Genomic DNA, 72,089 nt, shown 5'->3' with positions numbered 1-72,089 from the left:
TCTTGGTTGAACTTTGGACCTTCCCTCTTCATCATTAGACAAGGATCTTTTCCCCAAGCGGTTAGGCTTATAACACAGAGGAACTAGATGACGCTCTGACACCAATTGATAACTCAATAATGAATGGATAGTACCAAACCGGTACTGAGAGGGGGGGGTGAATTAGTACAGACAAAAACACTCTCCTTAACCGCTTTGTCTGCAGACACTGCACTTTGGCAAACAAAAGGTAACACCGGTCTTAAACAGAGTACAACCGACAAAACCCAGAATAACTAAGACAAGCATAAACCGGTTGATACTTATCACTTCATAAAATCTAATACTTCATTTCCATTTCACCCTAGTACATGAATAGGTAATCTATCATTAGAAATATATATAAACAACTAGATCAACATGATCTACCTTCAAGCACAAATCACTTAAACCATCACATGAAAAACACTACACATGACACATAGATTTTTCACGCGAAAACCCAACTGGGAAAAACCACAGTGGGAATGAATACCCACAAGCTATTTTTGAACTCTTTAGAAGTTTGCTCTGTTAGGAGCCTTGTCCGATTAGAGATATTACAATAGGTTCTGTTAGGAATCGATCCTGTTAGGGATTACCCAGTTAAGGGATGGCTAGAATACCTGGTTAAGGGTTAAACCCTGTTAAAGGTTACCTTGTTAGAGGATTTCAAGAACTCAATGGTTTTGAGTCACCCTCTTAAAGGATTTACAGCAAGCTGGTTAAAGCTACCTTGTTAATGGATTTCTAACTGTTGAAGTGGTTAGAGATCAACAGGTATTACAATGACCTGGTAATAGCACTCAATGCAATTGCAGATCCTCTTTAGCTCCTCTTCACCTTCTACACTTACACTCTGCAGGTATCACTTCTCTCCTCTAGTCTGGCAAGAATCACGTATCAATTCTCTTGGATACACACACAACATTTGTCAGTGACCTCAAAAAGAAACACAAAATCGACCTTATAGGAAACAGATAGGTCGGTAACATAAACCCTAAACCCTAAGAAATTTAGATTAAGAAATTCAAACATTTCAATCCTGACCATTGAGCCCATACCATTGAATACAATAGTCTTGAACATATCTCAAGACATTCTCCATCGTTCATTATGCACCGCTTTCATGGCGGTAAGAAACCCATCACCGTTTACAGACTTTGCACATTCCCAAGGTGGATAGGAGCAATCTCCTTCATGCAAGATCCTTCATGCGCACAAGGCTGATGTGGCAAAACAATCTATTCTTCATTATAATGCTAACTTATCACACAAAGTCAACGGTTGAGTCACATAGGCTTGAAACACTTCAACCGGAAACCCTGAAGTTGAGACTACCAACCGGTAGTCATACAAAGCTTCCATGTACCAGTTCCCATACCAACATGTTAGTTCACCTTGAACAAACATACTGCTTCACTTTGGCACATATACCGGTTCACAATGTTATACCGATTCTCACATATACCGGTTCTCTTTTCAGCATATACCGGTTCTCACATATACTGGTTCTCTTTTCAGCATATTGACATCAATGACAACATACAGTGTCATCATGTCCTCATTGGTCTTAAAAATTGTTTTCCACTCATTACGAGGTCTGATTTTAATTTGATGGTAGCCACTCTTGAGATCTATTTTGGAAAAGTAAGAAGCGCCTCCTAAATAGTCGATTAGATCCTCAATTCTTGGTATAGGGAACCTATACCTTATAGTTATCTTATTGATGGCCTTTGAGTCAGTGCACATCCTCCACTCTCCTCCCTTTTTAGGTCCACTCATATCTTTATTTCTTTATTTTGCTGGGGAGTCATTTTGTATGCATCATTGTTGGGCAAACTAGCCCTTAGAGTGAAGTCAATCATGTGGCTAATGTCTCTCTTTGGTGGCAAAGTGTTAGGAATTCCATCCACCACAATCTCCTCATATGTCTTCAACAATGTCTTCACCTCCAAAGGCAATTCTTTTTCTTTCTTTTCTACTACTAAAATAGTCAGTGGTTTTACAATGACTACAAATCCTATGTTCTCCTCTTCCAAAATCTTCAAGAATTATTTTTCATTCACCAACATTGCATTAGGGCTTTCATGAGTAGCTTTTTCCTCCTCTTGAAATGGTGTGAGAGTGAATGCGATCCCATCCTTATCAATAAAATAAGTGGTCTTTCTCCCATCATGTTTGGCCTTTCTATCATATTTCCAAGGCCTCACTAAAAGCAAGTTACAAACATCCATATGGATAATTTCACACATCTTACCCTTGTATTCTCCTCTGTGAAATTCCACCCAACATTTTTAATCTACAAGGACATGTTGCTCCTTATTCAAACAAGAGAAATTATAGGGAGTGGGATGTGGTATCCTTTGTAGTTTCAACTACTCTACCATATCAAGTGAAACCAAGTTATCTGTGCTACCCAAATCAACAACAACCTTGCAAAATTTACCTTTTACATGTGGTTCTGAAAAGATATTTTCTTTGCGGAGGTTAATTATGTTGGATATTGTTGGCATATGATGAACTGGCATGATGATATGATGATAATGTATGTTGTCATTGATGTCAATAAGTGCAAGTGAACCGGTATACAGATTGGAAGAAGATGGTGAACCGGGATGATGAGATGTAGTGAACTAGTGTCGGGGTTTCACTAAGTGTGACTGCCGGTTGGTAGTCTCAGCTCTAGGGTTTCCAGTTTGGCAATCTAGCTTGTGCGATGCAATTGATGACATCCTGTGATGAGTTAGCTAAGAGATGAAGATGAGATCGAGATGCCACATCAGTTTTGTACGTGTGAAGGATTTCCTTGAGGATCTTGCATGTGAAGATCGATTGCATTAACTATCTACCTTGGGAATGATCATTCTTCTTAGTGGTATGAGAAGAGAGCATGATGGGTTACAGATTCCCATGTGCGGTGAAGAATGGATGATGCAGATGGACTTGTGACCTATTTGAGATTGTATTGTTCTATGCAAAGTGTTTGGATGGTCAGGATTGGATTGCTTGTACTGTAAACCTAAATTCTTAGGGTTAAGGGTTTATGCTACCGGCCTAATTGTTGTATATAAGGTCGATGATGTTTGTTATTGTTTGTGTTGGAAAATGTTGTGTGTGTGTATTCGAGTGATGAGATACTTGCCAGACCAGTAAGAGGAAAACTACAGAGTGTGATTGCAGACTAGAGGAAATGAAAAGGATCTGCCTTGGCATGTAGTGTTGTTATCATATTAGAGTTTTTACCTATTGTTTCTAACCATTTCAACAGTTGGAAAATCCCTTTACTGGGTAGCTTTAATAGGCGTATTGTTAATCTTCTAACTGGGTGACTCAAGATCATTGAGTTCTTCAAATCCTCTAACAAGGTAACCTTTAACAGGGTATATAGCCATCCCTTAACCGGGTGATCTTTAATAGGATCAGTTCCTAACAGAACCTTATTGTAAAGTCTTTAACCGAACTAGGCTCCTAACAGAGCGAGATTCAGAAGAGTTCAAAAATAATCTTGTGGGTATTCATCCCCACCGTGGTTTTTCTGATTTGGGTTTCCACGTGAAAAATATGTGTGTCATGAGTTGTGTATTTTTCATGTGATGATTAAGTATTCTTTGTTTGAGTGATTATGCATGCAGAGCTAATAGTTTATGGTGTTGTTGATATACCACATGCATATGTTTATGGGTGAAGTAGTTATCAAGTATTGAATGTATTTGAAGTGTTCAATCTTACCGTTTTATGTTGTCTAAAGTCTTAATGTGTTTAACCGACATTGCCATGGTTAAGTTCAGTGATGAAGTCAAACAGTCAGTGTTGTTTTAACTTGATAAGTTGTTGAGAAAGTTTTTGTCTGTATTGATTCACCCCCCCCCCCTCTCAGTACCGATTAGGGTATTTGTTGTTCATCATTATTCATCAATTGGTATCAGAGAAACTCCAAGTCCTCGGTGATATAAGCTTAACCACTTGAGGTAAAAGATCCTGTTGTAATGATGAAGAGGAAAGGTCCTAAGTTTAATAGAGATAACTACAAAATATGGAAGGACGGAATGAAGATTTAAATCAAGAGTATGGGTGCTCAACACTGGAGCTATGCTGAGAATGCCTATGTGATTCCCACTAGCACTCTGACTGATGATCAGAAGAGAGAGATTCAGGAAAATGGGCAAGTCATGGAAGCCCTTATCAGTAGCTTGTCAAATATTGAGTTTATTGATGTACAAGACAAGGACACTCCTAAGGATGTATGGGACACACTAGAAACCATTTATGGTGGTGATGAGCATGTAAAGAAAGCTAAGGAAGAGAGCCTTAGATGAAAATTTGAAAACATGAGGATGGTTGAAGGAGAGACCATTCAGCAATATGGCATAAGGATTAAGATTGTGGTTGGAGATATCAAAAGCACTAGTGGAACGATTGGGGATTCCATTGTTGTCAGTAAAGTCTTGAGATCATTGTTACTAGTCTATGCAATCAAAGTTGTTGCTATTCAGGAACTAAGGTCTATTGATAAAACCAAGGTATCCTTAGACTCTATCATTGCAAAGTTGACTGCATATGAGTTGAATAGCTATGATGGCAGTGTTTAGAAGACCGAGTCAGCCTTTAGAGCATCTGTTGCACCATCCAGAAAAGGAAAAGAAGTTGGTACTAGTTATGAATCCAGGCAATGCAGAGATATGGATGATGAAGATATTTTGATAGAGTTTGAAGCTCTTCTTGCTAAAATACTTCCAAAACGAACTCGTAAATATAGAGGTAAGCTTCCTTTAAAATGTTTTTCCTGCAATAAGATAGAACATATAGTTGTTAATTGTCCTAACAGTGATAATAAGGATAAACCAAAGAGGTTTAGAAAGTATAAAGAAAGAAGTAGAAGAAATTATCTTGTTTCTATGGATGAAGGTGTTACTGATGTAGAATCAGAGGATGAAGAGAATGGAGGCATAGTGTTTGTAGCTATAAAGGAAAAAGTGTCTAACAAGAAAGCCGTTGTTTCTCACATTGACAATTGTAATGAGTGGATTATTGATAGTGGGTGTTCTCACCATATGACTGGTGACCAAAGAAAGTTTCTGTCTCTAGAAGAATATGATGGAGGCGTTGTCTAGTTTGGCAATGATGCACCATGCTTGGTGAAAGGTAAAGGATCCATTTCACTAAATGAAAAGAGAAGTGCAGATGATGTCTACTAGGTAGAAGGTCTTAAGCATAACCTTTTGAGTGTTTCTCAGTTGAATGACAAAGAACTCACTCTGGAGTTCAAAGGTGGAGTCTGTAGTATAGTTGGAAAGAGTGGTGAACTTATTACCACCAGTAAGCAGACCATAGGTAACTTATTTCAGTTGAATGCCATGATTAGTCAGTGTCTGATGGCTAAGTCTGATGATAGTTGGATATGGCATAGGAGACTCTATCATATAAAATTTGACAATATTGTTAAAGCCAGTAAGATCAAGGTAGTAAGAGGATTGACTCTACTGAACAAACTAGAAAATTCTTTGTGCAAAGAATGTCAACTTGGGAAGATGTCTTTCTCAACTTTCAAAGGTAATTCTTTTTCAATAGAGAACTTACTTGATCTTGTGCATACTAATTTGTGTAGTACTATGAAAACAAGAAGTATTCAGGGAGATAGGTATTTTATGATTTTTACTGATGACTGCTAAAGAATGATGTGGGTCACATTCTTGAAAGACAAGTCTGAAGCATTTGGAAAGTTCAAAGCTTTTAGAGCATTAGTGGAGAAGGAAAGTGGCCAAAGGATAAAGTGCCTAAGAACTGATCAAGGAGGTGAATTCACTTCTGATCAATTCGACAAGTACTGTGAAGAGAATGACATCAAGAGGCAATTGTCTTCCCCTAGGACACCACAATAGAATGGCATAGCAGAAAGGAATAACAGGACTCTAGTTAAAGCAGCTAGAACAATGTTGATCCAAGGAAAGGTTGCTCACACTTTTTGGAGAGAAGCGGTGAGTACTGTAGCCTATACTATGAACTAGGTACTCATCAAGAAAGGCAAAGATAAAACCCCTTATGAGTACTGGACTGGGAAGACTCCCACTGTGAGTTATTTTAAAGTATTTGGAAGTAAGTTCTATATCAAGAGAGGTGAGCATCTGAGAAAGTTTAAATGCTAAATTTGATGAAGGTATATTTCGAGGATATTCCACTAAGAGAAAAGCTCTCAAGTGATACAACAACAAAACTCAGAAAATTGTTGAGAGCATCAATGTCAGGGTTGATGAATCCCTTAAGAAACCTGAGGGAACTAGCAGTGAGCAAGTGGAAGGTAAACCAGGTGTAGCTTTCTGAGAACTGGTTACAAAAGAATCAAGAAAAGATCTCAGTGTTCCTTTACCAGTAGAAGTTGCGATAGGTGAAGAAGAAGATGGAGAAGAATAAGAAGAGGAAAAGCAAGAAGAACCAGCTAGAGTCATTCCTAGATATATGAAACTACATCATGATCCGAAGAAGATCATAGGAGATAAAGATGCAGGGATACTCACATGAAGAAAGGTGAAAGAGAACTCTTGCATGATCTCTGAATTGGAGCCTTAGACTATTAGAGAGGCACTTATACATGAAGACTGGACTAAGGTAATGGAAGAGGACCTAGATCAGATTGAAAAGAATGCAACATGGTCTTTGGAACCTAGACCGGAACACAAGAATGTCATAGGTACCAAATGGGTCTTCAAAAATAAGTTGAATGAAGAAGGCACAGTCAGAAGGAACAAGGCAAGGCTTGTATGCAATGGATATGCTCAGGAAGAGGGAGAAGACTATGCAGAAACCTTTTTGTGTATTGAAGAGAAGCAATGAATATAGTGGTTTACACATTCAACAAAGTTCACATCAAAGGTCAAACCGGTAAGGCCCCTCATGAACTTTGGTTTGGTAATACTCCTACTCATAAATATTTCAGAATATTTGGAAACAAATGTTATATTAGAAGAGATGAGTATATTGGCAAATTTGATCCTATAAGTGATGAAGGAATATTTCTTGGTTATTCATCTAAGAGCAAGGCATATAGATGTTTTAACAAAAGATTGTAGAAAATCAATGGGAGTGCAAATGTGAAGATTAATGAACAGTTTAGAGGTAATTCAAGGTCTATGGACTCTGAACTGGCAATAGAGATAATCACAAATGAACCTGCATTGAGTACACCGACATCATATGAGAATTCCACAGTGACTGAAGAACAAAAGCAAGTGAATACACCTAGGTATGTAAGATTGAATCACTCTAAAAGTCAGATAATTGGAAATAAGTATCAAGGAGTTATGACTAGAGGAAGACTAGAAAATGAAGAGGTATGTCTAATTTCTCAAATTGAACCAGTATCTATTTCTGAGGCATGTGAAGATAAACATTGGATTAAAGCTATGGAAGATGAATTGGAACAAACTAAAAATAATAACACATGGACATTGGTTCCCCTGCCTAAAAACAAAAATATAATTGGAACTAAATGGGTTTTTAGAAATAAACTTAATGAAGATGGTAAGGTAATCAGAAAAAAGTAAGACTACTATGTAAGGGATATTCACAGAAAGAAGGAACTCATTATAATGAAACCTTTGCACCGGTAGCTAGAATTGAGGTAGTCAGACTATTCTTGGCTTTTGCAGCACACAAGAACTATAAAGTATATCAAATGGATGTTAAATGTGCATTTCTGAATGGTGATCTTTGACAGATGACAAAGATATGGTTTGTAGGTTAAGGAAAGCTTTATATGGATTGAAGCAAGCTCCTAGTGCTTGGTATGCTAGATTGGACAAATATCTTTTGAATCTTGGTTACACTAAAGGTAATTCTGACAACAACTTATATTACAAAGTGACTAATGATGACATCTTGGTTATTGAAGTTTTTGTTGATGATATCATTTTTGGAGGAGAAGGTGGTTGTGTAAAGACTTTTCTAATAAGATGAAGGAAGAATTTGAAATGTCTATGATTGGGGAGATAAAATTCTTTTTAGGATTGTAGATTTCACAGACTAATAAAGGTATATTCATAAATCAATCAAAGTACTTGAAGGAGTTACTAAAGAAATTTGGTATGGAAAACTCTAAACCGATAAGTACACCTATGACTACAACAGATAAACTATCATTGAAAGATGAATCAACACCTATTAATCCAACAAGATACAAGTCTGTGATTGGAGGTTTACTGTATTTGACACAAACAAGACGTGATATTATGAATGTAGTATGTATTGTTTCAAGATTTCAGAGTAATCCTAAAGAAAATCATGAATCAGTAGTGAAAAGGACTTTCTGGTATCTACAAGGAACAACAAATCTTGGTTTATGGTATCCTAAAGATGACAATTTTGATTTATGTGCATACACCGATGCTAATTGAGGAGGAGATGTAGATGACAAAAAGAGAACCACTGACTGGGATTTTTTCTTGGTAGCAGATTCATTTCATGGTTGAGCAAGAAACAAAGTTGCACATCTTTATCAATAGCAGAATCAAAATATGTTGCAACAAAAACCAACTGTACTCAAGTATTATAGATTAAGCAAATATTGAAGGACATAAAGGTAAAATGCAAAGAACCTATAATCATTTACTGTGATAATATGGTAGCAACTGATATATCTAAGAATCTGGTATTTCACTCTAAAACTAAACATGTTTCTATCAAATTCAATTTTCTGAAAGAGAATGTTGAAGCAAAGGAAGTGAAATTGGTTTATGTGAATACTAAAGAGCAGATTGCAGATATCTTTAGTAAACCTTTGCCCAAGGAAACTTTTGAATATCTCAGAGAGAAGCTTGGGGTAATACCCTCACTGTTAGAGACTTAGACAGTTGGAGATTGGCATCAGACTAACAGATTTGAACAGAAAAACTTTTTTCCGACTTTGATGAGGAGAGCTACTTCTCAGGGGGAGTAGTAGGTAATAACAATTGGTATTTTGTAATAAGTTCTATGAACTGTTGTATCTGGTTTTGGTATTGCTTTGGCATTTGATGTCAAAGGGGGAGGGATATCTATGAAAAACACTTTATCCTTTGCAGAGAGATTATTCATTGGGGGAGAGATTGTTACTCTTTGTATCTGTATTTTGATTTATGGTTATTGATCTCTTTGGGAGATTGTTGGTTTTTTGTTTTTGGCATTTTGACTTTGGCAATTAGATGTTTTTCCATCTTGTGTTGCCATCAATGCCAAAAGGGGAGATTGTTGGTATTATGGATGTGTTGCATTGGTTTTGTCATTGATGTCAACACTTGTCATACTTATCAGCACTTATCATTTGGAGATCATTGGTTATATTCACCAGCATGTTCAGTGACTTATGTAAAGTCACCGGTATTTGGTTCACTGGCAAGTTATATTGTTCACCGAAATTGAGGATGACTTGGACACTTGGTTTTGGTGACTTGGTTATTGGTCTAATCGGGTTTGCATATTTTTTGTTACCTATAAATAGGTCTAGGTTATGGACCGACATGCGTTATCTCTTCCAAATCAACACGACGCCTTATGGAGATGATTTGTTATTATTGTAAATGCATTTGAGCTGACATGATGCATCAGATATTGATTCATTTGTAATTGGTTTTATTGTAATATTCTTAGTGAGCTGACCTACACAATTGGTCTTAGGTTTTGGTATTTATGTAAGATCTCATTTGTGAGATTGATATGGGAATGTAAGAAGGATTGTAATAAGGCATATGTGAATATAAGAAGAGCTATACACACAGACATCATTTGAAGATTCAAGGAAGGTTTGGAGAAGACAATCAAAGCTTAACTGGTACTTAATCCAGCATATGAAGATGATGTTTTGTGCAGTACATTATCATTGGATCTAACCATCCAATTGTAGTCAGTGTGACTCCCATCTTGTGATTGAGTAGTGAGCTCTAAGTAGCTGGCCTTTCTGCATGTGCAGACTCCATTTGTACACACATACTATCTGCAGTAGTATCATCTGATTGTGGGTAAGGTTTCCCATCGTGGTTTTTCCCCTTATAGGGTTTCCACGTACAAATATTTGTGTTATGTGTTGTGGATGTTATTTGTCTTTCTGTTTCATGCATTAAACTTTACCAACATTGTTATTAACTGTTAAACTGTCAACCGTCATTAAGTTTGGTTTACTGGTATTATGCATCAAGTTTAATTAAGTGTTAATTGGATTGAAATTAATAGACAACTGATTCACCCCCCCTTCTCAATTGCCTCCAGGTCCTAACAACTAGAAGGTGTTTGAATGCTACTTGCATTTGTAGCATTTATGGGATTCAAGGTATATCAGATGGATGTGAAGTCTGCATTCTTGAATGGAATCCTTTAAGAGGAGGTATATATAGAGCAACCAGATGGGTTTGTCCTATCAGAAGATAGTAACATGGTGTGTAGATTACACAAGGCCCTATATGGATTAAAACAAGCACCAAGGGCATGGTATGAATGATTACACTCTCATCTTGTGAAGATTGGGTTTGAGAGAACAAGTGAAGACATCAACATCTACCTGAAATCTGAAGGTGATCAGATTCTGAATTGTGAAGTATTTGTAGATGACATAATCTTTGGAGGAGATGATGAAATCAGCCATGCATTTGCAGATGTAATGAAGAAAGAGTTTGAGATGTCTTTGATTGGAGAGATAAAATTCTTCATTGGTCTATAGATTCCGCAAATGAAAGAGGGTGTCTTTATTACCCAGTCCAAGTATGTCAAAGAGGTATTGAAGAATTTTGGCATGGAGGAGAGCAAACTGGTTGGTACACCGATGGTGACCGGCTGTAAATTGACTAAGGAAGATGATTCAGAGTTGGTGAATGAGAAAGAGTACCAGTGAATGATCGGTAAGCTGCACTATGTGGTACACAACAGACCAGATATTGCTCATGCAGTGGGCATAGTAGCTCATTTTCATAAATGTCTTAGAGAATTCGACTTGGTAGCTATCAAGTGGATTCTTAGATATCTGAAAGGAACAATTGACTATGGACTGTGGTATCCATATAATGGTGACTTTAATCTCAAAGTGTATACCGATGCCAATTAGGCATGTAATATGGATGACCATAAGAGCACAACTGGTGGAGCATTCTTTCTTGGTGGTAGACTAGTTTCATGGAGAAGTAAGAAGCAGAGCTGTATTTCCCAGTCTATAGCTAAAGTAGAATATGTGGAAGCATTTATGAATTGCACTCAAGCAATCTGGATGAAACATGTATTGGAAGGTTTCAAAGTACCTATATCTGAACTGGTGAATATATTTTGTGACAATAGAAGTGCAATAAATATTTCCAAGAATCTGGTATTGCATGCTAGAACTAAGAACATTGAGCTTAAGTATCACTTCTTGAGAGAGAAGGTTCAGAATAAGGAGGTTGTACTAGAACATGTTTCTAGTAAGGAGCAGCTAGTAGACATATTCACTAAGTCCTTACAGAAGACTATATTTACCTATTTGAGAGGTGAATTAGGGGTTCTGCCCCTTTATGAAGTCAACTAAAGTTGTGTGCTCTGCATCAGTCAGGTACTATAGTGACAAATATTTCACTATTGATGTGTTGAAGGATGCCACTCCATAGGGGGAGCAACATAGTGGAGAATGGAAGCTTGTGCCTCCACTTTGGCATTGTTGTCAAAGGGGGAGAAGGTATCTGATCTATGGAGGAGAAGATATCTGATGATGCAGATACATTGGTCTATGTTGTTTATATTTGCAATGATACACTGAGTATTTCCATCAATGCCAAAGGGGGAGATTATTGGAGATTCTTGGCATATGATGAATTGGCATGATGATATGATGATAATGTATGTTATCATTGATGTCAATAAGTGCAAGTGAACCGGTATGCATATTGGAAGAAGATGGTGAATCAGTATGAAGAGATGTAGTGAACCGGTGTCGGCGTTTCACTAAGTGTGACTACCGGTTGGTAGTCTTAGCTCTAGGGTTTTCGGTTTGGCAATCTAGCTTGTGCAATGAAACTGATGACATCCTACGATGAGTTAGCTAAGAGATGAAGATGAGATCGAGATGCCACGTCAGTTTTGTACGGGTGAAGGATTTCCTTGAGGATCTTGCATGTCAAGATCGATTGCATTAACTATCTTCTTCGAGAATGATCATTCTTCTTAGCAGTATGAGAAGAGAGCGTGATGGGTTACTGATTCCCATGTGTAGTGAAGAATGGATGATGTAGATTGACTTATGATCTGTTTGAGATTGTATTGTTCTATGCAAAGTGTTTGGATGGTCAGGATTGGACCCCTTGTATTGTAAACCTAAATGCTTAGGGTTTAGGGTTTATGCTACCAACCTAATTGTTGTCTATAAGATCAATGATGTTAGTTATTGTTTGTGTTGGCAAATGTTGTGTGTGTGTATTCAAGTGATGAGATACTTGCTAGACCAGTAAGAGGAAAACTGTAGAGTGTGATTGCAGACTAGAGGAAATGAAAAAGGATCTACCTTGGCATGTAGTGCTATTATCAGATCAAATTTTTTACTTGTTGTCTTCTAACCATTTCAACAGTTGGAAAATCCCTTTACTGGGTAGCTTTAATAGGCTTATTGTAAATCCTTTAACCGGGTGACTCAAGATCATTGAGTTCTTCAAATCCTCTAGCGGGGTAACCTTTAACAGGGTTTCAACCTTTAATAGGGTATATAGCCATCCCTTAACCAGGTGATCTTTAACAAAATCAGTTCCTAACAGAACCTTATTGTAAGGTCTTTAACCGGACTAGGCTCCTAACAAAGCGAGCTTCAAAAGAGTTTAAAAACAAGCTTGTGGGTATTCATCCCCACCGTGGTTTTTCCCATTTGGGTTTCCACGTGAAAAATCTGTGTGTCATGACTTGTGCATTTTTCATGTGATGATTAAGTATTCTTTGTTTGAGTGATTATGCATGCAAAGCTAATAGGTTATGGTGTTGCTGATATACCACATGTATATGTTTATGGGTCAAGTAGTTATCAAGTATTGAATGTATTTGAAGTATCCAGTCTTACTAGTTTATGTTGTTTGAAGTCTTATTGTGTTTAACTGACATTGTCATGGTTAAGTTCAGTGATGAAGTCAACCAGTCAGTATTGTTTTAAGTGATAAGTTGTTGAGAAAGTTTTTGTCTATACTTTTTCACCCCCCCCTCTCAGTACCGATTAGGGTATTTGTTGTTCATCATTATTCATCAAATTCACCATAGGAACATTTATCAATGCTCTCCTCATCCTAAGATATTCACCAACTTCTGGACTAGGATGCTGTGAGGGAGAGTTTACACTCTCATTGTTTTCTTCTTGTACAAACTGATTTCTTCTTTCCCCATCTAATGAAGTGGAAGTCTGATTTTCCTTGCATTGTCAAGCTTGATGGCCAATATTTAATATTTATAGCATCTCCCTGTGAATCTACTTAACCTTCTACCTTGAACTCTAAATTTGCCTCTATTTTTTGGTCTCCTTCCTCTAAATCCACCTCTTTTCTCTATCCATTGTTCTTGAGTGCTGCTTCTTTCTCCTTAAAGTTTTTGGGTCTTCTCTTTGTCATTAAAAGTACCTCTTCTTATGAAACCTTTGTCTCTTCCCCTTCTCTTCTTATCTTTCTTCCTCTTCAACTTGCCCTCAGCCTTGATGGGCAATTGGTAGAAGTCTTCTACCATTCTTGGAGTAGTCAAACTCAATTCATCTTGGAGGTTGAATCTCAACCCATGCATTTATCTAGCCACCTTCTCCACCTCCTCCTCCATGTGGTCTTCCTTGATTCTTAACTTGTAGAATTCCTTAGTATATGATTTGACATCCATCTCCTTTTTCTTGATATTTTGAAGTTTTCTATACATTTGCATGACATGATCACTAGGTAGGAACTTTCCTTTGATCTTAGCAACCATCCTATCCCATGAAACAATATTTGGCTTGCCCTTCTTTCTTCTCTCTTCTTGGACATAGTCCCACCATATAAAACCATAACCTTTCAACTTTGTCTTAGCAAATTTTGCCCTTTGTTCCTTATCGGGTACACCCTCATACTCAAAGTAGTTATCAAGTGCTCCTATCCAATCCAACACTTCTTCACTATCTAGTTTACCCTCGTACGTGGGTAACTTCATCTTGATTTTGTGACCATCTCCCTTCACTACCTTCAATAGCCTTGCCATTCTCATTTGCTCAAGGTTCAACTCCTCTTGGTGCCCTTCTTGGGGAGTCTCATGTTCCCCTTATTCTTCCTCTTCTTCTTGTTCACTTACATCACCCGTGATACAACTCTTATTTGGTTTGTTTCTAATACTGCAACCCTAGATTGAAGGTCTTCAATCAATTCTTTCATCTCCCTCATTTCTCTAGCATGCTTCTCCTTCAAATTGTTTACTTCTCTAGCCACTGGGTTTCCTATAGGAGACATTTTATCCTTTCTCAACTCAACCTTCTCTTGTTACAGACCAACCTGGATTTGATAATGATTTGATGAAGCGGGGGATTATAATCTATCAACTAACTCAAGCAAACACTCACCATTAATTATGGACAAGGTTCAATAGTAGTTCCTTCACGACTAGGCCTCCTCCCTAATAGCCCTCAAAATAGGTCTATTAGTGCATAAACTTCAACATGGGCCTCATAGGACAAAAATAAAAGTATTTTTGGATATCATTTATCCATTTAACAACATACCTTGAGATATATAGGGGTTACTTTGGAGTGGAGGGCTAAAAAACTGACTATCCTATTTCCCCACTAGGCTTGGTACTAGGGCTTGCATCCAAACTCTTACAAAGGCTCAAACTACTATTGTAATGCCTAAAACACATCAATTAGGGTCTAATTTAACTATTCCCAACTCAAGGCCCTTCCTCCAATCACCCTCAATGGAAATATTCACTTATCTCAGGCTTCTTGTGATTGATACATAAAGATATCAATCCCTCATTTCCTTCAAAATCCTATAAAATCTCTACCAATCTCTTTGCAAGTTTGGGAAAACATAAAATACACAATAATAGACCATTTCACCGATTTTAAGGGTTTTTCACTAGTGAAATGGTGAGAAATGCATTTTTGAGTGTTCACTGTTACCCTAACCTAGGGTTTCAAGCAACTAGCAAATAAAGTTCAATAACTTTTGATCTACATAATTAAAATGAATGAAACTTCTTGCAAATGAAAGTATATGCAATTATTTATCATTTCCAATTCATCTTAGGCCACCAAAAGTCCATACAAAGTAGTACAAATCAATAGAGCAACAAAAAGGTGTTAGAATTGTAGAAAATTTGATCTATTATTGCTTCAACTTTCAAAATCATTAAATCAACAGTCTTGGTTGATGGAAAAAGGCATATTATATGTTGGCTAACCTTACCCAATGGTTAGAAACCACGTTTTTAATTTCAAAGTAACAAATCCACATTTTGTGTATTTATGACAACATTAGGAAGAAAAGTTGCTTGACAAATTGCGCAACATTTTGCAACTTTGCATTGCTTAATACCTAATGACCTAAACTAGACTCCTATAAACCTAAAATGGTTTCATAAGACCTTATTACATTAAATCAAGATGCATGAATTATACAATATGAATGAGTCTCTAATAATAACCTATCAAGAAGTAGTATGTTAAGAGGGAATAAGATATTTTAAGTGATTGTATGAAAAGTTAAAATAGATTAGTTGAGGAAGAATGCCAAAGTGGTGATATACCTTATTTAATTTTTCATTGAAATAATGAATGTTTAGGAATAGAGAGAGAGGGTTGAGGAATAGATAGAGATGGCAAAAAGATAAATATAGATATAGGAAGTGATATAGAGAGAGAGGGACAGATATAGTGGTAGAAAGAGGTAGAGATAACTATATAGAGGTAGAGAGAAGATGGACCAAGTAATAGGGAGTGATACATATGAAAAAGAAAAGATATATATATATATATATATATATATATATACAGAGAGAGAGAGAGAGAGAGAGAGAGAGAGAGAGAGAGAGAGAGAGAGAGAGAGGCCTAAAATGAGGGAGAATGAGAGAAAGGGAGAGAGATGGATGGATAGAAGCATGTCTATAGATATAAGGGGAGAGAGGAAAATAGAGATAGAGATGAAGATAGAGAAAGAGAGAAAGAGGGAAACTAGAGAGAGAGAGAGAGAGAGAGAGAGAGAGAGAGAGAGAGAGAGAGAGAGAGAGAGAGAGAGAGAGAGAGATGAATATAGAAACATAGGGGATATAGAGGGAGAGATGGAGAGATCTATAAAAGGAGAGGGAGAGATAGAAAGATATACAAAGATGGTGAGATAGAGTTAGAGAAATAGAGATATAAGAAGATATAAACAAGGGGGAGAGGGAGTGAGATAAAGAGATGGACAAATAGAAATGGAGAGAGGGTGGGAGAAATCTAGGGGAAACAAAGAGATAGACATATATTGGAAGAGAGAGAGAGAGAGAGAGAGAGAGAGAGAGAGCATTATTATATTATTATCATATTAATATATTATTATTTCTTTGTAGACTTAAGACTATATTATTATTATATGTTTCTAATATTTTTCTATTTCAATCTCCATGGAGTTAGACCAAATTGATTCATTAGTCAAACTTAGAGTGAGTAGTAGTTGAGAAGTGGAAGTGAAAATGTAATTAGCATTAAAAATTGAGTGCAAGAGAAAAGAATATATATATATAACTTTTCATGCATTTAAGTGTCACCAACATGTCAAATTAAATATTTCTACCTTTTGTATTCATCTATGAATATAATATGCCTTAGATGTAATTAAAAATTATATTACAATATCAAATATGTTGCCCTAATAATCTCTTGGCCATTTTTCCCACTTGCATGTTGGTTAGGATAGCACCAAAGCCCGTAAACATTTTTGAAAACATACTACATTAAATTCAATCTATTGTGGACTACCTTTCAAGTATTGGAAATTTTGTTTCCAACGTTTCTCATGCAATACGACAGTTTCCATTTTACACATGCTAAGTCACTAATTGCTTAATCGAATAGAGGTCTTAGAACTATGTGGAATAGAGCACAGTCAAACCACATGGTCTTATAATAAATTAGTGCTCACAACGAATTTTCACTCTTGAAAAGAAAATCAACACCGAAATTATCGCAGAATCGGACATCTGAGGGTATATATATGTGCAATCTATGCATGAGTTGCACATATATATACCTCATTGATTTGCTGACTACTGTGAATTATCTTACGGCATTTCATTTCCTCTATGATCCCACTATATAAGGGACTTTTATTTTCTTTGTAGCAGCTTCACTCATTTCCACGTTTGTTACTCTTTTCTGTTGTCATCAACTAAATACAGGAAATGGCCTCCATCTCCACCAAGGCTGCCATTATTGGGCAACTTTCATCAACTGAACAAGGGTGAAAATCTTCTTTCCAGCATGACAACATGGCCAAAACATATGGTCCTGTCATGACAGTTTGGATGGGACCATCGCTAGTGGTATTCCTTAACGGCCAAGCTCCAATCTGGGAGGCCCTGGTTAATCAGGCCGCCAATTTTTCTGTATGTAAGTTGACACTTCAATTTATCATATATTATCTTTATGATTATTCACTGTCACAATTTAGTATGAACATATATCAATTAATAAAGTTACATTAGATTTACAAGTGCAAAGTTGATCTAGGTCAATTCTATTATCATAGATATAAGCTTCAAAACTTTAAATCCATATTTTAAGATTTGGGAATATATTTTTTTATTATGAGCTGATTAAAATATAATTTAATTTCAATTACCAATTAAGTGTTTATTTAAGGATTAGTTTAACCTTTAATTCAAAAGAATTGTAATGCCCCACTAAGAAACCTTAAAGGATACAACTACAAACACTCGAAAAGAGTGCAAAATATATATTTTTAAATAATACAGAACACATAAACGTAAAAAGATAAACATTGCAATACAAGTTGCACATGCGGAAGACTTAACACAAACTCATAAAGGGTTTCCCAGCGTGAGTTACTTAATTAAACTAATCTTTACTTACGATCAATTAACCACTTAAGAAATATATTTAACCATTAGGAACTTAGTTATACTAACCAATTGATTGATTCATTCTTTGCATGAGATAACACTAACATTTCTACACTTCATTTTTTATAAAACATACAATTACATTAGCATTAATGAGTTAATTAAAGATGAAATCCTAACATCTAACTCACATCATAATACATTTTTTTTACATTGTAAGGATATCTTAGTATTATTATTGCACTAAATACATCAAGTCTCATAAAAATTACATAATGATTACATCAAATTACAGCTGCCATGATGACATACATATAACATATGATACAACCGACCACATAAGGGTCCAAGATATACAAATATGACCCAAGAAGAATAAGAAGAATCCAAGAGAAACATTTGGAGCACTTGCGAAGCTAACCTCTCACAAGAAGGCAAGAACAAAATGCACAATAGAAAGTCGCACTACCACCCGACTATGTGGCCTAAAAAGTAACCACCCCTCCGTGCTAGGAGATAATAATAAGACCCTCCAGCAAGCCACAACAAAGCATCACATGGTCTAACATGTACATCAGGTACTCACACAAGACAAGAATAAAAATAAGACTCTCACAAGAGAGCTCCATGTACAGCCAACACATGACTACACACTAGTGAACATAAGGGAAGAGTGTCATTGCATAGCTGGGGTAGGCCTCCATAGGTCTGGACCCCCATCCTGGGTTATCTTGGTAGCCTCTCCTGAACCCTCAGCCCCCATCCATGATGCATGCGGATCCAAAAAAACCTTTCATGAAGACAAGGTAGGTTGTTTTCCATTCCAAGCCTTCCCACTACATACTAAGTCTATACTAGCACTCAACCATGAAAGAGACACAATTAATCTTAATTAACGTTTGAAACCCAACTCCAGTTTATTAATTAAGTTATCAGTTATTACTCAAATTCTAAGGGGTTATCTTGGAAGCCAATTTGGGTCCCGACACAGACTTAGAAGCCACTCTACCTTATGACACTACACAATCTCCAAAGAAACCCAAGTCAAATCACAAAAGCGAACTAACAAAAGGAGTTCAAAAAAAAAAAAATGAAGAACAACTTGGTTATACAAACCTTCTACCAAGTTTAAACCAACCGGAGATGTGACAGGAAAAACAAATCTATTCACAAGACAAGACCACAACCAAAATAGAGTAAGTATGGCCACAATCAAAACTTTACCAAATCAATTTGCACGATAAACTCACATTTAAGATATCAACATTACACAAGAATAACTCCTTCAAATCAACACCAAAATACATCAAACAGAGTAAATACTCAAAAGGGTACACTTGCACCCTAAACACATCCATATTAATAAATCATAACGATCACTCCAAATATAATTGAAAACTAATGTTATCTAAATGCAGCTCTTTCAATAAATTGACTCCTTCATGATAAGAAAATCCACAATAGGTAATAACACATAAAAAGGGTCCAAGTAAACATGCACCCCAAATATAATTGAACAATACTTGATTTAAAAACCATAACCATATAAAAGTAACTCATAAACTAAATAAGCCATCATTTAGACAAATAAAATTATTTTTAATTAAAAACAATTTGGTTATAAATAATTTCCATTTGCATTCAAATTCCTAATTAATAAAAATATCAATTAAATACATTTGAAAAGTAAAATCATTATTTAAATCAAAATAAACCTTTTCAATTTAAAGTCATATTGACTACACTTAATTGATGACTATTCATATATCCTTATTTTCACAAAATATCTTATGATTACATCAAATTAATCTTTGACATTTAATTCATATTGCTGATTACAAAATACATATTACACACACACACACACGCACACATGAATGAATATATATATATATATATATATATATATATATATATATATATATATATATATATATATATATATATATATATATATATATATATATACTTATTAAATTCGAAATCCGAAAATCATTTTATATACACACACACACACACACACACACACACACACACACACACACACACACACACACATATATATATATATATATATATATATGTCAGTGATAACTTTAAGAAACCCTCCTCAATAAAAGATATAAAATCTTGGTGAATTTTTATTTATTTTAGATAAAAAATAATAATTTTTATTGTTGAATCTTTCATTTTTTGAAAAAAAAAATATTAATTTTATCGACAAATATTTTTACATAAAAATTCTTTGGTAAAAATCCTTGGTGAATCTTTGAAAATAATGTGTGTGCATTAATTATTATTGCAAATAATTTATTTTTAAAAATCTTATAGAAAAGTAGAGACCTAAGGTGGAAATCATTAATGAGTTTAAATGGTAGACACTACTTTATTTAGTTACTTCCATTAATTTAAATTAATCTAATAGTCCTCTTTGTATTTTAACAAATAAAATATACTTAAATTTGTAATACTCATGAGACCCAAAATTGTTTTTATACAATTGATTTCCATTGAGGTCAACAAATCAAAATTAACTCAACCCCCATGAGCATTACAACTCATAGGTACAATTTACGTCATCGAATGCAATGATGAATATTAGATTAAATTTTGAATTAATGGTGGCAACTAAATATTGTTGATAAAACCCTAAAGTAACTAATAATTATAATGTATTCTTGACAAATTAATTTAATTTTATATAATAAATTATAAATTTTGCCGAATCTAGTCTAATCATGTATCGAATATTTTGGCGAATCCTTGAGTTCAAAAATTTAATAAAATAAACTCTCTAGCAATTTAAATAAGACTAAAATAAAACTTTGTAAAAATGTGGCGATTTAGGTCACCTAGAAGCTTGAACTATTAGGCAAATTTTGATTTTCAAATTTTTAAAAAAAGCCAATTGGCGAATATTAGCTAGTAAAAAAATCAATCAATGATACATATGTATATATACATGTATGTATATATGTATATATATACATATATAATCGAACTATCAAAATAACCCACCGAACTAACATTCATTTATTACTGTGAAAACTACACCAAACTCTGTGTATCCAACCACGGCAACAACATGGTTTTTTTTCATGCTGGGGAGGGGTTTACCCCCATCCCACAACGTGAAGAAAGGGACACCACATTGTGGACGCCCCCTACCCACTGCTATGGTGAGCAGACATCACACTAGTGGTTCCCTCTCCCCACCACAGTGGGTTGAGATGCACCACAGCAGTGGTGCCCTCTCCCCACATCATGGGGCAAATTTAGGCTACATGCGTCTTCCCCTCCATCCCCCTCTCCAATTTCATTTTTATTTTTATAATTTTTTATAATTTAAAAAAAAAAAATTCGCTTCTTTGGGATTTCGAAGAGATGATTTTTTTTTTTTAAACCAAATTTCAAAATGTAATTTCGAGCAACAATAGAAAACAGTCCCTTGCCCAGAAACATGACATGAAAATTACCAACAAATAGAATGGTAATACATTCAAAATAGTTATTAAATACTTTGAATCAAAGATTCAATTGCCAAAATTTTCTTCCCAAACACAAAAATTGAGAAATTTTAAAACCCCATGAACCAATTTTGTCCAAAAGAAAGGAATCAACTTCTTCCATTTCACTAAATTCAGATTGAAACCACACAAAGAAACAAAAAAACAATCACACAGTCTTAGACAATTTTAAAAGAAGAACAAGCAAAAGAATTAGGCAACCAACCTGCAAAAGCTTTCCTTGAGGAAATTTGAGGAAGAGCCATCCCAATCCTCCCAAAATTGCCAGAGTTTTCACTCAAAACCCCAATCACCACCAGAGAGGATGAATTTTCCCAGAAAAAGAAAAGAATCCCTTTTTTTGAAAAATTTCCAAATTATAAAGAACTTCACCCAAAAATCTATTTTAGGGCACAAAACATTTACATGACATATCTAAACAAATTATATTATTCTTTTATTTTTTCAACACAAAAGCCAATAAACATTTTAATAACTAATAAGTAAAAATTAACTTTCTTTTGCTTTTTTTTAAAACAATTACTCAAGACAAAATATAAATTTTCACTAATAATTCAACAATCGCTTTAACTAAATATTTAATAATAATCAATTATCTAATTAACCACAAAAGTGCTCTAAACTTAATTTAATCTTAATTTCAATTTAATAAACACGACACACATTAATTATTAATAATCATATGAAATTAATAATTAATTACTCATTAACTAACACAAGAATAGAATAATTAAATACAAAGGACGCATAACATGCAAAATTCAACTTAAACAAAATAAAGACATGACCCACATACCAACATCAGAATAGCAGCCTACTTGGTGATCCGATATGATTGATAAAAGACTACTGACGCTCACAATCAAGCAAGGCTAGGGGTGACATTAGGGTCTTAGAACTATCTCCTCCACTTCCATCGAGTTAATTAGGTACGCTCAGGGTCGTGGAGCTAGGTGGAGTTGGTACTTTGTACATGCAATTTCAGCATCACTGAACCATGCATACATATATATACAAATATGGTAAACACATCGGTGAAGGAGAATCATGACTTTCCATGTCTCACCGAAATGAGTGACAGAAAATCATCTCCTTGCACCCCATACACTTCCACACACACATGACAACATATACATAGAGAAACTTGCACATGAAGTAAATGTGGTATTCCATCGTTATTAACACTTAAATAAAATTAACATTTCATCATTTATACAATACATTGTAGTAGTAGAGTTTACATCTACTCATTCAAAGAAATATTGCCTAGTCAACATCTACTTTTCCATAAGAAATAATGCATAATCATATTCACCAGATCACACCCTGAAGCCTCATACTAGAATAAAACATCACAATCATAATACATCAACCATCCATGTAAGGCACTAAAAATTCACCATGGTCAACAAGGTCAAAAAGGGTCTGATTAGGGTAGGGGTACTACATTCTGCCCCCCTAGGGTTCGACTTACTCTTGGAAGTTGCAAGGCTAGGATGGGACAACAAGGACACCTAAGTCATTGCACTCACATAATATAACCCAAAATATTAACTTAATTGAAGGAGAATGCAATCCACAAAATCTATATACTAATGTATAGAATTCAACATCCTAGATCAACTATATTAATATAAACATTCCTTGCCTTTTCTAAATCAATTAATTAACATTGAACAATCTTCCTTTTATGTTCCTAAATTACGGAAATCAATGCATTAAAAGAGTTATAACAAGATGTGTCATCTTTAATTACCTAGGTTAAACATACTAACAATCTTATTCAACTTCTAGAAACCACTATTCCAACATACATTCATACAAGAAAAGATTTTCTATAGAAATCCTTATCTAAAATTATACATATCATATTGTACAAAGCATCACAACTTAGTCTATCCAAACATGAAAACATTTATTTTGCATCAATAAGCATCATAAAGATGATATTTACATGTCTACTATAGCATCCTAATTATGCACATTTCTCTGCATTACTAGGTTAGCCACAACATACTCTCAAATTAAATGAATAAAAATTCGTGGTGCAAAATCACATCAACAACAACACCAAAACATCTCTCCTAAGGCAAGATATATCCTCATATGAAAAAAGAAAGGAATATAAATTCCTGCATCTAACCATCTACTATCTACTTAATTCAATTAGAACTCGTGTAGGCTTTTTGAATACTCAACGAAAACAATAAGTCTACAAAACATTAATATTTAACTAAAGCTTATCACACAATTAACTAGATCCAATTCACACCTCTTCCTACCACATCTTATACTTTAGATGATTACAAACCAATTTCATCAAAGAAAATACACTTATTTCCTTAACTAATCTCATTATTTATTCGGTTACCTCATTATGCCTAGATTTACTCTCAACGGTGTTCTCCCTTAACACACTTTTAGAGGTTCAAGTGAAAATGATACATATAACACTTACACATAGCTAGGGTCAACCATTACAGACATTCAAAAGGACCACCAGAAATCGCAAAATAACATCATCCAAATGATGATCGCCAAATACGATGATAAATAAGAAAAATGTCAGAAATTTCAAAAATCAACAAAATAAAAAACATGACAAGTGCCAAATTTGAATAAAGAGGAATGAGAATTTAGTGGTCATCTCATCATGATAAATCTCAAAAGAAAATTCTAGCCCCATAGTCACAAGACATTAGTCAAAAGTTAGTCAAAACACTATCATAATTAAAAAAAACATGAAACAAAGTGACCATTTTCACTCACATCATAGGGAGTAATTGCTACACAACACCCAATATCACACGTCTCGATTGTGTTAGAGAATGAATAATAGACACTAAGGCTATTAGACTAACTACTATACTTTAATACCATATAGTCTCTATCACAAATATCACCTTCCCAATATTATCGTTTATTCATATGACTAGAAATCCCAAATTAATAAGGTAAGGAGTAACATCATTTCTATATTTTAACTAACCAAACACTATATTCTTATAGTTTTTAACAATTACACAAAAGTTTTACGAAGCTAAGAATTCTATTTTCAAGATAAAATGGACTCAAAAAAGATTAATTTCCTATTCTCTACACACATTTTACATGCAATGATAAGATTATCTTAATCAATACTCCTTCCTCACCATGATATATCAAACATATAAATTACAAGGACTACCTATAAAGTATAGGAAAAAATTATTCCATTTACTTACTTAGAATGATGAACTAATAGGCAAAACAAAACACTTTGGTTTTCAATGCAAAATGAAACAAACATTCCTTAGTACATGCCTCATAATATTCATTTACAAACAATCAATTATTTCTATTTAATTTTTCAATTACATAATTTAATAGCATTTCTATAATCTTCATAACTAGACAGAGAGAAGAGGGAGAGAATTTTGATAGTCAATCAATTCACACATATGAACGTAAACCAACAAGATCACACAAGTATGACTAAAATTTCTCCCTGTATGCCTATCATCTTTATTGTATTATTTTCATTTCACTACCGATATAATAGAATGCAAATTGGCTTATCATGGTATTTCCTTACATTAAATATGCCACTAATATCCTAGTTTCCAAATGAGATCCATAACAACAATCTTTCCTTACATGCTAACTTTATAGCGAAACCCCTCACTACTCTTAATTGATAAAAATACATCATTAACTATGACCATTAATTGAATATCAAAATATGAGAAGAATAAGGAGAATGAAAGTACCCATTAACTAATATAGAGCTATGTAGGCACATCAAACACATTCTACATTTACACATCCTATTTAAACAAAGTCAATTTGATATGGTAACTGCAATTACATTATTGTACTTGTTCATACAAGTCATTATTTGAATTGGTCATACAAACACACAATAAAATCTTTATTGAAAACACATCCAATTCCCTCCTATACAACTATAACATTATCCTTTACACCTCCAAGATATCTTCTAACATTCAAATACACACTAACCTCCCCAAGGTTCACATAAGGGTTTTAGGAAATCACAACATTTGTTTGCAAAAAGAAGACATATGCAACTATAAGTACACAAAAATAAAAATATTTTAATTTCTAGAGAGAAGGAGGAAGAAAGAAATACATTCAATTCACTATGAATATGCACTCAACATTTTCTATGTGATTTCTCAAAATTACTACACTGAGTTCAATTACATGAATAACACAAGCGCAAAATCATTCTTTCAGACTTAAAACAATGTATTATCCAACCTAATAAGCTAACCTAAATAATATAATATCAATTAAGAAGGTAAATCCAATTATCTCTGAAAATGAGAGTAATTTTAGACCTAAACATCTTACAACAAAACAACGCAAATACAATCATACAACAAATACTAATTATTAATCAGGAAGAGCAAGAACTGAATACACATGTTACACTTATTTAGGATTTCAAGAGAGAGTGAGAAAAGAAACAAAGCACGAAACATCTAATATCTCCAAGATCCCAAGCATTAATCACTAGCATACATCAGAGGGACAAACATACGATGATAAGACTATATGCCACACACCAAACTATGGGCACAAGTTACACCACAGGTCCCAGTGTTTGCAAAACATGGCTCTGATACCAAGTGTAATGCCCCACCAAGAAACCCTAAAGCATACAACTACAAACACTTGAAAAGAGTGCAAAATATATATATTTAAAATAAGAAAGAACACATAAACATAAAAAGATAAACATTGCAATAGAAGTTGCACATGTGGAAGACTTAACTCAAACTCCTAGAGAGTTTCCCAACATGAGTTACTTAATTAAACAAATGTTTACTTACAATCAATTAACCATTTGAGAAATATATTTAACCATTAGGAACTTAGTTATACTAGTCAATTGATTGATTCATTCTTTGCATGAGATAATACTAACATTTCTACACTTCATTTTTGATAAAACTTTCAATTACATTACACTAATGGATTAATTAAAGATAGAAATCCTAACATCTAACTCGCATCATAATACATTTCTTTTACATTGCAAGGATATCTTAGTATTACTATTGCACTTAATAAATAAAGTCTCATAAAAATTACATAATGAATGCATTAAATTACAATTGCCATGACGACATATATATAACATATGATACAACCGACCATATAAGGGTCCAAGATATACAAATATGATCTAAGAATAATAAGAAGGATCCAACTGGCATAACATCGTGAAATAAATCCAAGAAAAACATTTGGAGCACCTACAAAGCTAACCTCTCGCAAGAAGACACAAACAAAATACTAGATGGAAAGTGGTACTACCACCCGACTTTGTAGCCCAAAAGGGAACCACCCCTCTGTGCTAGGAGATAGTAATAAGGCCTTCCAACAAGCAAGAAGAAAGCATCACATTGTTTAACATGTACATCAGGTACTCACACAAGACATAAGCATACAAATAAGACTCCCACAAGAGTGCTCCAAGTAATGCCAACACATGACTACACACTAGTGAACATAAGGGAAGAGTGTCATCGCATAGTTGGTATGGGTTATCTTGACAGGACTCCATACGCCTCGAACCCCATCCTAGGTTTATCCTAGTAGCTCTCCTCAACTCGCTGCCCCCATCCATGACCCATGCGGACCCAACAAACCTTTCATGAAGACAAGGTAGTTGGTTTGCCATTTCAGGCCTTCCCACTATAGCCTGAGTCTGTACTAGCACTCAACTATGAGCGGGGAACAATTAATATTGATTAATGTTTGAAACCCAACCCCAGTTTTTTAATTAATTTATCACTTATTACTCAACTTCTAAGGGGTTATCCTCGCAGCCACTTTGGGCCCCGAACCCCACTTAGAAGCCACTCTTCCTTATGACATCACAACCTCCAAAGAGCCCCAAGGCAAATCACAAAATCCAACTAACACAAGGAGTTAAAAAAATAAAAAATGAAGAACAACTTGGTTATACAAACCTTCTACCAAGGTTAAACCAACTGGAAGTGTAACACAAACAATAGGTCTATTCACAAGACAAGACCCCAACAAAAATAAAGCAAGTACGGTCACAATCAGAACTTTACCAAATCAGCTTGCAAGATAAACTCGCATTCAACAACATGACAACATTATACGAGAATAACTCCTTCAAATCAACACCAAAATCCATCAAATAGAATAAATCCTCAAAAGGGTACACTTGCACTCTGAACACATCCATATTGACGAATCATAACGATCACTCCAAATATAATTGAAAACTAATGTTATCGAAATGCAGCTCTTTCAATAAGTTGACTCCTTCATGATAAGAAAATCCACAATAGGGAATAACACATAGAAAGGGTCTAAGTAAACATACACCCCAAATAGACTTGAACAATTCTTGGTTTAAAAACCATACAACCTATAAAAGCAACTCATAAACTAAATAAGCCATCATTTAGACAAATATAATTATTTTCAATTAAAGCCAATTTGGCTATAAATAATTTCCATTTGCCTTCAAATTCCTAATTAATGAAAATAACAATTAAATATATTTGAAAACTAAAATCATTATTTAAATCAAAATAAACCTTTTCAATTTAAAGTCATATTGACTACACTTAATTGATGAGTATTGATATATCCTTATTTTCACAAAATAACTTACAATATTTTATCAAATCAATCTTTGAAATTACAGAGAACACCTTGAAATTTTACCATCTCATAAAAGATTTAAAATATCGTAGGATAAACATCATATTTAATCAGACTACATTATAAGAGAACGGTTTCTCGTCGTCGACAGATTTCAGACCTGGTAAAGTTGATTAGCCCATGTACAGTACATTGTGTTTGAATAGGATTGAAGTTCGAATCTCTTCCATATTAAGACAGTATTGTATGTAGTCTGATAAGGAAAATGGAGTTTTCCTGGCTAAAGTTTCCATATCCGGTTGTCGACTAAAACTCATGAAACAACATTTGTGGTACAGTTGAATATGGTCGATATAGTCAATTTTCATCAGTAACAATCATGGCAACCATTTATATTAAGACAATGTCCTAATGTATGCGTATTTTTCTATTCTCAGGCCATGTTGGGCCCAGTCTGATAACTAAAAACGATTTGTTCTGACTGATTTTAGATATGATGTTGTGGATCACAACCTATGAAATAATGTTTGTGGTACTGTGGAATATGATCAACATACTTAATTTTCATCACTAACAATCATGATAAATTGCTTATAAAGACAATGTCCTATGCATGCTTATAGTCCAGACCTTACTAGTCGCAGTATTTTTAACTGATTCCACAATCAATTTCACAGTCGAAACACTGGAGGACATAGACATCAATCAATTTCACAGTCGAAACAATTGGAGGACATAGACATCAACTATCTGTGCTTTAATGACTCTACAATTGATTTTTGCATGAATTATGCACACTTTTAGATATATGTCCAAATTCACAACTGTAATATTTAATTAAAGATAAATATCTAACGACACATTTTTTTATTATTGTATTCTCTTTCCTTTGTTCAATATTATTTTTTTATTTTTTTTAAAACTGATTCCTCAATCAATTGCAAGTCCCTCTATTAACTAATGCAGAGTCGAAACACTGGAGGATCAGGACGGTGACATAGACCTCCACAATTGCTGTTAGAAACTTCTGTTTGATAATGTGCCAATATTAGGTAGTACAAATTACAGCTTACCAACCCTTTTCAGCTTTAGAAAAGAAAATCAACCGTAAAATTATCGCTGAGCCGGACATCTCAGCGTATTTATATGTGCAACCTATGTATGAGCTGCAACGACAATCGCCGCTCTCTAAGTAGTTCATTGATTTGTGATGGGGCAAACGCTGGCTGTTGTGAATTATCTTCCCACTGTGCAAGGGACTTTTATTTTCCTTGTAGCCGCTTCACTCATTTCCACATTTGTTGCTCTAGCTTTTCTTTTCTCATCAACTAAAGAGAGGAAATGGCCTCCATCTCCACCAAGGCTGCCATTATTGGGCAACTTTCATCAACTGAACAAGGGTGAAAATCTTCTTTCCAGCATGACAGACATGGCTAAAACATATGGTCCTGCCATGACAGTTTGGATGGGTTCATCGCCACTTATAGTACTCACCGGCCAAGCTGTAATTGTTAATTCAAACGTGCACAGATAAACATATAAACAACTAAACTAAAGCGAAACACAAACAGAAAATAAACACATAACACAATTATTTACGTGGTTCACTACTAAGTGGCTATGTCCACCAGAAAGCAGGGAGAATGATCTATTTACCAAATATCCAATACCATCACATACATGTCTGCACTCAGTCATTTATACAATCACATTCAACTGTGAAATGAATACTTTGAGGGAGTGGAAAGGTCATGTGACCATTGGACTTCATATTCCTAACAATCTCTCCCGTGAAGACCAACCGGTACAGCCACACACTCTGACATCCCTGCTTCCCGTTCAAGTCACATTGCAACTAAGCCCATCGAAGATTTTAACTTCGCGAAACTCTGTTCACAAACACTTCGAAATAACCTTCTGCAAGTTAAGTCGGAGTCAAAAACACTTTCTGACACAAATTCTCCCATTATGCAAAAATCTGAATCAAAAACATCTTCTCTTATGCTCCCCTTCACATTGAAAAGATCATTAACTGGTTCTAAAATGAACCCTCCATCCACAAATGAATCCTTAAGCACATACAGGATATAGTCATCTGTGCTCCTCGTGACCGAAAATCTAAAAACCTGTCATCTTCCTCGTTCGTCTTCTCCCGCGAGTGGAAGCACTCTTGATTTGTGATGAAAACTTCATACACGTTGTAACTACTTTGTGACAAACCTTCTACATCTTGATTATTTTCAATAACAGTAACAGTGTAACAATTCTCTACACTCACCAACTTCACAACATCCTAGCGCATGAGAGAATCTACAATCTTCGTTTTTACACAATCAACACTGACCGCATCATTATCTCTGGCCAGCTGGTCACCTGGGTCCTCTGCAATGATGACTGTGACAGTTGCGAGCTTAACTTCAGCCAGAGGGAGGATTTCTATCTTTGGTACAGGCGTTACTTCATTCCCTGTCTCAAACACTAGCGTTACTTCTTCCTCCGTATAGCCATGCGAAACAAACTCTTGATTCGCCAAATTCTTTTTATAGTTCACAATTATATCTTCATTAATCGTCATGTTTTCTTGACAAACCACGACGACATTCTCCTCTTCATCGTATTGTTCATCGGGAATTCCACAAGCCACGACTTGGGCAACCACCAGGAGGGAAAACAGGACTACAACTACCTCCAATGGTGATATTTTCTCCCCTCTGCAGTGAATAGACTCCTTGATTCTACCGATCAAGAAAAGGTAACGTTCCTTGTCAAGATAATTGATATGGCCAGTGTGAAACCACCCGAACTGGAGAGCGGTTTGATTGGCTTCTGGATTGTTCTGATATCCCTTGATAACGTTCAAACCATGTATGCAGACCTGACCGCTAGTGCCCTGTGTTTGGGGCACACCACTTTCGTCCAGAATACCGACTTCTAAACTAGTGAGTTTGCCAACAGACCCAGGTTTCCGTTGCCCATGATGAGGCAAAGGGTTCGATGCCATCTGATGTGACGCCTCCGTCATTGCATATGCTTCTAGAACTAGTGCCCCAAACGCGCTCTCCAGGTGCTCTAAGATCACCAGAGCCAACGAAGCACTGCAACTTCTTATAAATCGGAGCTTCAGGTAAGCAGCCTCTAGTTTCGCAGAGTGTCGTTCCAGAAGAATCTAATGAATCGTGGCACCGTCATGTACCACGTGGCATCGTAGCTCTTCATGTCGTTCCAGAAGGTGGAGGCACTAAACCTGCCCTTCGCCGGTAGCACAAACGTACCCGAAGATGTCTCTGATCTGAGTTCTCTCCATCATTTGTTGGTTTGGATGCATACCAGAAACAAAGACTATCTCTATATTCAACAAGTTTTGAACCGAATGAACTGTTTCATTACCCAACGACTGTGGGGAATCATGAATGTGGTGAGTGTGCATTCGGAAATCTACAACATGAACACGTCCCTTCTCTGTAATAGAACCATACTGTTAAAAATGAAGGGGGTAAGAAATAGTCGCTTCCCCTCTATTACCAAGGCGAGAAGTGGAAACAACCGCTTCCATGACATGAATAGAAGTGACTCCCGTGCAGGTCGTGAGAGGATCGAAGGAGTAACCGCAGAAAAACGTGAGGTTGCCAAGTTGCCAAACATGGAAATGTTGACATGCTCTATTCTTGTCGCGTCAAACCAAGAATCCTCCTTGGCACCGAGCAATGAAGATTGGGAGCAAACGTGGGAAGCAACCGAGTCCCCTTTACCGTGAGCACGTTCTTTGCCCTGCCCTCGTTTGCTTTTGCACTTCGTGAGCAGGGGGAATCTCCATCTCGACATTACTCTCAACCGTTGATTCAAGTTGCTCCTTCACGCAACTCTTCTCAATTTCAAGCTGCTCATCATCCACGTCCATCGAAATGGGTTGGTGAACCATATCTCCCTTCTCTGCCTGTGATGCCTTAATACGCTTGGAGTAATGCCCATTGTCCTCAACTCCCATTAATGGCCGCTTCTTCTTCAAACCAAAAAACCGTCTTTTATCTTGCACTTCTTCATCCAAGTCCATAGGCTCATAGGCTTCTATGAAATTGTCTATGCAAAGGTCTTATCCCTCTTCAGCCACAACCTCTACTTGGGCATTCAACATTTTTTTCTCAACATCCTTTAGCTTGGCCTGAAGCTGAGCTTCTCTCAAAGAAGCTTTCTGCAAATCTTCTTGAAGAGCAAATAACTTGGCTTGTGTATTGCTATGATGATCTTCTAGAGCTATTATGAGATTCTGCAGCTCAACATGCCTATCGACTGTTATATCATGAAGGTTGCCTCTATTTACTTTTGTTCCATTTAAGATTTCCATCAATAATTTTTCTCTTAAATGTCTTGAAGTCTCAACCTCTAAAATTTTGGCCAAGGTATCTTCCATAAAATATAATAAATCAATGAGTAAGAAATTCTCCTCTTTTAGTCTCATAATTTTTTCTTCTTGATATTTTTCGACATCATATGTTTCATCTTCTTCAAGTTCACCTTCACTTGCCTCAACGTCCTCTTCTTCAGCCAAATCCTCTTCATCTTTCCAGCCATCCCACCAATGTACATGGCATTTCATTTCAGCTTCCATTTGCATAACATTACTCTCTACTCAAGCCAACCATGGCTCTGATACCAATTGTTAATTTAAATGTGCAAAGATAAACATATAAACAACTAAACTAAAGCGAAACACAAAGAAAAAATAAACACATAACACAGTTATTTACGTGGTTCACCACTAAGTGGCTATGTCCACCAGAAAGCAGGGAGAATGATTTATTAACCAAATATCCAATACCATCACATACATGACTGCACTCAATCCTTTATACAATCACATTCAACTGTGAAATGAATGATTTGAGGGAGTGGAAAGGTCATGTGACCGTTGGACTTCATATTCCTAACAACAATCTGGGAGGCCTTGGTTAACCAGGCCGCTAATTTTTTTGGTTGGCCTCCTCTCCACTCTAGGAAATTTACTAGTGCCTCCTTTAGGACTATGATTAGTTCTCCCTACAATGAACATTGGATTAAGCTCAGAAGAATTCTGCACAACAAAGTTCACAGCCTCGCCCACGTTGCACTTTAGAGCTCTTCTCACCAGGCAGGTTTGGATAAACTCATCACCAAATTGGGAAAGGAGATGAGACAGAAGAATGGTGTGGTGAGGCCCTTCAATGCCTTGAAAATCATGGCAATGAATTTTATTGCCCACTTATGCTTTGGCTTGGACTTTCAAGAAGAGAATTTCTTAATTTATTTATATGTATTTTGTTTATTTATTTTTCTTAATATTTTATATGTATAATAAAGTGGTAGTTTATTTATAATATAAAGTTTTATTATAGCAATTAATTTTATAAGAAATCTAGCTCTTTTAAAAGAAAATTATTATATTTCAAATTGCTATAATTTTTATGTGATTATAATGATAAAAATTATGTGTTTATTTATTTTTCATATATGCTTTGAATTTATGTTATTTAAAATGTTTTAAAATGTGTTTATAATATAAAAGGTATTATATGTAAGTTGGCAATTCAATTTATCATAACTTATCTTTATAATTGTCACAATTTATTATTCAGATCTATCAATTCATAAAGGTTAGATTTACAAGTGTAGAGTTGGTCTAGGTCAATTCCAATATCATAGATATAAGCTTCAAAACTTTAAATCTTTACTTTAGGATTTGGAACTAGGCTTTAATCCATTCTTAACAATTATTAACTGATTAAAATACAATTTAATCTAAATTACATATTAATTGTGTATTTAAAGATTGACCTTTAATCTAAAAGAATCACCAATGAATTTGATTTTGAATTGATAATTTAAATTTTCTTTGAGATGAATGTTTAGAATTTTAGAATTTTGTCACTTCTTTATAAATAAAATTACAAATACAAGTCTAACTTTTTAACTTGAATAATTTCAAATAATATCTATGTTTTTAATTATAAAGTGATATAAAATATAGAATTTTAGTGTAGTTTATATTTAAATTTATATTTTTCACCTTTTAAGTCTTTGGATTGTTTTCTAAAATTGATGTGAATTTTAATTGTTGAAAAATGTTTATAAAATGATATCAATCAACCTTCAATTTTTAATATACTAACTTTTTCTTATATTTTACTTAATTAACTATCTTGAATATTTAGTGTACGAGAACAAAAAAATGTAGTATTTTTAGTAAGATTGTGAAGGCAAACTTTTAGTGAAAAAAAAATAGTTTCAACGGGCCTCCAATTTATGTGTTGATTCTTTATCATATAATATAAATTATACTTTTTTAAATAAGGTTCTCTCCTTGAGTGAAAAATTACCTTTTTGAGTTGAGAAAAATTTCCTCTTTGGTGTATTGATAACCATAATTTAGCTATCTAGGTCTAGTATTACGCTTTTTGGGTGGGGTAAGGTTTTCTCCTTGTTGGATTTATATGGTAGCTTTTCCACTAAAATTTGGAAGCCTTCCTAGTATAACTTTGATCTTAGTGACAATTGACTTAATGCAATGATTCTTATTTAATCATAGTTTCTCCTATTATTACATGAACTAACCTATTTTCAACTAATATTCAATAACATATTTTTTGTTATTTCAGAAGATGAATTGCATATCTCCAATTGACACATCTAACAATGAACTAGATTAGATACCCATAATTTACTTTGATTAACTATACTTAGTTGTGTATTATTGGGGCAATAATTCCACCAAATATAATTACTTTCCACATAATATCAATTATACAATATAAATGTGTATAATAATAGTCTATCTAGAAATTATACAGTAAGAAGGAATGAGATCTTTAAAGTTATTGTATAAAAATTTAAGATAGATTACTTGAAGAAGCATCCCTAAGCAAAGATATACCTTATTCAATTGGTCTTTTGCAATGATGGAGGTTTAAGAGCACTCAAAAAATAAATTATGTAGAAAAATATAAGTACTTGAATAATTAATTTCTCTACTTTGACAATAATGAACCTAGAAAAATAATAGTTTATCTAACTTACAAATTTAGACTTCGATATAATGTGTTTGGCAAGAATATACCATTTTAGTTAGGTTAGTTGACCAAGTTGATATTTTTTAAGGGTAAAAAAGTATGAAGAATTGATGCAAGAGCATCTCGGGCAAAGGCACAATTTGCGTCATTTCTACATATCATTATTCCTATTGGTGGTTGTTTCATCACATAGACCTAGGAACCTCTCTCCGATGTGGCCGTGACAAGACATTGGACTTGGTCTTTCGGGCAGTGTTCTTCTTGTTGCTAGATCAAAGTGACCCAAAAGAACTCTTATCGATATCAAGGAGTCCTGTCGACGAACTCAGCTTCCTGTGATCAATAAGACACCATGGAGCTCTCACCAATGCACCCATGTCACTCTGATCTCTCTTCATGGTAAAATCGAGGACACTTTAAAAGTATCTACTCGATGGCTAGTTTTCACCCCAATGTTCTTCATCAGTTTTTCTTGCCAATGAATTGTTTGTCATTAATAGTGGTAGAATCAAGGAGACTTTATAAGTCTCTCATCGATACTTCCTTATAACTTTGATATGTCCCTCATCGATGGTCCAATGGAACATGGGAAGGCTTCTGCTGAAATGGTTTCGTCTTCCTGATATGTTTTGAACCATTTGTCTGTTGGGCTCCCATCATGATGGTTGACAGTTAAACTGCTCGGCTTGACCTACAAAGCATAGAATTGGGTAGTTAGTGTTAGTGCACATAAATGAGCTTTTCTTCCATGTTTTCTGGGATTATTATTGTGGAATTCTATTTTAATCGCATAACTTGGATAAAATTATTTTATACTTAGTTGTTAAGCTAATTAAGGAATATATCTATTTTTTCAGTTTTATTCCTATTTTTCCTCCTTTTTTATTTTAATGGAGGCTCCTTATATATTGTAACTCATTCATATAAATCAATCAATGAAGCAATTTTGTTCGCATTCCTCTCTCAAATTTTGTCTTTGTTCTGAAAGTTTACTTCTCTCTTTCCTAGCTAGATCCTCTTATGCAAATTTAGATAAAATTTTACATGGTATCAGAGCGTGGGAGCTAGGAAGAGAAGATAAACACAAATTATTTATAGGCAATTTTTTGAAGATGGAAGCTGACGTAAACCTATGTTTCTAGATGCATGCCAAGGTTATGCTCTTTCGAGCCTCGCCTTCATCTTCTCCTTTTTGACACATCATTTCAGTGGACCTATGATTCCTCTCCTTTGTCATATTATGAGGGAGTTTTTTTTCTCTATCAGTGATAGTGCTTCTTTATTTTTTTTCCAAGTTTGATCAGTTCTTTAGACTATGGGCACCTGTATTTTCAACTAGCAACTTCTTCTTTCATGGCGAGTAGTGTCATTGGGGTCACTCGTGTAGATTCATGTGGCACCTACATATTCGGATGTCAAATGTTTTGCCTTTATTTTCCATTTGATTTTGTTCGATTAGTGTCGTTGGGGTAACTCATGCAGATTATTGTCTTCTATATCCTCGAGAGACAAAAGTTTTGCTAAGTAGTTTCATCAAGGGCACTCATATGGATTCTTGATCTTGATCATCAACTTGGCTTTTGAGGAGGTTCTTCATTCAGCAATATGGTAGACAACTGTCCACATTTTTCTTGTATCTCAAAAGACGTTCATATGCACTTCATATAGCTACATCTCTTGTAAGTTTGAGGGGGGTTTTTGTTCCCACTAGGTTTTCCCTATTTCCTCTTTCCTTTCATTAGACTTTTGTCTCCTTAGTTAGACTTAAGTGGGGGTGTTCGTGCACATAAAGAATATTTTCTTCCATATTTTTTGTTACCAACAATCAAGAAGGAAGATTGAGAGGGGGGGAGGGGTGGGGGATAAATCAGTATTCATTGGATCACAATAAATTAAACTTCAAAACATAAACTGATAGACTACACCATCAGAAATACTGCATTACACAAAAAATCACCAAAAACTCACACAATGATCAATGTGGATTATCAAAATAAATAGGGCATGACTAAGAAACACCAAAAAACATGTTAGAATCATCTAGAATAGTTGCACCAACACGTCTTTTCAAATCTTCATCGGTCAACGTCTCAAAGCTCTTGAACACAACCAATCGACAACTATCACGAGGAAAGATAACTTGTGAAGCACCAAATCATGAACCATTTGAAATTAAGATATACAAGAACATCCCAAACAATAATCCAAAGTCTCAACACAAGATTTGATCACACTGGAATATACCGGAGGAAATACCAGAGGAAATACCAGATTCTGCAAAATAGTGATCAACAAAACCAAACTACAAAATCGGTTAAAAAACTCTTCCCAAAATCACTGGAATAGATCACAAAAAAATATTGACATTAATGACAACAACATATCCTATCAGCGACATTGATTAACCAAATCCAACAATCTCCCCAAGAATCCAACATTTTTATGGGATTATTATTGTGGAATTCTGTTTTAATCACATGACTTGGATAAAACTATTTTATGCTTAGTTGTTAGGCTAGCTAAGGAATATCTCTATTTTTCCAGTTTTATTCTTGTTTTTCCTTCTTTTTTTGTTTTAATGGAGGCTCTTTATATATTCTAACTCATTCATGTAAATCAATAAATGAAATAGTTTTGTTCTCATTATTCTCTTAAATTTTCTCTTTGTTAGATCCTCCTGTGCAAATTTAGTTAAAATTTTATAGTTAGAATGGGTCAATTGGGGGTTAATTGTGGTTGTGCGGTAACAAATTATGGAGAATATGGGAATAGTTTTGGATTTTGGAAAGTTTATTGTAGAGGTTGCCACTGGAGGGAAGTGAATACCAACTTGTTTGAAGTGCAAAATCAAACTCAAAATAGTTGATTGTTGAATTGAATTTTCTAAAAAAATTATGATCCACAACTCATATTGATAATAAATAAAGTTCATTTCATTTTACTATGAACTTGATTCTTGTTGTGTGAATATTTTCATGCATGGGCTTATCCCTAGTATCAACTAATACAAGTGGTATCATAGTATGTTAGAAGAGGAGGAATAGACAAAAGACCTGCAACTATAGAGAACTTGCGACAACAATTTGGATTACATGAGCCGATGAAATAACATCTCACAATGCCTGATTATAGTTCCAGTTAAGTACACATATACTTCAACTCTACTCTTCACACTTTTGCACACTCTTTCACACTTCTTCACTTTTATCCTCTGCCAGTGAAATATAAAAACAATATTTGCACACACAAATGCATCTCATAAATGAATATTACATGTATTTATACAAATAATCAACCTATATTTCAAGGTCGGCTAAACCCTCAACACAAATTACAAAGTAATAACCTCATACACTACAATAATACATGAAAACAAAATCAATGTTGGCCAAGACATGGTCAGGATCAAAATCAATATCGTAAACACGAAACACCTCCAACAATTAAGTCTCAAACATCCGCAAGATGATACAATCACCACAAATATCGCATAAGACGAAGAATGCCACCGAATCAAGAAAATTATCAATAACATGTGCAACAATGAATGCAGACCATCAACATAGATAGAACCTGATATAAAAACATCTACAAGTAATGTGAATCACACTGAAAACAACCACAACATCGTAACTTATTAGAATCATCATCATCAATATATTGAACCTAAAGCCCATACACTAAACTGACTGTCAAACTGAAAGATTCACTTGCGGACTTCCAAATCATAAACCATCTGCATTTAGGACACATATGAATGTCCCAAACACTCTGCCAAATTTGCAAACCAAGATATATTAATTCCAAAGAAATACAAAGAACAATCCTAAATATTGAATAACATGAATAATTGAATAACAACCATAATACCAAATCACACAATTCGATCAAAACATCATGCAGACCATTGAAACTTCTGCAGAATCAACTAGAGATAACTATATCTAATCTCATTAAACTACAACACACTGGCCAAACCAACTCATTTAATCTGACTACAACACTGGAACACATAGAAGAATATGTTGACATCAATGACAACACATCATTGTAGCAAACTTCCCAACAGACTAGGTGCTTGAGTGTAACCAAGGACTTCAACATATATTTTCATAGGCATGATGTTAGTGTCAATAATATGAGCAAGACCACACAACATGACAATGCCAAATTTATCACTTTGAACCATTCTTTTTAATCCTTCAATCAATGGGATAACCTCGCTTTTCGAGTATTGTTGACTCATCCATTGGCGAAGATTTTTAAATTCATTGTCAATCTTCTCCAATTGGTCAACTAAACCCTAGTTAGTGATTCATTGTCATCATGAGAATTATATAAAGAATGGGGATAAATAGCATCAATTATTGGAATAGAAGAACCATCCACATTCTCATGAAACAAGTTATCCAAATTAGGTTCCATATCCTTAGTAAATAAACCTTGGAAAGCCCTAATTCCACAACTTCTTCTGATGAGAATATTATAGGTATGACTAATGGTAGTAAAACCCATATACAAAGGAGGGAAATTTGAATTTGAATTTAAAAATTATGATTAAGCAATACAAAATAATGTAAAAATGATTCATTAACCGATTAATTAAGCAATTTGATTTGTGAATTTGAAATATAAGTCTGTCTAGATCATAGCATAGCATTCATAAAGATCAGATCTAAAAATTGGTTTGAAAAATTATGCAATCCAGATGATAAATTTTAGAATTATAAATTAGGGTTTTTATAAATTAAACAACTAAATTTATTTAATTCAATTTGAAATTACATCTAGGAGGGAAAAATTGAATTTTAAATAACATAAACATTAAGATCTAAAATAATTAACCTAAACTAGACAACCCAGAAGCTCAATTTTAGAATAAAAAATTAGGGTTTTTGTGAAATTAACCTCTAAATTTCTTAAATTCAATAAAAAATTAAGCTTGTAAATGTAAATTTGAATTTGAAATACATAAACACTCAGATTAGAGAACATAAATCATAAAATCTAAGTGTAATACATCGGGTTCACCAAAATGTAATGGTCTTCAAATATTAGGGTTTCGACCATTAGACATATGAAAATCGTTAATATTTATACTTAGGGACCATTAGATTAAAAGAGGGGTAAACCAAATAGATCTAGCTATAAATCAACAAGGATAGGGCTAAGAATTCTATTGAATTTATTGGGTTTGAATTGATTAGCCTCTTTTAAGTTGAATTATGAAAATGTTGAAATTAGGGTAAATATACTAGAAACGAAGTAAAAACACAAGAACAATGAGATACAGTCGTTGGATCGAGCCACAAACATGAATTTGAGGAACGCAAGTGTATTCAGATCTGTTCCTAGAAGGAGCTTCTGAAATATTGGGATCGGTATGCCCATCACACCGGTCCTCCATACTTTTCGTTATCCAAAGGGGAATCTGTCCATCATTGTAAATAGAACAAATTTTGAAGATCGTAGCTCTGTACCTACTCCTATACACACTAGAGAAGGGAAATAGGATATGATTAGGGGTTTTCCTTAGGTTAAGCCCCAGTTTTGGAATTAACCATGAAATAGAAATGAAATGAAATTGAATTACAGTAATGAAAATGTTCTTATTTTGAGGTAGATGTTGAATAATGACTGAACCACTAATGATATACCATTTAGTGGAGTTTTGTTTGTCTTCACCAGGAATTAGGGTTTCATGAAGTCATCATTAACATAGAACATAAATGCCAACTCCAATGCTTGAAAGAAGACTGATTTATTGCTCACTTGAATGGTTGATTGAATATGATTTCTAGATTCGAATTGTATATCAAAATGAGAGGGGTAGACCTCCTTTTATACCTTCCCATTGAAAAAAACTTAATTTTTCGACATGAGTCTGCATGAGATCTAGGTCTTAACAAAAAAAATGCGAGCATTAAGAAGCCCAAAATGAGTACTAATTGGGAGGACTAGGGCACTAAGAACTCTAGTCTATAAGGACAAAGACATCAATGCCTTAGTCTTGACCAACGAGGAACCAAGAAACAAGGGTGAAGCAGAGTGCAAGGTAAAAATAATGAAAAATTTGCATGGTGTGAGCAAAATTAAGGCTCCAATTAGGCATCAAGATATGAATGCCAAGGTGATGGCCCAAATAATGACAAAATTATAAGGGAGTACAATTTAGGATGCTACACTATTTTTCACTAATAAATCATATAATATTCATAATATCTTATAAAAAATTTATCACATAATATCTTGGTGTATGTATGTCTAAAAGATAGTTGGAACCTTGTGAATGGAATTGCATCTTGGAGAGTAATATTAAGATTATTGTAGTCATTATAAGAGAAGTAAATCTTTTATTTTTTGGTATCAATGGTTAGAAACATTTTTTATTATCTGTCAAAAAGGACCAGGTGATATTTTTTTATTTACTGGATATGTGTATCACCATAGTGGAGTTTATATCATAATAAATATGGCTTAATAAACTTGACAATTTCACTTTCTTTTATGCAATAGTGCACATGGACATAATCTATTAATTAAGTGTTTGATATTAGTAACTAATTTTTCATTTATTAGTATTGTCTCACTTATGTATCCCATGTATGTCATAATGTTAAAAATAAAACTCAAAATCAATAATACTTGAATTATTATTCTTAACTAATCTACATATTGTTAATATTTGTAAAAATATTTAAATCAACATTCTTGTTAGATTGACATACCAAACTATCAAATTGAGATAATGGGTTTGCATTTATACTATGTGATGGCTATTTAGACTCAGTTAAGTCACACAAATTATATTGATTATATTCCATTATTGTCCACTAATCATCTCAACATAGAGACCTTAATAAGAAAGAGCATCATGGATCGATCCAAGATAAAGAAAATCATAGAAAGACTCTTCGACTGGCTCTTATGGTGGTGAATATTGAAGAGGCTTGAGTGACAAAATAAAGAAACCATAAAGCAATTAATATATATGTGTTAGAAAGAGTAAATTGTTTTTACTATTGTCAGCACTAACTAGTCTATTATGTCATGCAAGTCCACCATTAGAAAATTAGGTTATTTGCTATAGTGTGATATTGACCGTACAAATCTTATCCTTATCCCAACTGCCAAACATAAATATCAAAGCTAACACAATGAATATAATTTATCTATTTATTTTATTATAAATTGAGGGACTGATCCTATATTTCTCAAAGCTCATATTTTAGTTTCTCCTCTAATCTATGTTTCTTTAGATGGTATCAAATCCAAAGGGGAAGATTGGTGTGCAACAAGCTACAAGTTGAGTCCTATTGTTTGATTATAAGTTGTATGCTATTAGCTATGCAAGATCATGGAGAGAAAGAAGAATTTTAGGAAGTTCTCTATTGATCCTATAAGTGTCCAAAGTTGTGGATGGAGGAGGTGAAGGTGTAAATTTAATAGTAGCTTCCACGAATTGATTATCATTATCATGAAGATGAGCATTGAGTTGTTATTGAAGACAATTGAAGGTATCCCCCTCAAAGTATATTAGGAGGTTTCTCTCTGAAAGTGTCATATTATTATCAAGTAATTATAGAATATTTTATATTATATTCATCTTGTGCAAGTCATATCATTACATGTGGTATCAAAGTATGATCTTGGAACCATGAAGGTAGGACTTTTTCATCTATTATAGAGGTCATTTTTAAAATCATATATTTTCCAAATTTTAGTGAGTTATTTTTTTATTTTTTAAAATTGATTTTTGAAGACTATATTGAAGAACTTTGAGTACAATTTCAAGAAAAATTAGAGCACAATTGAGTAAGTTATTTCAGAATTAGGTTTTTCGTCCTAAATTTTGTGATGCATAGATTCTATAGTAAAATAAGAAGAATAAAAAAGAAAAAGTACAAGAAGTAGAAGAATGAGTAAAATAAATAAGTAGAAGAAAACGAGAAAGAGAAAAAGTAGGAGAGGAAGAAAGAGAAAGAGAAAGAAAAAGAGCAAGCAGAAGAGAGAGTAAGAACAAGACAAAGAGAAAGAGAAAGAGAAATAAGAACAAAAAATAAACATAAGAGCGAAAAATTGAAAATTGAAAATAGAACATATCTTTTATTGATTCAAACCATGATCTTTTAAAGAGGAACTATGGTTTCACAACTAAATAATAGTTGATGCTAAGTTTATTAATACAAACTAAACCTAAAATAAAACTATTTAATGTAAAACTCCAACATTTTCTCCTTATAATATAAGTCCAAATAAGAGTGAAACATTTCAAGGGTTGAATGCAACCCTTTTGGAGACTTTGATGAAGAACCTTCACCAATCCTCCTCCCTCACCTATGAAACACCAAATTGATTACATTAGTGGATCTCTTTACTGTAGATATTTCAACCATCTACCTAACATGAGAGAACATAGAAGTGTTCCCTACCTCCATGTGCAATGAGACACATTTCCTTTGAAATTCCACATCTCATTTGAGTGTGTCAAATGCCTCTAGTGCTATACATGAGACACATTTCCTCTAAAATTCAATATCTCCTTGAGTGTTTTTAATGCCTCCTCAAGTGAAGGGATGCATAATGCCAAGGCCCTTATTTTCTTAAGGGACACAAATAGGGTGCTTCTTATGAAATGAATCATCTCTAAATGGGAAGCTACCATGGGATGATAGATATTCTCCTACCTCTATTGTCTCCAAAATTTGATTACATCTTCTTGCATTTTAACTACCAAATGTGGCATATGAGTTTGTAGAGACCTAAAAACTCTTGCTGAGCATAGTATAAATAGCCTCTAGAATACAAATTTTTTTAATGTCATGACGGAATTGAGAATTGAGAAGGGGTCAAATTCAATCAAATAAAATATTCCTTGAATCAAATGGCTTAAACTATATATCTTCCAATCAACAAACCCATAGAATTTGCATTGTTTTCTCTTTCAAAATAATAATAAATAAATACTTTTTCTAATAGTTGATCATCTAAAAATGTTAAATAATCTATATATTTAAACTATTAAAAAAAATACTTGAAGTAGCTAAGAATAAATCTATGCCTTCAACCAATTTCACTTCCACTCCAAAAAAACTATAAAATCTCTATAAAATAACTTTCAAAACATGCCTCCCATATTACCACATCATCCAATGCAAAATTTTGCAAATAACTCAAATGAAAAAATATATTTCCTCCTCCTCTATGTGCAACAAAATATTTTCAAATTTTTATTTATAAAATAATTTTTAATGTTGAACAATGGTATTCTAAAACAAATCCCACAATCCACACCCTTAGAAGATGAAAATAAGTCAAAATATTCTCACTATAATAATCGCACTTGTTAAAACAAAATTTCTCTAATCACCTTGTATTGAAAAAAATATATTTATGGATGCATATTTCCTCTCCATGTTAGACACCTCAGAAAAAAAAAAAAACAAATGTCACCACATTGCACACACAACATTTAAGGATTACCAATGTTTAAATATTGTATTGTAACTTTCAATTAGGAACCTTCATTTCATTTTCTCTCTTCTCTTTTCATACCATTTGTAATGTATAATATTCATTATTGCCTTCTACAAAAAACATCTTAAATACCTCTTCTGTGATAGAAATTTTTTGAACTTACATGATTTTTAATGAAAAGAATATTAATTAAAAAATCAAATGTTGCACTTTATCAAATTTTAGTAGAGATATTCAAGACTGACATCATCTTTGTATATACCTAATTTATCTCTCTATGTCTTCTTCTTAGTGCTTGCAAATAGCACCTCATCCTTTATGATGCTTAGCAAGGTATTTCATCATTTTTGCAACTTTTATCAAGGAACCAAGGCTCTTGTCACTACAGTCTATGGAGTGTGCTAAGTAGATATTTTACACCAACTAGAGGTTAATGTTGCATGCTTTTCATAGGCAGAAAGACAATTGACACTATCATGCCAAATGAGAGTGGACAAGGGAAAATCCAAAATAAAACATATCTTTTACTGATTCAAACGATGTCCTTTTAAAGAAGCAATACAATTGCACAATTGACTAATAGTTGCTGCAATAGTTTATTAATCTAAACGAAACTAATTAATATAAGACTACAACAATAAAGTAGAATAAGAAGAAGAAGCAAGAAAAAGAGATGATGAAGATGAAAAAAATTAGCATTGAGGACAATACTTTTGTAAAGAGGAGGGAAATGTTAAGTCCCTAACCCTATAGTGTGTATTGTGTTATAAGTAGTTGCTTGTGGCTACATTAACACTTAAATAAGTTACACAATTATTATTATAATCATATATTTGTATTTAGGTCATCTTATGATACATATTTAAGTATCTAAGACAGTCTTGGTGGTATCCAAAGTATAATATGGTATATATTGGAGGTATAGGTAATTTATTATCATCATGATGAGTATTGAGTTGTTATTGGAAACTATTGGAGGTATCCCCCTTGAAGTGGATTAGGATGTTTCCCCCTCAAATTGGCATATTATTATCAATTATTTGTAGCACATTTCTTACTATTTTTATTTTGCGCAAGTTATTTAATTATAGTCAAGTCTTACATCACTATTTATTAGGGTAAGGGTGAAGCCACCTCCCCAAGGAAGTGTTGCTGAGAAAGAGACTATGTGGGATGTAATGGGGAGCCTCCAAGAAGAGATCATTTCACTATAAAGAAAGGAATATTCCTAAAGAATTGCTTGATCATGGGTGATCCCACAATCATGGGTTACACTTTCACCTGTGAAGGAAAAACGCAGGTGATGAAAATGATTTTTTAAGAATTTTTTTTTTTATGAGGGGTGTTAGAGAAAATGACCTCTTCGATCATACGAGTGACATTGACAAGGTTTGCTTGAACCCCTTTTTTATTAATATTTTATGGAGTTCGATTGAACTCCCCTTTAATTGAACCCCCCTTTGATTGAACCCCATTTTAACCTTTTTTTTTAACAAATAATATATAAATCCGAGGACGATAGTTATTTTGTCATTTTCAAGTGTTTGTCTTAGCTGGATAGGGCATTAGAGCGAACCCCCTCTTCCATTTCTAGCCAACAGTGCTCCTCAACACCTGACACCACATGCTATTCTAGCTACATTATACCAAGTGCACCAAATAATTTTTTTGATTATTTAAAATTGTTCAAGCATGTTTATTTTGTATTTTTTGAATTTATTGTTAGATTTATAAAGAAAAAAAATAGGAAGTACAAATTATTTTTTTATTCTTGTATTTTAAGATAAATAATCATATATTTAAATCACACTAAATGCTTTAGAAAAACCTAAGGATTTTTTTAGAGAAACTTATATAACGTTAAAAAAAAATTAAAAAGCCTTGAAAAATCTTACAAAACCTTTCAAAAAATTTAAATAACCTTAAGAACGTTATTGTATTACATTACAAAACCTTTAGAAAAATCTTTAAAAACCTAAAAAAAAATTTCATTGAAACCCATCTATGGCCATTCAATTATTTTTAGTATATCTCTCTCTTTTTTTCTCTCCCTCGCTCTCTCTCTCAACTTTAAGTCTTTTCAATCTGTCTATGTCTCTCTCTCTCTCTCCCCCTCTCTCTCCCCCTTTAGTCTCTTTATACTTTCTCTCTCTCAAGATCTCTCTCTTTCCAGATCTATCTCTACTTTAGCTTTCTCTCTCCCTAGATCCTTCTTAAGTCTTTTTACTCTCTCTCTCTCTCTATTAAGTGTTTTTAGTATTTAGATTTTAAAGTAACTTAGTGTTTAAATTTAATGTTTAGTAAATTTAATCTATAAATTTAAAAGGTTTAGTATTTGAATTTAATATTTTAGTTTAATCTCTCTCTCTCTCTCTCTCTCTCTCTCTCTCTCTCTCTCTCTCTCTCTCTCTCTCTCTCTCTCTCTCTCTCTCTCTCTCTCTCTCTCTCTCTCTCTCTCTCTCTCTCTCTCTCAAGTTTTACATCGAACATGAACTTATTTGTTCAATAAATTTGGAAAAATAGTAAACCAATATTTTTTCTTTATTTATAATCTATGCTAGGTATTGATGTCCTCTTTGGAACTAAAAAGAAAAGAGTTTTTGATATATATAAAACAAGTTATGAGCTCAAATGTACACTTATGTCTAAATTATAATTAGTATGACTTAAAAAATTAAAAAAATTAAAAATATTCAACATATCATTATTAAATCAATTACTCGCATTAGGTATTGATGTAAAAAACCTAAATTAAAAATAATCAAGTTTTTATTATTTATAGAAAAAAAATTTATGTGTTTTAGAATGCATATCTCCCTAAAGAAATGTTGTGTTCTATTAAAAACTACTTTTCAAAGGAGATGGAAAAAGAATACAAATTGATTAAAAAAATTAAGAAAAAATATTTGTAGAATTTGCAGAAAAGATGTTACAAATCAGTAGTTTACATCATCTTCAAATTCTTGATGGTTTAGAAGTTATACATGTCAGAAAGTGAAGATTTTTTCAAAATGTTCATTTAAGTGTCATAGTTGACGAAAAAGTGTAACCTGCTATTATGAGATCACCATTTAAAGATCCACTATAAAGTACTTGTTGTTGAATGCATTTGGAGATCTCAAATCCAAGTCGCTATAATCATCTATATCACTTTTTGGACAAGTGTTGTTTTATTAAATAAGAAAAATTGAGTGTCATTAAGTTGTTTCATAGTTTGAAGTTATAAATTATTTGAAGAGGATGTCTGCAAGTAAAGGAGACTCAAAAGATCATAAATGTAAAAGGTTTAATTTGAGAGCACTCCATGTGAGCTTAGGAGAGTGATTTCAAAAAGGATACATTGATTTGATTTGTAAGTGCTAGCTTCCTAGTGAGAAAGTCACTTGAGGTTGTTCTTAGTTGGAAGTGAAGAAAATGATTGTTGGTTAAAGAGATTGTGTCCAACAAAAGAAAGGTAGCTAGAGTAGTTGCTCCATATAGTAAAAATAAGGAGATTGAGCTATATATATAAAGATCAAATGTGTTTGCTAGGTTTGTGGCAATCCAAAACTATTTGTTGAGAGGTCCATGGTCAACCAAAACCACTTGTATGTAAGCTTTTTGGTTAGTTGAAACCAACTGAGTGTAGATTATATGGCCAGCTAAAATTATTTGTGCTCAAAGTTTATGGTTAGCTAAGAAACCATTTAAGAATTGTATTGGTATGTAACATGGTAAATCTAAGCTACTAAAACTAAAATAAAATTAGCTTAAATTAAAATTCATATTTTTAGCTTCAAATTTTTTTGAGAGATAATGAATGGTTGTCTAGAAAGTAAAAATCAACATTTAATTAAGAATGATTGAATAAAAACAAATAGAATAAGAAACTAAATGATAACATCTACTCAAAAAATTATTCAAGAGAAGTTTAGGGTTTACATATTCTTGGATAGCAATTTGAAACTTTAAGTCATCAGTGCAATTCTATAAGGGGGAAAGTATCATCAAGGATTTTCCACCCAACCAAAAACTTAATAGTCTCATATTCCACTTACAACTGGAAAGGCATAACCCTTTGCACTATACAAATGGATGTTGGATCTAATTCCATTTGATATCAGTTTTTGATCCTACACAACCCTAGTTGATCACACACCATAAGTAGTTCCTAACTAGTTTGATCTTTGACTGGGTTGCATATTTGGACCAAATGAACTAACTAACACAAACTTATTGTAGCATCACCTTGGACAAAAGTTTTTATAATTTTTCATCATGTTAATGTGTGTAATCATTGTCTCTTTTCTAACTACATACTAACTATATCTAAGGCTTACACGTTCTTTTACTTAGAAGAAAAAAAACTTGATTTAATGTGCACTACTTGCTATTATTTATTCATTATGAAATTATTTTCATATGCATTTATTTTCTTTGTTGATGATACCTACTAACTTTCCATACCTATTCTCATGAGCTAGCTAGCTAACCTGCTCTCTCCTATTCATAGGTATGGGAACTTAGTTTACCATTATGAAATATTTATCTTTTTAATTGTTAATTATTCTATTAATTTCATTAGGTCTAGAAGTTCCTAATTGTAGAATTCATAGAACTATTGTGTCTACTCATTCGTGATATCAGAATTTTAATTCCTAACTTTAAGTTTAATGTTTCAGTTCTATAATATCAAATTTTAAGTGTGTAAGTTGATTCTAACCATGGCTAAGTTAACCAAGTTTTACTTTTCACGCCTGAATCTAGCTACTCTTCATGTAGTAAATATTTGTATGCATGAATCTAGCTACTCTTCATGTAGTAAGAAACAATTATTAAGAAAGATTACAGGAATATTGTCAGCTACTAAAACAAGCTTTTCTTACATTTAAACTCAGCAAATATTTTATTCTTTTCAAAGAAAACAAGCAAGCACTATGAAAGGCACATAACCTGATAGAGTTTGTTTGCAAGCACAATGTGGAAACACTTAATTTAATGTGGAATCTAACTACCTTCCCTTATCCTCTATTAGTTGTGTTTCCCTACTTATGTTCAGGTTCTTACTATCCAAGATGAATTTTGAGTTAGTGATACCACAAAATGCTATGAACTTCTATAAATATTCTACAGACTTCAGAATTACTCAATTTTTATTGATAGTGGACGCTTATCAACATTTCAAAACATTTTGAGCCAATTTCCTATCATTAACATCGAATTCCAATTCTTCTAATATGTCATAAATCCATTCCATTATCATTTGAAAGGAAATGATATGAAATGTGGTTTATGAGAATGTAGTTTTAATTCCATTCATGCTGACTAAAATATTATGGTTCCTTATTTTGCTTGCACAGAAACTTCATTACAAAGTTTGTGATGTTAATATAATTCAAAAATCACATACATAAAGCAAGGTCCACTCAAGTCATCAACGTGTTCAATTCATTTTACATAGGTTGCTATGTGTATAGTTGGAACTCTATATTATTATATATAAGTATATATATGTAGATATGTATATGTGTGCTAACTATCATGTAGCATAAGACACACATATAGAATAAGATTTTCCATTCTATTTACACAATCATTTATGTATTTTTTCTTTTATCACGTGAATCGTTAAGGGTTAAAAAGGATCATATTTATTTATTTGAGTGACTCAATTTTAATTTTTTGTTTCAAAAGAATGCCCTAGTTGATAACAAGGATACAACAAACCCTAACTACTAGGCTAACCATCTAGGGTTAACCAGGATAGACACCAAGTTGATGAAAACACACCCTAAGTCTAACTCAACATTACAAGTATAAAAATTATAGGCTTTGGGTTCTAGATAGCATTAGGTCCTTCATCTATTACCTTTTGTTCCTAATTATACTTTCCCTCCCTTTTTAGAGAGTGATGAATTCCCTGTATCCACTAGGTCAAAACCATGCAGTTAGTACGAAATCTCATCATAAATCTAACATATTCAAATATGATAAGAATAGTTTATATTAACATAATGATTTGAAACAAAATCATTTGCATGTGTACTATGAATCACTAGTTAACAATATTCAGCAACATGTATCAATGCATTTAAACACTATCAAAATATTAGGGCACAAGACAGATGTAATAGGTTAGGGGTAAGGCACAACAATCCCAAGGTGGTTATGATGAAGGGAAGTTAGTAAAATGAAGCAGCACTCTAAAGCCCAATTACATGGAAAACATAATTTGATCAATGTTTGTAAATGGATACCTAACAAGATCATAAACCAAGACCCATCATTTTCTGGAATATGTGAACATATTTGAAAATAGTTGGTGTAATTAATTTATGAAAAGATGTTAGCAAAAGTAAATTAATTATATAGGCCCACTATCAGTAACTCACCCTTATCTTCAAGAGTCCTACAAATTTTATCCGTATCTCAGTTGTCCAACATAAATATCACTACTAACACTGTGATTATCATTCATTACGTATCTTCTTATAAATTAACGGATTGAGCCACTATTTCAAAGTGGTCATAATTGAGTTTCTCCTCTAATCCACATTTCTTTATAATTTGTTTCACTATAAGAAACGTTTTAGAAAAGAAACCACAGACTCACCAGATTCGTTTAAACTTGTGGTGTTTTGGTTAATGCAACATAATCTCTCTATTGGAATGACATAGTACAGATGACCAATGCAGCACCAAGGGCAACAAGTGTATAATGGTGGCAAATTATGCAGTTATATTAGTGAACGACACAAAATTTGTGAAAAAATAATTTCAATCGGCTCATTCTGACCTAGGAACCTTTGATGCCTATCAACTGAAATCAATGCCCTAGGCAGTAACAAGTTTATTGATTTGTTTGAGTGTAACGTTTCCTTCAGATGCTTATTTTCTTAAGATAAATTAACTTTAGTAAGCATGATAGTTAACATCAAAATTAATTGTAATGCAACCACATAAGCAATTAAAGAGGCCAGTACCTCACATGTGTTACAAGCAATCAACTACAATGTTCTTACATGGAGACATGATTGATTACTTATATAAGTGATGGTCATATATATCGGTCTGCATGCATTTTACATGTGCATTGGAGGATACAACATTTCTTTGCGTAATTTTGTCCATAAAAATTCATTAAACTGACTATTTTATGGATAGGAAGGGCATTTATGATGTTGGTATTCCTTGCAAATTTTCACAGCATGCGTATGTTGATATATAATAACGATTTCATGAATCCCATGATTGCTAGACATTCACAAAATGGATAGGTTGAAAAATCTTTTGGAGTTTGCAAAGAAAATCAAATAGTGGTTGTTAAGATATTTCAATAATTTCTGCCAGCATTCGTTACCCCTGTGATAACATAGAGGCGTGAACCAAAGTTTAATGATCATTAAAGTATAATGGTGTCAGATTTTTGTCATAAATTATACCTAGGAATGCAGCAAGATTATTGTTAGAATTAGTTTTACAACGCTTGTTATAATTAGAATTAGTTTGTCATAATCTCCTCTTGAACTTCATCTTGATGCCGACTAACGTGTATTCACTGGTTGCCTTCTGTACATATATCGGTTGACACAAAGTACCGGTTAGAATTAGTTTTACAACGCTTGATGGACGTTGTGCACGGAATGCACCCACAAGGACCCCTACCTATCCATCACAAGCGAAAAAGAACAAGGCATTACAACCATCAAGCCTCTAAGATCAAAATTATATCACTATTGGAAATTATATCACATGCCTCACCAATTATCAAAAGTTGGACATTCTCGCCTTTGAAGATACTGTATGATTTTTTCCATGTTCCGTTTGAATTTCCTCCTTCACCCCTGATGATGTTGTGTTTGAATTCCCTTCCTCACCCTCGAAGATGATGTCTCAAACCCACCAACCCCTAGTTTGACAATTAGGGATGAAGACACAAATATCTATCGATGTAACACCAGGAAAGTCCATGTTTGAAATGCAAGTGGTTCATCTCCCCATGTTTAACACAAGAAACATGACGTTTATCTCACATGATTCACCAATTATCGAAAGTTGGGCATAGCGCTTGGATTTCAATGAAACAAAATGCAAAAAATATCCCAAATGAAGTTTGATTAAAATTATTTTCATTTCCAATTGGTATGAAGCCATTAGGATAGAGACACCATGTTTATCTCCAAAGACATCGTGTTTATCGTCACCATAAAAGCACCATGTTTATCGTCACCTTAAAGACACCTTGTTTATCTCCACAATAAAGAAACCGTGTTTATTGTCACCTTAAATAAATTGTGTTTATCTCCACAGTAAAGACACTGTGTTTATTGCCACAATAAAGACATCGTGTTTAGCTTCATAGCGAGGACACCATGTTTATCTCCACACTAAAAACAACATGTTTATCATCACATTAAAGACACCATATTTATCGACAAAGGAAACAAAGGAGATAATATTTATCGACAAAGGAAACAAAAGAGGTAACACGATGTGTTTATTGTGACAGTGAGATCGGCTTTTGAAATATAGTCTGTTATTTGGATAAGACTGGAAAAGAATAATATTTTTGGTGGTTTAATAAAATGAATAATAGGAGTTTAGCATCAAGTATGTTATTTAAGAAACATATTTTTGCATGTTGTTAGAGTGCTAAAATTTCTCTAGAATATTCTCTCGTTATATTTATGAGGGTCATTTGTTATTAGGTTAGTCAAGAGAAAAATAAACAAAAACTTCCCTGATACTTGATGGATCTAACTGAAACAAAAACCCAAATGAAGTTGATATACATTACTTTCATTTGCAATTGGTTTCGGGTCATTAAGTTACAACACTGTGTTTAGCACCACAATAAAGATGACGTGTTTTACTCCAAAATAGAAAAAAGGGGACTTTTCGATAATAGTGGAAAATAATATCAATTTTGGTGATTTAACAAAGTCAACAATAGGAGAATATCATCAAGGATAAATTCATCCATCTATTAACACTTAAAACATTAAAATTATATATAAACAAGAAAAGAACGAAAAATAACATTTAGGAGACATGGATTTAAATTTAGATTTAAACAACCAAAGAATGAATAAGAATAGATGTTTAGTAAAATAGTAAATTTTTAACTAATGAGTTTATGTATTTTTAGAAAGCATTTAGTAGAAAATTATTTTACTGTTGATTTAATCTTGTTTCCATAAGGAACAATACTAAGCAAAGCCACATAATTGTTGACATCAATGAGACGAGTCGGTGGAAATTATGATGTATTGAAAATCTTCACTTGTATTCAAAGAGACATTAAAGAACAAATATAACAAAGCATATAATGGACATGCACAATTTGATCAATATAAAAGCAATTTTTACACCTCCATCAACAAATGTATACATAATCAAACCAAACAACTTGCATACAACTGAGTTACAACTAACATTATTCCCAAGATGGAGGTGCCATGTCTTTAATTATTCTCTAGTTAGGCCAAATAAAGCATAGCATTCCTCGTAATGCAACGAGTTATACATGGACGAAAACTGCATGTTCATACATCATAATGCAAAGAAGCAACTCTACAAGGAAGCAATAAACAACCTCAACTTATACTTGTACTCTACGCCATCAACAGGTTTCTTATGTGTTACTATAGACTTCAAAACAACAAATCCCCATGAAAAGAATTCTATTGAACAACACTTGTACATTTTTTTAATATAATTTTTTTTTTAACAAAAGAGGCATCGAGCACCCTATAGGTACTAATGATATACACAGAGACTCAAAAATATCAGATGGATGTCTCATCTTTATAATCTAGTGCATCAAAGATTTATCTCTTGCAATGCTAGGAGCGATCCTATTTGTATTGTTCTTATTGCACCACACCCATGTGCAACAAATATGATAGCCTCTTGCATCATGTGATCATACTAAGAATGGAAAAAATAACCCAACACCTACACCTCCTGCACCTCCCACTTCTGTTCTCTCAATTTCCTTGAATGAAATGCTCTCCACGAGTCCACCAAACAACTACTAGAGAACCCCAATAATAAACAAAAAAAACAAAGAGTCCATACCTCAAAACACAAAGCTAATCTAATTCCATCAATAACACGTGTAGATTACATTGAATGTTCATAAAAAATAACATGAGCCATTTTGGGAGGTATTTTGTAGTGACCTTGGCATAATGTTTCGAACCCTTTTTTTTGTCAAAAGAGTTAGAACCAGTAATATTCATCTAGGGTGCCAAACAGAGATTAGAATAACTTTTATTTTTTTAGTCCCCACCTATATGGAATGCTACCTACTCATTGCACACCTGAACTAATTGCATAAACAACATACGAATAATACATAGTGTGTTTCTCATCTATTTCATATGAAAAACACAATGCCCATCTCACACAATAATCAAAGAGTACAAGCTTATTCAACAATGCACAAAAATACTAATATTTGAATAATAAAACAAGAGTACACTGACAATTAAACAAACAATATAGTGATATACAACAATATGTGAAACAAATGTTCACATTTATAACCAAAGTAATCAGACGTACTAACTAAAATAAATTATTTAACTAAAGTAAGCAGATGGTGTCCAGAAATGTCCAACCAACAATATGTGAAACAAATGTTCACATTTATAACCAAAGTAATCAAACATACTAAAAAAAATTGTTCAACTAAAGTAAGAAGATTGTGTCCAGAATTATCAAATCAAGCATTGAGAGAGGGGTACATAATCAAATAATATATTCATCATCTCCTCTGCTATCTAGTTTGTGCAACAAAGGAAATGCCTTCATAGAATCTACTTCTTTTCCTACGGTTACTGTGTATCTCAAGAGGTGTGATCCTAAGGGATCAAAGCCTCCCACTTGACCACCTTCCATTGGTAGGCTACTTCATGGGAACTTTCTTTTTCTTCACATAGTGGAGGTCATTGTCCTATATGAACCCACAAACAATATACATGAGTAGCTCCAATACAACAGGAAGATGCACAATAAATATGTTGTTGCAACGGATATGAAGGAAACTATGATACCTACCATAGGCTACTTTTCCAGCATATTGGTGATTAGGGGGCATTAATCCTGCAACAATCCATGGAGAAAAGAAATGAGAGGCAGTGATACAATTGGTATACCTATATTTAAAAAATATATGTAAAATATCCCAAGAGATATCTTATAATAGAAGAGAATCATCTATAAAATAAATGTTCTTCTAAAATACTAAATACGAAGAATACAAAGCCATTAAAGTCCTACATGCAAAAACCTATGGATCTAACTCAAAACTAGTGGCAATGGTTCTATTTCATTTGGACTAATAAAGTAAAACCTCAACAAAAGATGAAAAATGGTAGATTTCATGCATTTGCATGTCAAATTGTTTCAAAAATGGATTTTTTTTTAAAGACATTTTGATGTCATTGTACATGCCTCTCGGCATAACCAAAACTCGGACAAAAGTATGTTGGTACAATGCATATAAAGAAAAGAATGAGATGTACCACATGTTTCTCCACAACCAATTCCATCATGTTGGTATTCACGAGGTGTTCATCTTGCACAAAACCATAGAGAAAATAGATGAGTTGCACCATTACAATAACATCTTGCACAATAAATATGCTGGTGCAATGGATATAAAGGAAGTATCAGACATACCACAAGTTACTCCATGGGCGATTGCTTTGTGGTGGGGTCAAAAGGGGTTCATCCATCGCATCGTCAATGGTGAGGTGTGCATCTTGCAACAAATCATAAATAGTACATATGAGTTGCAAAATCATAATAGGAACTTGACCAATGCATATGCCGATAAAAGAGATGTGAAGGAAATTATGACACAAACCTCTTGAAAGGAATTTTGGCCATCATTGATTTGTATTGAAGAGGCAGGTTGGGCCAAGTCTGAGATGTTCCATATCTCAAATGAATTCAATAAATTGATCAGTACATCTGATAATGGATGTGGATAAGGCAGCTCAACATCTACGTCAAGCAACTCAACAACACGGAATTTGATAGTACTTGGTGGGAGTGAAATATTGGGGTCAATTGCACCAATTCCCATGGAAGCCACTTTTCCTTTTCCAATGAGAACTCCCTTTAATAGAAGCTCAACATGATCCCTGATAGCATAAGTGCCACCTTCATCATGTTCACTATTCTCATCCAAAGCACAATGATCAAACACACAATACACTACTTCAAAGGAACTTTTTTATAAAGTTAGGAATGTTGTTAGTAATGGTGCATAACCTAATATTGGGAATATTGTGATTGAAGACAATCAAGATTTTTTTGTTGAGATTGATTACATAAAATAATGGTTGTACACATAGAAAAGGGAATTGAAGAGGTTGTCCTTTTGTATGCAAGGCTCAAAGAAACTAATCATCCATGGAAAAAATACAAATCCATAATCATCAAAGAAAATATTAGAAAGTTGGGCAAAGACAAAAGCCAACAGTGCATATGTAAAAACATTGCCCATACAAATATAAAACTTAAGGCATGAAGCAAGTTGGCCAGAGACAGGATGGTGATTACATAATAACATTTCCCATACATACACAAAACTAAATGCACACATGCATTTCAAATGACACCTAAACATTCGAGTTGTAGTTGACTCATAATTAACAAAATTACTTAAGAGTTGAGAATGTGGGCTTTCAAAGGTGACATGGACATTGGTTATGAAGTAATTTCGTTCCACCAAAATACACTAACAATAATAACAACTAAAAAGATCCATCATACAATATGAATTTTGAAAAATGAAAAGCAAGAATATACCTTGTCCTTTTTCTTCTTTCTTTTGTTTGCCTTATGTTGCTTTTCACCTTCCACTTGAACAAGACCATCCTCATGTAAGCGAGGTGCTTCATTTGCCGCCTGTCAAATGGGAGCATCAATGTAAGATATCAATTGATTATGCACAATGAGATATGGATGTAATCCAATAATATACCTTCTCCTTTTTCTTTGTCCCTTTTTCCACCGTGTGCCACTTAAAACCTCTTGACCGATCAACACCATCCTCATGCAAGAAATGTAATGCTTTAGATGAAGCCTATCACATGGGAGCATGAATGTAAGTGATCAAATGATTAGACACATGAGATATCTAGATGTAACCCAAGAATATACCTTCCCCTTTTTCTTCTTCCTTTCTTCCACCTTGTGCTTCTTATCACCTACCGACTGATCAATGCCATCCTCATGCGAGAAATGTACTGCTTCAAATGAATCCTATCACATGGGAGCATCAATGTAAGATGTCAACTGATTAGGTACACGAGAGATGGATGTAATGCAAGAATATGCCACCTTCTTTTTAATCTTCCTTTCTTTCTCTGTGTGCTTCTTATGACCTCTCGATTGAACATCATCGTCCCCATGCAAGAAAACTACTTCAAATGTAGCCTATCAAGTGGGAGCATCAATGTTGGCTATCAATTGACTACACACACTAGATATGGATGTAATGCAAGAATATACGTTCTCCTTTTTCTTCTTCCTTTCTTCCTCCTTGTATTGCTTATGACCTCTTGATTGAACAATGCCATCTTCGTGTGAGCCAGGCACTTCAGATGCAACCTACCAAACAAGAGCGTGAATGTAAGCAATTAATTGATTACACACAAAATATATGGATGTAATGCAACAATATACCTTCTCCTTTTTCTTCTTCCTTTTTTCCTCACGTTTCTTTTCACCTTTTGAATGAACAACTCCATTCTCATGTGAGAAATATACTTCTTTAGATGAAGCTTGACAAAAGAGAGCATAAATGTAAGCTACCATTGATTACAACCTATATGAATACAAGAATTGGAAGTTAGTTGTGAAAGTTATATTGATGTTATCTATCCATGTTATAGAATTAAATCAATCTACCTTCACTATTTTATTCTTCCTTTGCTCCAAAATGGGTTCCGCATAACACGGTTGCCCCACATGCTCCTCATGTGGTTTTCTAGTGTCACAACTGCCTTCCCCTCTGGATTTTCTAGGGTCATGCTAAAGTAGAGTACACAATCATTTAGTAATATGTATTCAAATCAAATTAATAAATATAACAAAAAAAAGGAAAAAAACAACAACAAAAACAATAACAAAAGCACACAATGGTGTGTTTGCAAACTTAACCAGAGGTTTCAATTTTTTCAAATGGAACAACTTCAATATCTTTTATGTTCTCACCTCTTGATTTTCTTTAGAGTGGTACTCATGCATGGTTTCTCTTATTTCTTTCCTTCCTGCTTTTGATAGGTCCTCATACACGGTCACACTATGGGTGAAGAAAACCCGCTCAACTACATGTCGACATTGTTCTTTTACCTATAGTCTCATCTGGTATTCAACATTGGCCACCCTCCTTTCAACATATAGATTACTTTTCTTAGGTGGATGCGACTTAAAACTTTTTGAGGTCATAGAACATCTACGCTTATGTGGCTGAATTAAATCAAGATTGTGCTTGAACATTCTATGCATATTATAAGCTCAAAGATCCCAAAATCTCACCCTTCTAGCCTCACCGCATCTACCATATAGACAAAATTAAAAAATCCTGGTTCCCAGGCATCCAGTTCTATATTTCATTGACCCCTGTCCCACATTTGCAATTTCAAAAGTCACATTTCATGAACACATAAAAGCTCACATTCCATAGAACATCAATCACATGGAAGTCAATGGAGAACATTGATTAGAATACAACCAATACCTATCCTTCTCGACCATCATCTTATATTTCATTATCATATGGATCCTCAGAAGACACATCTTCATCTTCAGTAGAAGCCTCACTAAGCTTGTATTGTCTGGCAGAAGACGACGATTCTTCTTCCTTTGAGACCCATCGTATGAATGACAACCTCTCCCATACCATAGAAGTTGGCATCGGAAAAAATGAGACGTGTGAATGTTATTGTAAACTAAATAACATGACACAACATGCATAAACATAACATAAAGATAAAATATATTCTACCTCTCAATTCCACAAACTACTCAAACAATAAATAAAAGGCACTCCCCAATTAATAGGAAAGTGTTTTGTAATCAAACCAACAACCTAGGAAAAAAACAAACTATTGGTGATAGATTAAATTTGAAATTAAACACGCATGCCACAACAAACAATTATTTTCATTTATATTTAGAAATATTGAACACAATTTTATGGCACAACATACATGCCCAAGTGGAAAGATAATTGACATATTCAACTATACTAAGGCAGTTTAATTTCAAACTCAACCTATGACTAACAAAAGTAGTATATATTAACCAACATTATCTGTCCATTTGCTATTCTACTGGAACTATGGAGGAGAGGATGTTCACAAATAGTTAGACCCCCAAAAATAACCCCAACACTTTGAAAAATGCCACATATATACATACACATATATGCCTAATAGTGCTATTTTGTGTACACAATAGCCCCAACTAATCGGATTCACACAAAAATAATCTAATTTTTTTGTCTACACACTATTTTCTATACATAATAGCCTCCACTATTTGGGACTCACACAACTCCATTGTATTCACTTCCATGTCTCTTCTCCTTGGGCCTATCATCACACATCATCTAATCTCCCACATGCCATGGTCATGCCATTTTATGTCGAGAATAGTAGTATGGACATTAGCATGGGTTGTTTTTGACATAAAATGGCATGACCATGGCATCTGGGAGATTAATTTCATGCCATTTTAAGTCAAGAATATAAGTATGGGCATGGGCATACATATGTGGAGTTGTATTGGGCCCCTCATGGAGCGCTCGAGTTTCCTGCATGGAGGAGAAAAGTACTAGAGGACCTTTCAATGATAACATTTTTCAACAACCGAAAAGGAATGATGTGATGCACTATGTGATGAAAACTAATCTCCCACATGTCACGCTCATGGTATTTTCTATGGAGAATATCCCATGCCCTACAAAATAGTGTGTACACAGAATTTTGAATTTTTGTGCGCATCCAAAATAGTAGGGGCTATCAAAAGGTCCTCCAATACTTTTTCTCTTACACACTCGAAACTCAAACTACTCTTTCATGTGGTCACCTCCTTGAACTTTGAATGCACAAAACCCTCTACATTTTTGGTCGAAATTAGATATGCATACTAGGTTTCACCCAAAAATGTCATTTTAGAGGCTAAAAATGTAAAAATATTAAAAAAATGGGTTCCTTACTGGTTTTTATGTGTAAAATTATTCTCTAACCATCACCAAATCCAACATTCGTCTTTCATGTAGTTACAAAAACCCTTGATTTCCCACTCCTATTTCTTGTAGCGTGATAAAAATAAACCCTTCTCTTTTGTGTGATGATCAAACCTGGTGATTTTCCCCCTAAAACCTGCATCATCTAAAAACAAACCCTACGTCGTAATTAAAACACTATGTTTTGCATAGAGTTGTCTACCAAAAGAGAAGCTTTGCACCATTCATCCATTTTACAGTAGCCAGGTTGGACATTTTGCCAGGAAAATTCTAATACATAGTGCCTAGTGTCCTTCCTTACTAGCCATCAAAAAAGGATAACATCGAAAGTTTCTCTTGTACTTTTTCTAATCCATGCTAGAAACTCAAACACTCCACACGGGGCCTAATACAACTCCACATATGGTGTGCTATTTTTTGTGGAGAATAGCCACTTCCATACATAATATTTTGTGTAATCAATTTTACAATGGAGTGATTTTTTGGTAGCTTGAGTGTGATTGTTTTGGATGCATTTTGACAAAGATAGTAAAATTGATCTGGAATTGCATAAAATGGAGTTGTGTGAATCCCAAATAGTGGGAGCTATTGTGTACACAAAATAGTGTGTATAAAATAGTGTTTACACAAAATATTGTGTACAAAATGGAAGTGGCTATTCTCCACATAAAATAGCACACCATACATAGAGTATGGGCCCACTATTTGGGATTCACACAACTCCATTGTATGCAAATCCAAATTAATTTTACTATCATTGTCAAAATGCATTCAAAACAATCACAATCAAGCTACCAAACAATCACTTGAGTGTAAAGTTTTCAAATTTTTCTAAATGTCAATGGCATAATGTCTGCCAAACATTGAGATTCAGAACACAACCACCCACTATTCTTACATGACCAACTAATGATAAGGAATATGGGAATGTTGCCATAGATTGAAAATTAAAAATAATGAATTTAGAGGACCGTTGTCCAAAAATCAATCCAATGTAAATGGTGTGAATGTGAAATTCAATTCCAATCTAATAATGAGAAAAATATTTAGTTTTTCAAATGGGTTGCAAATAACCTACTTTTTTGCCATGAATGCAAATAGATTTGCCTAGTGAGATAATCCACTTTGTGAAATGAAAGTAGATACATCTCCTACTCCAAATGGTCATAATATCAAAGTATCACAATCTAATAGTTGTAGCCTATGGAATTCATTGGGGATTTCAATGCAAGTGAGTGTCAATTTGGAGAAAAATATAGAGGGTTTGGAGCGGTTACAATAGTTAAAAATGTAATAGGGGTGTTCCATTTTGACCAGAAAAACACTAAATTTGGAGCTCTCCTTTGATGAAGCACAAAAGAAGCATTTTTTCAACCCAGTGCATGAGATAAACATTCATTTGTGCAACCTCCTAAAGTACCATTGCAAATATCCTACTTTTGTGCCATGGGTGCAAATAGATCAACCCAGTGAGATAATCTGCTTTGTGAAATGGAGGTGGAGACATCTCCTACTTGAAATAGCAATAATATTAGATTAGTAAAATGGAATAATAGTGGGATGTAGAATACACTGTGGATTTCAACACTAGCTGGTGTCATTTAGGAAAAAAAAAAAGGTTTGGAGAAGTCGTAACAACAAAATAAGGAATAGGTGAAATCACTCTCACCATTTTCAAAATATTACTTGAAATTAAATGGTGAAATTGTTCTTACAATAAAAAATAAAAAAAACCATTAGGAAAGAATTTGCAGAGACGTAGCAATTACTAGAGTTGGGTATGATTTAGAAACTTTACACAAAAATATGGATTCCAACAATCATTGGTTGAAGATGAGCAAGATATGGTTATTGACAAACAAAACTAGTAAGACTTACTGAAGGATACACAGATAATGAAATATATTTCATCATTAGAGAAATTTAAAATACTTCTAAGATTGATGTGGCAACCAAAAATATTAAAAAATGACACCTATTTCACATCTGATAGTAGACTTTAGAAATTTTTTGTGAAAGCGGCATATGTTAAGAACAAAGTATGCATATCTAATATTGAGCAAAAATGTTGAGGGTTTTGTGTGTTGGAAGTTCGAGGATGTGGAAAAGAAGGGGTTTTTTCTGACTGCATGCAAGAGGAACGTTGGATTGCAAGGTAGATATAGAAGATTTCTTCTGGTAAAGAGAGTGAGTAAAAAAGCCTAACATATTTATTTTCCAGCTTTAGTTACAGATGCAATTTTTTAAGATACTTCTAAGATTGATGTGGCAACCAGGTGTATTTAAAAACGACACCTATTTCACATTGTTCGAATCTTTAGTGTTATATACAATGTTGTTCTATTGAGAGAAACAGTTAAAAGCTACTATGTTTTTCACATGACTAGACCACATGTGTACAAAACACTTGTGATTCATACCAAGCTGGTTCGAATGTGTACAAGACTGTCATGTGTTTCTCAACACATCGGATAGTACACTGTGCAAATGCTCTTATTTTTTATAACATTCCAGGTTGTGTGTGGAAAATTGTAGTTTTATTTATTGTGTTTTAAATTTATATTGTGTATCATTGCATTATTTTTAACATTCCCAGTCCCAACAGGTGATCAAAAAATGTGTATACACAAAACAAACATATAGACTAGGCAGAATTTGAAATTTCCAATTTTTTTATAGTCTTCTCCAAAAGCTCTAGTATGTTCCCTAAATTTATAATGATCACTACAAACAATATGAAATATTACAGAAACCCTCATATTTTTTAACAACCCACACTGAAAAATGCACTCTGAAAAAACCTTTCATGTACATCAGCATACCTAGTCCCGAGGAGTAGTCCAAATCCACGCAAAAAGACATACAGAATCAACAAACCCTAGTCCAAATAGAAATTTATTACAATCACTATAAACAATTCAAAACATTACAAAAACCATCATGAAAATTATTACAATCCCTATAAACAATTTAAAAAATTACAAAAAATCTCATGATTTTTAACAACCCACCCTGAATACTGCAGCCTAAAAAAACTTTTGTGATCTTTAGCATTCCCGGCCGCGACGGGTGGTCCAAATCCACGCAAAACAGACACAAAAAATGAGAAAACCCAGAATACATTATTAAACCAGAATATCCAATTAATATCTGTGGAAATCTGTTATCTATGGATATCTTTCGATTTAACAGTCACATGTTGATGCCCCACACTTAAATTACTCACACTTTTTTGTTCAGTAAAGGAGCATATGAATTTATTCATGAGGTCTTGGATCACGTCCACACTGTTCTGAGCCACATAACAAATTATCTTTGTTGATTTTGTATATGCGATTAAATATAGGTTCTATAACTCTGGATTTAAGTCAATTTTTTTGTCGCTTTTTTACTCCATTTACACTAATTTAAGGAGTTCTTTTTTTATGGTTTTCAATGTAAATCTTGAGTTTTCTTAATTATGTTTCTTTCTAAATTTACGGTGAAAGCAATTGGCCTCGACTTTTTTTTATAGTTTTCATGTTTTTTTAATTTGAATATTCACTACTTTCAGTTTCTTTATATTTTTTTATCTTTATTATGAAATTAATTATATTAAATAAATATTAGTTTTTTATTTTTATAATATTATAAATAGTATATTATGTTAAATTTGTGTGAAATATATATATATATATATTGAAGTGTTTACATGTATGAGATTTAATAATATTTTAAAGAGAATGTTGCTTCTTTTAAAAATAGTTGCTGAAAAATTAAAAATTAAAAAGTAGGAAATTTTAATTTTGAAGATAAAGTTATTAATTTATTTTCTAATAATTTTTTTTCATATTATAAGATTTTATCTCTAAACAACATAAAGATATATTAAAATTTAGATTAATTTTAAACAATGCATTTAATATTCATTTATACAATTAGAATCATAATTAAATAAATATTTATAGTAAGTTAAATAAAATAAATTCGAATTATTTAGTGATCATCTTAAAAATCGGTCTACTTTGAATGGCTCGCAACTTGCAAAAACCAGCAACAAACAATTTTAAGGCTTTCAAAATGGTTCAGTCACGTGATCCCGCTAAGGCTAGGAAGTGGCATACTACAAATAGATTTGTAGTCCTGGGTCATCGTCCTCCCTCAACCCTTGAGGAAAACACTTCAAAACAAATAAATAATATTTCTGCGGTAAATTCTCATGGGAGGGAATGACGAGCTCAGGACTCACACCTTGATCTCAGACTGGATGGGCAAAATAATCATGGATGGAAGGAAGTTAGAGGCAAGGGATCCCAAAGGACAATGCTTTCTCAAGCCAGGGTGGAGCAATTGGGAAAAATTAGAAGTTTCATAAGGAAAAGCCTTGGTGATAAAGTGTGGATTGCTCCCATAGCCTCCATAATGCCCGGATTTGCATAAGGGGCCAATTTGATTAACTGAGGTGAAAAGCATCACCCTGAGATCGCCTCAAACCTTCCACTCACTTTTGCCCAATCCAGGAATGTAACACACTTAGGATTTGGTCCTAAATATGACATTTTTCATAATTCAATGCCTCACTAGTGCTGAGCTAATCCTATCTCGGGAAATGATATTGCTAAATCCCCTAAGATATCAAGGATTTATAAGCCCAGACATACTGTTGACCATCGAGCGAGGCATTGGTTCAATAGGGAATTTGGTCCTAATGCACACATTTGGAAGAATAACATTCATAGAGTAAACCCTGGGCTGATATACAATGAAAGTCCCAATCTGGAAGTAAGAGAAGATAAATTTTCCAAGAGAATAAAGGATCACTGCAAAAAATACGGTCTTTTTGCCAAATGGAGTGGGAACAAGCAACTAATTGGGAAAATTGCTAGCTAGTGGGAGGTTGAATATGCAGGCTAGATAAGTATTACTACCCTCTCCAATGACTTTGTTTACATTGATTGCAAATAGGTAGCTCTAAAACATAAATTATTATCTAGGGATCATATGTTTTCTCATAGCTGTAACTTCATTTTTATTGACTAGCATCCAAATTTCAAACCTATCTTATATAAATTTAATAAGATACCAAAATGGATTATACTAAGAAACCTTCTTGTTGAACTTTTGCATTCACTAATTCTTTTCAAGATAGGAGATAAATTAGGAGGTTTTATAGGCATGGAAGAGACATGGGACCACTCTATTGATCTCAAAATGTTGGTAAACTTAGATTTTAATTTATCTCTGCTGAGAAGTATAGATTTAATTACATCTAATGTTAAAATACCGCAAACCCTGAATTCTATATATAGACCAATTTATGATAAAATTGCTTATAGGTCGAAGTATCCCACTATCAATAAGAATCCACCCTGTGTTTTACCCACTGGGTTCATAGATACCGTCATATGTTTTAATAATGAAAAAGGAGGTTTTATTGTTAGGGTCAACCCTTCTAAACAGGAAGGTGCTATCAATCAACCTAGTTGTCCAACAAAGGTAGACAAAGGGGAAATTGTGGAGAATAAGATGCTTGGAAAACCATTTGAATCTTTGATTCCTAAGTAGGGAAATGAGATAGTGATGGTGTTGCAAAATGGAGTATCAACTAAAGATAATATAGAAATTCCCTATGCTCCCAAGAAAAATGTCACTTTGGATGCCCCCAATTTTACTCAATCCCCAGGCATATCTCCTCTCTTGATAAATGGACCTGACAAGGATATATTATGAAACCCTCTCAAGGATGTCTACCTAGATAACAGTGTACCCACCTCTACTCATGTAGTTCTGGAGAATGATTTTCACAAAGATTATACTAAAATGTATTCAATATGGGGGTTGAGAGAGAGTTAGAGGGAGGGGAGATACCGAAAGAGGCAATTCTGGGGTATGTCCCCCTAGTTGTATAGGAGGAAGATAGGCATAGAAATGGAGAATCTCTAGAGGATAAGATAGGTCATTTGGAAGAAGAATCTTCATTGTTACAGGGGAGAGGGGTTGGGGTATCTATATTTGTGGAGGGTGAGGATAATGAGAACAAGACTAATGTTTCAATCAACCAAGTTTGCAATGATATCACCAGTGATATGTTGGATAGGTTTATAGAGGAAATATTGCAATTGACACTCATTGGATTATATGTTGTAATTGATGGCAACAAGATTCCATTGAAGTCATATACCGACATTAGGAGGCATTCACCGACAGACGCAGACATTAAGTATCTAGGGTTACAACCAGCACTGGAACCGGCATTGGCATCCAGCACATCAGGGAAGCCGACATCAAGGAAGTTTTATTTGTAAAATCATTTTATAATTATTGTATAAGTCCGACATTATATATCTTTTCTATTGTAAGCCGACATAAGGCATATTGTTTGTAAAGGGTACATAGATCATTTTGTTAGGTCATTATGAGATGATAAAATAAGATTATGGATTATGATAGAGTGTGTGGATGGAATAGGAGAATATAGAGCTGTGTAATGTGAAGGATATGTATATAAATCATTTGTATGTAAATGTTATATCATGCAATGATTTTTAGATGTTTTTAAAGCCATTCTTGGAGGAAAGGAGATAGCGGTAGAAGTGTTTAGGGTTTATGAACTGGTACAAAGCACCAGAACTCTTTTTGGTATTGTAGATGCATTTTGTGAGTTTATCTTTATTGTTTTACTTCAGTAGAAGCTTGTAGTTAGTGAGACTCTTTAGTGATGAGCAATGTGCTCTAGGTAGTGTGCCTTCTTGCATTTGTTGGCCCCCTCTCTATGTAATATCTTTCATATGGCCGACGAATTGATATTGTGGGTCACCAATCCCACTGTGGTTTTTCCCCTTTAAGGTTTTCCACATATAAATTTTGTGTGTTATTGTTTTCATTCATGTGGATGGTTTATTTGCTTCAAGTTATATATTTATTCATTTATCGGTTTATATGTTTATGTTATAAAAGCATAAAATCTTATCTTACTGGCAGAACACTAATTCACCCCCCCCTCTCATTATTCTTGGATCCCAACAATTAGTATCAGAGCTCGGTACCTTAGAAGAAGTTTAACAACTTGAGAAAGATCCCAAAACCAGAATCATTAAACATAGCTATGGAAAAGCAACTTGAGATAGCTCTTGAAGATTATGATGCTGAAAGGATGAAGAACTTAAAAATGCAAGATGAATTGAATTCTACAAATGAATTCATTCTTGTCCTACAAGAAAGGTTATCATTAGCTCAAGCTAGGAGGAAAGAACTTTTGCAAAAATAGGATGATGAAAATACACTCAAGGAACATTGTCAGAAACCGAGTTAGGCAAAGATTCTCATGCAAAATGAAATGCAAGACCTGACTATGAAGATGTCAAAAATTATTGAGGACAAAAAGAAAAAGGAATAAAATCTTACTATTTCTCTGAAGAAAAAATATGAAGAATGTGACGGATTGGCTCATGAGAATGATATGTTGAAAACCAGTTTGGTGCAATCCCAGAATAATGAACAAGAACTTGAAAGACAAGTAATAACTCTGAGAGATGATCTGACTACTGCAAGTGAGTATAAAGAAAAGTTCAGGATCAATGCTGCACAATTGGATGACTTACTGAAAAAACAAAGGCAGAGTGATAATTCTAGAGGACTTGGATTTGTGCAAGGTGAAAGCTCTGGTACTACAAATAAAGATCAAATAACTGGTATGCAGAACTCATCAGAATAGAGGAAATCGGAAAGGCAATCTAATTCTTATAAATTCAATGGTAGCGCTTTGTTTGTAATAAATTTGAGCATATGCCTAAACAATGTAGAAATAATAGAAAATCAAAACTATAATTATGTTCCCGGTCAATGCACAAATTGCAAGAAATATGGTCATAAATTAGAAGAATGCGGAATGAATGTTAAATGTCATGCATGTGGAAAGTTTGGATATTTGGCTAATCATTGTAGGTCAAGGAATGAAACTGGATATGACAAATCAATTCAAAATAACAATGTTACATGTTATGCATGCAACAAAATAGGTCATATTGCTAAGTACTGCAGAAGCAAGACTAAACCGGTTAGCAATGATAAAGAAAATGAGAAAGGAAAGTAGAAGGTAGATGAAATACAACAAGATCACACCAAGAGATGGGTTAGAAAATCTAAAGAAACAAGTGGAGATGCAACTACACCGGTAACTCCACTAGTAGAACAGAGCATTCCTCCACCAGTAGGAAATTCAACCGGTAACTAAGGCATAAGCCTTAGGGGTTGGAAAATTCATTGCAAATCTTGCATATTCCCTGGAGGAGATCAAAAGAGACCTGGAAGAGATCTCAAGAGCTGTGTTAATCATTGATGAAGTTCTACCCAACATAAGACTATGAACAGACATCCGGTAGTGTACATCGTGAAGCATTTATGATAGTGAAGGATAAGGGTTTACTGACTGATAAAAAGGGAAAGTGGATTCATTTTCACTCACCCAACATTCAAGCAATCCAAAGTGAAGCAAAGGCAAATATCAGTTGATTAAGAGAGAGAAAAGGCATTTTGAAAGGATTTCCAGCAATTATCTAAAAAGCAACCAAATCTTCCTACCGACAATCATTTTTAGGTATTTCTTCAAAATGGCATTTGGATCATTTGCTCCTAATTTCATTGCAAATCGCACCATTGTTGAAGTCAAGGATAGAATGAGACCCGTTTTCAAGGAAGTTCTTTGATAGCCAAGAAGGAAGACCTTGCGGGCGCATTCTCTAGGGTTCCTGATGGTGTGATGTATGTAGAAGATGTAATGGGGTATATGCACGAAGTTGTGGTACCAAAAAGGTGCCACACTTAAAAAAAATAATTAAAAAGCGTATAAGGCGCACGCGCTTAGGGCGCGCGGCCTATAGGCTTGGTGTGCGAAGCCTTAGGCTTGGCACACCAAGCCTATAGGGCGTGTGCCCTATAGCGCACACACCTTATAAGGCGTGTGCCTTATAAGGCGTACGCCTTATGTGCATTATAAACAACAAAAAACCCTTGCTCTGCATTTCTACATTCCAAACCTACATTTTGGCATTTTTGGGTGCTATTTTCTTGCGCTCGCCCTTTGCAAAAGCTTGAAATTGGGCATTAAGTTGTCCATATCTCATCAAAATGCCGCCATGCCATCGAAGAGCTCGAAGAGGTATGTATTTTTATTATCTTATTGTCATTTTTTTAAATTAATTTGAAGATTAAACTAGGTTTATTGATTTAAATTTATTTTCATTATCAAAAAATGAGATTAGACAAGAAAATATTGAAAACATTCAATCACCTCCTCATGAAGACCATATTGAAGAAGAAGCACATCAATCAACTCCTCATGAAGACCATATTGAAGAAGAAGCACATCAAGAACCTCCTACAATCCCTAGACACCCCATAGGTACAGAAGAAAACCTATTAGGTCAAATAGAAAATAGCCAAAAAGAGCTTGAAGGTTTAATCACAAGGCTAAAAGATCCCACTGGAACAAACTCCCATAGGACAAACTTTGCCAGTTCTTTGCAATCTATTGTATCTCATATACAATCTATGAGTGGGCAAATAAATTTTTGGTCTCATAAGAAGAAAGAACAAAAGCAATTTTATGCTGACAAATTATCATATGTGGCAGTGAAGAAAAAGAAAATTAATAAATTTGACTTGTGTGCTCTTTTTATGGACCCCCGAACAAATCAACCTTTACACCCTAGATGTAGGAGATTCCCTATTCATTGGTGTCATCATGAAGGGATTAAGAACAATTTTTGGGATAGGTGGTGGATGGTATTTGATCAACCCCCATGCAATAATCATGAGGTACCCCAATATTTTTTGAGAAAACTATACTATGAGTTTGTCCTTAATGAGATCCCAAACTATTTTGATTTTCTAGATTTCCAAGGTAGAGGTGGGGGTTCCTCGCATGATAGAGAGGGTGCACAGTGTGATCCAAATCTCCCACCAAGACCCTTGGCCAGACCTCTGGTGGAGCATGTTATTATTCCTTCCATTGTGAAGGAGAGTATTGAAGTTGAAACTCTAGACTCGATGAGCTCACTCACTCAGAACCTTATAGAGTATGCTAATCCTCTAGTAGAGGGTGATGCGAGTGATGATGTTGATTCTTCTAGGCATCGAGTTCTAGCTCATTTTTGTCGATCTTGTGGTTCTGTTTGCACTTATGATCCTAATAGTTCTGAGAATGCACGTGCACGAGCAGAGTTTTCTATAGAGAACATTGTCATGATAGAATCCTTGCTGAAAAAAACATTTGGCATTGATACCTAGGTGAATTTCATTACAAGTTCATTTCATTCTTTTTATTAAATCTTATATGTAGATTTGAGAATATATCTAAATTAGTAAATTATTATGATAAAAAATCAGGGTCAAAGTGTTCACAATACTAGCAACATTCCTATAGCACCCTTTTTCACTACTTCGTCAACTCCATAGGTATACAACGAGTGAAAAAATATAATTATTATATGTAGATAGTTGAACCTTATGTGAATGATTTTCTAATTACTCATTTTGGATGTCAAATAGTTTGATGCTAGAGTTTCAATATCAACACCTCGTAGTGTATTTCATCAACAATCTTTCACCCAGGTAAACAATTTATCTTTAATGTTGTTATTAAATAATATAGATAGTTTTGGCGATTAATCAATATACTTTGTTTAATTTTCAGATGTAGAATTCAGAGACTCCTCCTTCTGTCTGTGCGTCAATGGAGTGCAGTGTTGCTGTAGCAGTAGCAAATTCAACTGCTTTAACAGAAGTATGAGACATATTTGTAAATTTAGTAAATTCAGCATTACATTTGTTATCTTAATAATATGTTATTGAAAAATTTAGCGACACTTGTATTTAGTTTAATTTATATTGTGATGCTTACAAGAGGGGCTTGTCACTCCAGATCATGAACGTGCACCTATTGTGGATGAACATCATGATTATTTGTATGCGGTAAGTGATTATTATATTATATGTCATTCTAAAATTCAATTTTTGTATATGCTAACATCATTCTTTTCATTGTATCAGGTGGAGTTACAAAAAAGTCTGGAGAGGAGGTCGAGTGGACGTACTCGAAAGACACCTACA

General features: G+C 33.9%; 1 protein-coding gene across 1 annotated transcript; it reads right to left on the bottom strand.

The window, feature by feature from the left end:
- Nucleotides 1-35,816: 35,816 nt before the first annotated feature.
- On the bottom strand, nt 35,817-58,564 carry LOC131856935 (DEAD-box ATP-dependent RNA helicase 27-like). The gene is made up of 5 exons (XM_059208892.1): nt 58,433-58,564; nt 58,259-58,357; nt 57,908-58,009; nt 57,554-57,652; nt 35,817-35,963 (listed from the first exon to the last, which is right to left on the bottom strand). Exons 1-5 carry the CDS (start codon nt 58,562-58,564, stop codon nt 35,817-35,819), a joined length of 579 nt encoding a protein of 192 aa, XP_059064875.1.
- Nucleotides 58,565-72,089: the final 13,525 nt, after the last annotated feature.

Source organism: Cryptomeria japonica, chromosome 7, assembly GCF_030272615.1.
Source record: "Cryptomeria japonica chromosome 7, Sugi_1.0, whole genome shotgun sequence".
NCBI lineage: Eukaryota > Viridiplantae > Streptophyta > Pinopsida > Cupressales > Cupressaceae > Cryptomeria > Cryptomeria japonica.
The sequence above is the reverse complement of the archived record's forward strand: the minus strand, read 5'-3'. Positions and strand labels throughout refer to the sequence as shown.

Coding starts and splice junctions, on each gene's coding strand:
- LOC131856935 (XM_059208892.1), bottom strand. CDS start 58,564: ATGGTAGCTTACATTTATGCTCTCTTTTGTCAAGCTTCATCTAAAGAA. Junction 57,653..57,907: donor GGAAGAAGAAAAAGGGGAAG/GTATATTCTTGG, acceptor CCCATTTGACAG/GCGGCAAATGAAGCACCTCG. Junction 35,964..57,553: donor GAAAGAAGAAAAAGGACAAG/GTATATTCTTGC, acceptor TATGCTTTGTAG/GTCAAGCCGAGCAGTTTAAC.